At 34.6% G+C, this 63,614-nt stretch overlaps 5 protein-coding genes across 5 annotated transcripts; 1 reads left to right on the top strand and 4 right to left on the bottom strand.

The window, feature by feature from the left end:
• Positions 1 to 604: 604 nt before the first annotated feature.
• LOC128994921 (nucleolar protein 58-like) lies at positions 605 to 18,188 on the bottom strand. The gene is made up of 16 exons (XM_054419755.1): positions 18,035 to 18,188; positions 15,900 to 15,976; positions 13,024 to 13,123; positions 12,091 to 12,305; positions 11,279 to 11,389; positions 10,197 to 10,285; positions 8,343 to 8,488; positions 7,955 to 8,081; positions 7,409 to 7,572; positions 5,930 to 6,126; positions 4,945 to 5,027; positions 4,045 to 4,128; positions 3,181 to 3,249; positions 2,570 to 2,617; positions 1,546 to 1,647; positions 605 to 1,150 (listed from the first exon to the last, which is right to left on the bottom strand). The coding sequence occupies exons 1-16, from the start codon at positions 18,077 to 18,079 to the stop codon at positions 1,092 to 1,094; spliced, it is 1,716 nt and encodes a 571-aa protein (XP_054275730.1). The 5' UTR covers positions 18,080 to 18,188; the 3' UTR covers positions 605 to 1,091.
• Positions 18,189 to 22,056: 3,868 nt separating this feature from the next.
• On the top strand, positions 22,057 to 32,825 carry LOC128995374 (uncharacterized). Its single transcript, XM_054420382.1, has 4 exons — positions 22,057 to 22,232; positions 22,497 to 22,789; positions 27,218 to 27,384; positions 29,922 to 32,825. Exons 2-4 carry the CDS (start codon positions 22,549 to 22,551, stop codon positions 30,510 to 30,512), a joined length of 999 nt encoding a protein of 332 aa, XP_054276357.1. The 5' UTR covers positions 22,057 to 22,232; positions 22,497 to 22,548; the 3' UTR covers positions 30,513 to 32,825.
• Positions 32,826 to 34,358: 1,533 nt separating this feature from the next.
• Positions 34,359 to 34,955, bottom strand: LOC128995594 (peptide deformylase 2-like). The gene has a single exon (XM_054420610.1). It carries the CDS (start codon positions 34,953 to 34,955, stop codon positions 34,359 to 34,361), a length of 597 nt encoding a protein of 198 aa, XP_054276585.1.
• A 1,240-nt stretch (positions 34,956 to 36,195) lies between these two features.
• On the bottom strand, positions 36,196 to 36,972 carry LOC128995595 (peptide deformylase 2-like). Its single transcript, XM_054420611.1, has one exon. The coding sequence runs from the start codon at positions 36,970 to 36,972 to the stop codon at positions 36,196 to 36,198; it is 777 nt and encodes a 258-aa protein (XP_054276586.1).
• Positions 36,973 to 43,349: 6,377 nt separating this feature from the next.
• On the bottom strand, positions 43,350 to 44,009 carry LOC128995596 (peptide deformylase 2-like). The gene has a single exon (XM_054420613.1). The coding sequence runs from the start codon at positions 44,007 to 44,009 to the stop codon at positions 43,350 to 43,352; it is 660 nt and encodes a 219-aa protein (XP_054276588.1).
• Positions 44,010 to 63,614: the final 19,605 nt, after the last annotated feature.

Below are 63,614 nucleotides of genomic sequence, written 5' to 3' on the forward strand. Positions count from 1 at the left end.
AGATTGATGAAATAATGATTTATGTCAATAATCACCAGTGTCAGTGGTGTAAACTGGGCTTAAAATACTGAATATTAAAATAATTAGTGGTTTAATTACAAAAATCTTTTGATTTATGAAAACAATGTACAGTAAAGTCCCACGAACTCCGCAGCACTCCATGAGCAAATATATTTGTTTAGACTGAAACATTTTTTTAATTTTCAAAAAACCTTTGTCTTTGTATTGAAAACTTAACAAAGTTAATTGTATTAAGCACATCCATTCACTTAATATTTGATACATTAGTTTTAAACAACACCATTATACCAGGTTTCAGATTAGTGATAAGACACGCTGCTTTAGAGGATGATGAGCCCACTGGGACTGTCTTGGAACTTTGTACTCTTTAACTGTTAATGATGTAACATAGTGCTCAAAGGCCTAAGATAATTTTAAAGATAGGCGAAGGCAGATTTACTTGAATGGGAAGTCCAACCTAGCATTTGATGTACCAAGCCAGAAAGGACTCTTTCCCATCCAGGTAAAACTGACATCCTCGCAAAAATCCATGATGTCAACATGTTATACAAAAGGATACATGAGCAATAAAAACATGAATCTGTAGTCTGTACAATGTTATATGTTTTATTATTGTTTACAACAACATCTATTTCAGCTTTTACTCCCTTCTTTCATATTCCAAACTATGCAGAGTTTGTGGAACTGTGCTGTTCTAATGTTATTATATATTTAGCATAAGTTATGTATTGAGGCGAATAGTATAATATTACCTTTTGGGAATAGGCTGAAAATCATTGGTGTGCTAAATAGGCTATTTACTAAGTTTCCATAGACAGTGTGCACTGAATAAAATATAATATGTTTTCGTAAAAATTAAACTATCTTCTTTTAACCTAGTGCTTTTGCTAATCCAACATACTCTTAGTCAAGTAGTTCAAATATGATAAAAAGTCAACTGAATTACGGGTTTTACCAACCTATTGCAAAACATTTATGTTTGGTATTAAAACATACCAAAATGCTTAAAAAAGAGCTGATCCCAAAGTATAACTAAAAATTAAAATGGAAAATATTACTTCATATAAACTTTACTCGTCCTCAGCCACCGCCTTTGACTTCTTCTTCTTCTTCTTTTTCTGGGAAGAACCTAAACAAGAGTTGCAAATAAATATCATGCTATCAGCTCCACTTGTGCCTACTGTTTGCTCACTAAACAAATTTTTTTGATAAGCATTTGCCAGTAACTAACCTACAAGTAAAACTTTTTCTCACATATTTTAATAAAATGAAATTAGTTCAGACAACGTTAGTGAAAGTTGGCTCTTCTTACACTTGACCTGAGTTCTGAGACAGAGGGAAGTTGCATGTGAGGGGGGACGATACTGTAAGCCTAGATATTTAAATGTAATAAAAAACAAAATTCGCTCCATCCATCTCATTTTGAGCATTTAAGATATTCCACCAAACCAAAAACTTCATTAATAAAAATAACAAAGACAATAATGGCTTAACAGTCGTGCCTACTGAATCCAAAATATTTACCTTGAGCATCTAAGACTGATTCTTCAGGAGCTGGTTCACTCGGCTCTACTTCCATCTCTACGGCTTCCTGTTTAACCTTCTTCTTCTTTTTCTTGGTTGATCCTGCAAAGAAAACGCTTAAGTGAAACTAAGGTATATAGTAGCACTCTTTTCAGTAAGAGTGGGCAACAAATTATGATAAATAGATGATTTATACAGTGACCTAACTCGGCATTATTTTTTGTCTTTGAAATTAATGACGTATTTGCGATGTACATAAGTATTTTATCGCACAAAAACGTTCGTCATACAATGGTGAACAGATGCATGGTTAATTGATAAGTGAGAAAAACTAAAACGTTACAACAAAATAATAACAAGAACAGTACAGTGATTAATTAATTAATTGAAAGAAAATTACAAGTAATCTTATTTAATATAGAGGACTTTTAACAAAGCAAAAAAAAAAAAAATTAAATTAAGATCTTGAAGCAACGTTAGAGACAAAACAATAAAAAACTATCTGAGTCATTCGTATTTTACGTAAACTAATGGTCAATTAATGTCATAGTCCTGTAGGAAATAGTTATTCAGAAACAGAACTTTGACGCAACAGGTGAACTAAAAACACCCATTTTTATAACTGCAGCATTTCACTTAGAGATGAAAAGAACTGTACTTAAACACCCTAAACAAGGGAATTAAATAACAAGTTTGCTGTACGTTTTCCTGGTGGCACGGTAAGTCCTGGACACGGGATCGATATACTTTTTCATTTTGATGTCCCTAGAGGCCAAAAACACCATTCCTTCAATTATATATATATGCTGTATATAGATTTATATATATACGTCCGTAAACGTGATAACTTAAGTAATTTTTGTCCGATTTTGATCACTGGTGAAGGATGATGTGCATGCCTAACAGTGTTCCCGTTGAAAAGCATCCGTTTTTGACGGACGGATGCGGTGAAACAGATAGTGTGAATCCGGCCTTACTACACTAAAAGACATTTGAAAACAAATCAGCAGAATTCAAATATTACCTTCACCTGTTGCGCCCTGATCCTGCGGTTCCTCCTTGATAGATACATCTGTGAGCAAAACACACAAAATATATAAGTAAAGTAATAAGAAAAATAAAATATCAATTTGGCTGCCCTACAATAATGGTTACACACATTTTCGATGCTGGAAGATTTAGCAAATTTTTTAAAGGATCAAGTACAAAGTGAACTACAAATTTGTTTGGTAAAAAAAGTGAATATACAAAAAAACTTATAATTTCAGTTCAAACAGTACATTTGTAGTGTACAAAGCTTCATAGCATAATATAATCATTTGGCTTTTAACACACATTAAAAAAACCATCAAAATACACTAGTTGCCTTTTGTATGAAAGAATTACTAATGCAAATGCTTTAAATTTGTGGATATGACAGGGATTGAACAAGTTACTTTCACACCTAAGTTCTAGACGTTAGCTACTAGGTTACACCCTTACTCAAGAAATCAAAAAGCAAACCCCAAAAATTTGTACGGAAAACAAAGTTAAAAATATTGAGCTATTATCATTGTAAATTCTTAAATGGTTTTATTGCAAAAGTATTATCAACGCAAGGATTTTCGGTTGTTAAAAGTTGGTAAATGATCTTACCTCCCATACTTTCGTCCACAGGTTCTTGTTTGATCTTCTTCTTCTTCTTTTTCTTTGATGTGGTTTCTCCTGTATTAAAGAAAATGTAATAAGTGTTAATAAATATTAAAAAGAAGGTAGTTGTCTCAATAAAGGAATACTAACAAGTTAACTCATAGTTTAAAATATTCCTCTCCTGGAGATATATAGCTGAGTTGAATCACTCTATTAATACAGTTCAGGGTGTCCATTGTCTCTTTAAATTAAAATTCAAGGACAATTCCAGGTTTTCCAGATTCAAAATTTCCAGGACAAATCTTGCCACTTACTTATTAATACCTGCTAGTAAATTAAAACCCCTTATGTAAATTCTGTGATAATTTCTTGAGATCGCAGCCACATTGGTGATCATAATATGAGATATGAGATATCAAGCGTCAATGTGACGGTGTGCAGACGGTTACGTGTTGTCTTTTAACACAGTCGATTTCAGTCCGATTTGGACTGGATATATTCACTGTAAACAGCATAAAACTGGCTTTCTCCTGGGATCTGTCGCTTTACCTTTACTTGTTTATGTCTCCAGGTGTTTTTAGAAAAAAAAGTCAATGTTTAGGTTGCTGTGTTGCGTGTTGTTGTTTACAAGTTGATTGCTACTATATTTTCTTCATTGAAAATAGATTTTTATTTGTTTAGATTACACATTTTCAAACCATCTAAATTTACTGTCTTCAATTAGGATCGAACTGTTGGCCTGATCAAAAGGCGAGGTCTACAAAATTTTTAAGAATTTTTGAAGTAGTGATTACTTTATACGATGTCTAAAATTTTTAAGAATAAAATTAAATAGTTTTCCTTATTTTAAAGTATCTTCTTTATACAAACCTCCAACAGCTCCTTCTCCATCAGACATGGCCTCTTGTTTAATTTCAAACTCTGATTCCTTCTTGATTTTCTTTAATGGTAGATCTAGAAAAAAGTTTTATTTTAAAAATCAAACTAAACTTTTTAAATGGTTCTTACTTCTTATGGTAATAGGAATAAATACAAAAAATATTTTTGTTTGGCTACGTTAGACAGGAAAGGAAACACACAGAAAACAAAAGGAAAGGAAATTATACAAACCAATTCTCACATTAGGGCTACACTTCACAAAACATAGAAAGCAATCTACCAGGACCAATTAATTTAGGACAATTTAAGAATATGCACGTGCAGGCAGTCGAATGATTCCCAACTGAGCGTGCATTGTATCCAACCAGAACGTCGGTGTTCTTTCATTTCTGTCTAGTGTGTTCCAAACACCTTAGACAGAAGAGGACACATCACAGGGCAAAACAAAACACCATGGCGTTTGAATGATCTTCTGAGGATTCATCAGATTCTGCAAAGGTGGTGGATTGTGTCCTATCTAGTTTCCATTTCATAACACAGATAGCATTCACCAAAAACTTGTCCTTTATGGGTCAGGCTATTGCCTGTATAGTGTAGATAGCTTGCTCCTGTATATAGTCCCTCAAAACTTAAAAAAGGATTTTTTTCAAATGATGACCATAACATATTTATATCAGTGACAAAAATATTCTTAATACAGTAACATATTAAAAAGTCTTAGTTGAGAAAGTATGTTTTAAAACTATATTTTTGATTATTTTGATGGATTAAAATGATTTTCCCTCAAGCTAAATTGGAAATTTGTTTGTCAATTAGGACTAGAAGTTAACAACACATTTATAATTTTCTCTTAAAAAACATAAAATATAAAATATATATAAAACCACTCACCTCCTTTACTCGGACTTTCAGACAGTTTTCTTTTCTTTGCAGGCAGAGTTGAGTCAGCGGCATCAGAATACCGGACAACCTCACTAAAAAATGCCAGAATTTATGTGAATCTCTAAAATGTCAGAATTTATGTGAATCTCTAACAAAAGTATAAAGTGCTTATAAGTTATGTTCCGTGCCTACGCACATAAGAAAATTTATCTACCCTTGGACCGAGCCACACATATTGATCTCATTACACTGATCTCTTCTAACATTTTCATAAAACAAAATAAAAAAAAATAATTATTTTATTAGTTACTTAATTTTAATTGATAGGTATTGACAAATAATAAAATAAAATAGATTCTCAATTAATATAGGCGTACCTATTAAACCTTTTTAAATTTTTATGATTACAAAATTGAAATTCATCTATGGTACTTGGTGACTCGCTTGCTGGTGTGTGCAATGGTGTCAAGTCCGATGACACTAATTAAACAACGACCGGACGTTTTGCAAACGACTAGTAGTACACAAAAGCCAGAAGCTTTTAAGCCGAAACATCATTTAGAATTTAGATGTTTCTCCTATTATAAAGCAAAACTCTGGTTTTTACATTTATTGAAAGAGATACTGCAACTACCTGTAGCCTTAATATATTTCCAACAACTTCTACTTTGTGTAATTATTTCTTTCCTTTGAAAAATTGTCAATTTTTTCATTTTCAACATCAACAATAATATTTTGAATAAAAAAAAAAATACATTTGAGGTTATAGAAAGATATAAACATACAAATTCATTAATTCAAAGATATGTTTTACTTTTTATTGAGGGTTGATGAATTCCCTTAAGCCAAAACTGTAATTTGATTTTTATTCCCCCAAAATAACCATTGATAAACTAAAATACTCATTTATTTGTTATATCGATTAGTTTAACCTTCCTATTACAAACATTTACTTAAACCAGTCCTGCAACTCAAGATTTCAAAACTCACTAACCTCTTCGTGTGGTATTTTTCAAACTTGGCCTTGACTTTGGCAGATCCACTGATCTTCTTCAGATTGCCCTCCTCGAGGAATCGCAGCCGAGCCTCCACCTTTGCCTTGTGCTCTGCCCCAAAGTCTACTATGGTGTCATCACCCAGGGCATCTACACGGCACGCCAGCGACGCCTTGGCCGCCAGAGTACGTGAGATCTACAACACAACACTCATAACTGTGACAAATGTTGAGTTAAGTAGTACTTGGTAATAATACATACACGTTTCAAATCTGAATCTTGTTGGATTGCAAAAAAATTACCTTAATAAGAAGGGGGGAAACCATTCATTAGAGTATAACTCCAACTCTGAATCAATTGGGACTGTACCACATAAGATGATCAGAAATTCGGATAGCGTCTAAGATTTTGCAAATAAAAAATAAACCAAGTTGGGATTGCGGATGGCAAAGATTTCTTTATATTGACTGCATGAGACAATAGTGAGGTCTATACAACGGTGGGGGAGATATTCAAGATTTGTTCGCTATCATGGAAGAGGATGATGATGTTTCCATGATTGCAGAAGACGATTATGTCTACAGGACAGCTGGAGATGTTCAGGATTTTTCCGCAGGAATAATGAAGACGATAATGTTTCTGTGACTGCAGGAGACAATGATTATGTCTACAGGACTGCAGGAGATATTTAAGATTTTGCAGCGATCATAGATGATGATGAAAAAAGTAATGAAATTGAAACTTGTTAAATACAGGTCCTATTATAGTTCATTATCAATAAGAACTTAATAAGCTGGCTAAGTTGATCAACATCTGAGATCAGGGTGTTTATATCTTGGTTGGGTTGACATGGATGACCCTCTCTAGTAACAAAATCAAAGAGTCTCTTAGTGGACAAATTTGAGCCTGAAATTTGAAATGACAACCGTCAACTTGTATAGGAAATACTGCATACCACATTGGATCAAATACTCAGAATATAGCAAACTTATTGAATTGGTTGAATCTATAATTAATAGATAATTAATTAATATACTTGGTTTCACGATTCAAGATTCAAATTCACTTTATTCAATATAGGCCTACATTTTTTTTTGTACATGTAGCTTTCAAGACTAAAACTAACTTAATGACTAAAACTAAACATGAATTTATACTACTCAGTGCATGATTGCTTAAAATACAATCCAAAAGTAAAAAAATCACAAAATATTACCTATAAAAAAAAAAAAGTTATCTGACTATCTAAGTTAGTAACCAAATAACATATACAAAATTTGGGTTCCCCCCCTTTAGCCCCCCTCAGTTTAGAAAATCAAGTCAGTGACATGTCTGAGAATGATTTCCAATTTGACTATGTTATGTATCTTGAAAAAGTCTTCAATAGAGTATACTGGATGGTCTAGAAGGAAGTTGTTTAGTGTTCTTTTAAAAAGTTTAGGACCACACAATTAGATTCAACATATTAGGTACAGTACCTTTCCCTTATTCATGGTGCTAGCTTGTCCCACAATAGCCGAGTGGAAGATCAGACCATACTTGGGCGTGTCTTTCTTAGCTTTCAACGCTCTGAACAATGCTTTCTCTGCCCCGAGGATTTGAACTGTGGATGCCGGGTGTTTAGCCAGGTTTACAAGAGAACCTAAAACAAGAATTGCATTGGAGAAAGGTTAAAGATTGCTTTAATAAACATTGGGTTAACATAGAGCTGTTATAAACTGTACGGATACCATGTGCGTAACATAATGTAGAATATAGTTGCACAGGCGGTTGAATGGTTAGTCAACGTCACAGTCCACCAGATTAACAAAACTGGGCGACCAAAAGCCAAAGTATGGTAGTTCTAAACTTGACTCGGACCAGATTGCAGCATATGTTAGGCAGTTCAGTAGTGTTTGGTAGAATATATGGTAAAACTGCATATATATGTAAAGGTTTAATATATATACCTGTTGCTATTGGTGAGCAACAGTTTGGAGTTCAAAGGCTTAAGAATCTTAATTTTTATAAGTGTTGTGATTTACCTGCATGGGAGATAAGTCTGGCCCCCACCAGTTCCCCTATCAGAGTAGTAAAGTTGGGAGCAATTGCCGTCATTCTGGCACACAAGTACTCGTACAACTGGGTCCTATAAGCTGACACTTCTATCACCTACACAAACAGGCCACATTAACACTACTTCATCCAGACAAGACGAAACTCATTAAAGTATCTAAGTGAGAACAAATTAAACAAGTTCTGTAGCAAGAGTACTCGTACAACTGGGTCCTATATGCTGAGCTGACACTTGTTTTACCTACACAAATAACAATCTCCACAATCTGGAAGAGGACAAAATTGATGACAGGATCAATGAGAGAACCATTTACATTATGAGACAGTACGATTAACAAGTATTTTAGATGAGCTTACTTGATCACAGAGATGATGTATGTTCATAATATCCTCTTCTGTAATTTCAGTCCCCATTGAAATCTCAGCAGCCTCCTTCACCTTCTCTTCTACCTCCTCGGGTAAAATGTCAGACAGATCAGTTGTAGCTGTGTTCTCTCTTGTTCCTAGAAAAACCAATGTCATGATCACTAATGTATCTCTCATCGACATAAAGAAGTAGAATATTTCTACATTATACATTTCAGAAATTTAACTTGTATAGGAAATACTGCATACCACATTGGATCAAAACACTAGGCAGGATTTTATTTAGGGGGGAGCAACTGCTTAATATGTTGAGGATGGGTTTTTATTAGAGATGTACGGGTCCCGAAATTTCGGGAATTTTTCAGGGGAAAAATATTCCCGATTATCGGGACGGGATTACATTTGAATTTTTCGGGACGGGATTTGGTCCGATCGCCGGCGATTTTGCCGCTTCGCGAGTGCCGATGACGCCGCTATTGCGAGCGATAGGTCCGTGAACGCAGGAGACGAAGTCGTTTCGACAATCACGCCGTGACCGCGGAGTCATACCGACGATCACCCCGTGACCGCGGAGTCATACCGACGATCGCGACGTGACCGTGAGTTATACCGACAATCACACCGTGACCGCGGAGTCATACCGACGATCATGCCGTGACCGCGAGTCATACCGACGATCACCCCGTTACCACCGTCATTTTGACGATCGCACCGTGACCGCGAGTCCTTTCGACTGCAAGTCACAAGTTTCTATAGGTACCTGAAAAATTGTTACCCATTTTTTGGTTTTTATAGATCAGTGCCACAAACGGTAAAGATTGATTTCGTATGCCTTTTTTGGTAACTGCAATACTCAAGATTTTTTATGCACAGAAAAAAATCCCGTCCCATCCCGAAAATCGGGAAGGAAATAAAAATCCCGTACCGTCCCGTCCCGAACTAAAAATTCAATCCCGTCCATCCCTAGTTTTTATTTTAATTTGGAAAAGTGTATCCAATGTTATACAGACCTGAAATTTAGGGAATTTTCAAGATATCTTGTTTTTAATTGTATGCAAACCGTACTAGATTGAAAATAATTAAGCCTAAGTGAGTTATGCATACCCATCACCTTGGAAGTTGATAAATATAACAGTAACTTAGACCCTTTTAATCCAAACCTCATTAATACAGACTTGCTTAAACAGGAGAGCCATTTAGACAGCAGTGTACAACAATATCATACAGCTAAGTCATAAATGCACCAGTGTAAAGCACACAACAATACCATGTGTTAATAGATCAAGTGTAACACAATACATTCAAACTCATGTATTGCCTCAACAAGGTGATGGTAACATTGTCATTGTTATGACTATTGGCCTAATCAAATTACCAATAAATCACGCCAAGGATTTTTTGTATCTATAATTCTTTGGATGTATTCAAACAGTGGTTTGAAAATGGCAATTCTATGACACCGGCTCAACATTAGATTGGTTAAGTAGTGTTGGCACTATAACTGTTGACTGGGTGTTGTAGGCTGTATTGCATCTGTCTAGCCGCACTTAAAATGATGCACCAATTGTAGAATGATAGTTGTTAAACATAAAAGTTTCAACTTTTAATAATTCAATTTTTTTTATAGATTAACTGACTTACCTATCATTTTTTAGGATTTTTTGAGAGGATAGCAGGCTTACCTGAATGGGAAAGAGTCCAAACTGGCACAGGAAACACAAAAAACAACACTTTTGTGTTTCCTGTGCCAGTTTGGACTCTTTCCCATTCAGGTAAGCCTGCTATCCTCTCAAAAAATCCTAAAAAATCTAGGCCCTTGTGCTCTATGCTACACCCTTGACTTACCTATCAGTTTAATGGTTTTTGTGAAGGCTACGTTGTCAGTGATGATCTTGCCCAACTCTGGGAAATGCCATCCGTACCATTCACGACACCTGTACATTTAAACACATTAGTGAAGTGATATTAAGATTGGCAGTCATAAGTTAAAAACTAGTTTCATTTAAGTCAAAAATGTTTTTTACTTAAGTAACTAATAATAGAAAAATTCTGTATTTAGCAGCATGAACAGAAAATCAAGGAAAAATGTACAATTGGAAAAAAATGCAAATAGATACATTGTGATATTTACCTACTGTAACCAACGCTAAAAGTGTATTAGCAGTGAAATAAACCTGAATTCTAAAAGTAGACCACATGTCAACACAAAATAATTTCTTGTTGTACAGACTCTTAAAAAATAAGCAAGAATAATTATAGAACAACAAAGAGATAAAAAAGTAAAGGTTAGCTTCAAATTGGTGAAACAAACAAGGCCTCAATAACAACAGCCACATCAAGACCAGTTAGTAAACACATCTTTAACAGTTTTTTGATGTGTCTGATGATCCCAGCGTAGCCTGGCAAAAGGCCTCATGACATTAAAAATTCTAAAAATATTGGTGAAGTTTTTATTTCAAATTTATACATCTTTAACGCAATACACTTTTTTATAGCACAAACCAGTACAATTCTATCACACTCCTGAGTCTTGCTAAATTAAACTCATCATAATACTTGTGTAAGAGGGAGTTCTCTAGAGTAAGTTATTTTGTTGTGAGAGGCCTGTCCTTTACTAATTGTTTTCTAAATTACTGGACCAACAGTGATGGGCGTGTGCAGTGTGCACCAGTCAGAACATAGTGAAAACTTGTATTATATAGCTAAAGCCCATTGGTGATTTTTGGAATTCAAACCATCGCCCCCCATACATATAACACATATAACAGATGTCCCATGTTTTAACTATTAAGTGTGCTCTAACTTTTAAGAGTATTAATACCAATAGGCTACCTAATAAAAAAATAAAAACTAAGTGAGGGTCTGAGGATCATGGATTGAAATTTAACTGCATACAATTTTTAAACAATACACCATAAAAACCATACCTCATGACATAGTTGTTGAGTTCTTTGTCCAATTCATCCAGCAGACAGATGGCTTGTACAATCATTGTGTCTACCTTGTCAGGGCTAAACTTGAGTTTGTATCTCGACAAACTGTAAAAAACAATTATTGATTAGTTGTGATTCAGCCAATTAGTGCACCAAGTAGTCTAACAAGTCAACTTTGGAGTCAAATATATTTCTCCAACATTATATTATCTCAAATCTATGACCGAATTTTGTACAACACGAGAGAAAGGACTGAATGATAGGTTGAGTTTTTGTTAGATTGTTGGTTTGATGCACTAGATCAGGATTTTAATACCCGGGTATTGCATTGACAAAAATAATTTTAAAAAGACTGAGCAGAAAAATTAATTAGTTGATGTTCTGTTAGCATGGCTATCGACATAAATATTCTAGAAAGAAAATGTATAAGGTTACGACAGTATTAAAAATAGGGATGTTGAAGACCACAAACATTTGAGAACATCTCCGATTTTTTTAGGACAGAAATATCAAAATATTAAAAGGACCTTGAAAGCTTTCTGCTAGATATGTGCATTAGATAATTCACGAAGCTTTCCCCTGGAATCAGTATACAATCGATAGCTTCTTAATATCGAGAATCAACTATTCCTTACTAACATTGAAGGTTCTCTAGTTGACACTAGGAGTCAGCTTGTTCCTGTTTTTAACATTTAGCCGAAAAACAAAAAAATCATAGGATGAGCACCTCGGTCTTTCACAGTTAACAAATTTCACAAATCATCCATAGTATTAAGGTACTATGGCGAGTACCTCTCACTTTATACCTGTGCGCCAGTCCCAGGGCCATCGCAGACAGTTCCTTCTTGGTCAGTCCGGCCAGTAGACTCTCACTCTGTGATCTGATACATCTGATGAGCTCCAGCACAGAACTGTTAGATACACACTGCAGACTGAGCTTGTCCTTGATAGCATTGCCCAGCTTAGCATCAGCAACGGCCAACTTGTCCTGAACTTCATCCGACACCAGCTTCTTCAGGATCTGCATTGGACATAGCAGTCATTTATAAAGAAAAATCTAAACTACACTAAACTATTCACTTGTTAATACAGTCATTTTAATTTATGATTTTGAAGTGTAAGAAAGAACGACATATTTTATTGTTAGATGATGAAACATTTGTATTACCTATTCTATGCAATTATTTAAAATGATTTCAACATTCATGACATGATGTTTTTCTTGATTTTTGGAAATATTTACAGCCGATGCGCAACTGGAAGATCTAAACATGCAATACTATTATTTAAATATAAATTTCTTATTGTATTGTAGATGACATTTTCAACTAGGCCTACTATTACATATTAAAAATCAAAAATTTAAAAATTGTAAAAATGTCTGATAAAATATGAGTGTTTCATTTGTTGTTCAAACTTTAGAGCACACGCGCGCCCGGACGATAACAACCAAAATTTGTAATATTTTACCCTTTGGTCTTTCTATTTAGCAACTTTTCCAAGGTATTAAAACTCAAAAAGAATTATTGGTTTTTTTTTTCGACCAACCCTAATGTTTAGCCATAACTAACAATAAGCCTATCTGGTATGCTAATGATGGATGTGTCCCGATTCAGTACTTATTTGAGTTGAAAATGTAATTTAAAAGATTTTTATCAACAAACACATATTATTGTATACATAGTTCCACTAACTCAATGTATGTTCCTAAACTGTGTATGCAATTAAGCCAGGCTAACCTTTTTAAGAGACTTGCTGATTTTGCCTTCAACCGCAGCTGTGGTAGCGGCCAAAGCTTCTGTTGTGTCCACAAACTTTTCAAAATGTTTCAGTTTCAATCTGTAAATAATTTATAACATTTATTCAATAAGGTTGAGGGTTATAGGCTGGGATGAAAATGATTCTAGCAAAAATGCTACAAACTCTCAGACAACTGTAGCACAAATATTATTCTTTAAGTATTAAAAAAATGCCAGTAATATTACTTGTTTGAACATTACGGTACATCTTCAATTTTATTTGTAGCAAATATGCTATAGCCTGCAAAAACAATGAAGCATTAAGTTGTGTATAGCAAAATGCTAAAAATACTACCACAGCTTAAACCCTCAAAAGGTCTTTTGTTATGTTGGCACATTTTACAACAACTGAAAATAACAGAAAACTATATACTTAATATTCTTACTAGATGTCTCTTGTTGCTCCGCAAGCGCAGCTTTGAAATAAATATATCATATCCGAGAAATAATCAAATTTATGATTTTTGGTTGAAAGTATCTTGAACTTAACTGATTCAACGTCCGAATCAGGTAGGTTGTAATTAACTGTTTCAAATTAAAGTCTATAATTTTCTTATTACTGTATTTTGAGTATAAAACATATAAAAAAAATAAGCAATACTGGAGCTATTAATTTTTACTCATAGAAAACCCTTATAAAAAGTAATTTTTATGTTGGTCATTCACCTTGCGTTGCACCTTAAGTTTGCTTGAAACTCATTCTATTTCAATAATAGCTTAAATGAAAGCCGGTATTTCACTGAATATTCTTGGACCAAAACATATAGGATTATATAATTACTAGTAAAATACATCTTAAATTGAAGTTTAAGAATTCAAAAATAAATCAAATTTATGTTTTTTTGGTCTAGTAATACAGTAGATAAATATGATTCTTGATGTGAAATCTGGGCTTTGCATACCTTTAATTTTAGATCTCAATCATGAAAATCAGTCGGGTAGAAGACCCAAACCAACTCGGAAAAGAAAAACTAAATTTAACTCCCACCATAAATACAAAGCATGTTTTAGCGAATTTCCCTATAGGGAAGTAGCTATTACCGTAGGTGGCATGGTAAGACCTAGGCCCGGGACCGATTTACTTTTTCATTTTGATGTCCCCAGAGGCCAAAAACATCATTCGTTCAAATTTTTATTTATATATATATATGTCCGTGAACTATAATAACTTGAGTAATTTTTGTCCGATTTTGATGAAATTTGGTTTAAAGGTGTAAAGTGGGATAAACTTGAATGAGTTCGCGAACCAGCATGATCGGACTATGGGAACGGGGGGTTTATGGGGGGTTTTATGGGGTAAAAATTGGTTTTTCTCACTTTTGACCCTCAAAACACAAAATTTCCCAATTTCTCTTTAACCTGTTTAAAGAGCTTAAAAAAACAAATAATTTAGTATATCAAAGTATTTTTGTTCGGTTATTGGTAACGGAGAAAATTAAAAAAATTTTAAATTTAAAATTCCCATGTTATTCTTATGGAGAATATTGTAAAATGTTGTAGTTTGCTTGTTTATGGATATATTTTGATCAAACTTGGCAAATTAATTTATTTTACACTAAGCTATTAATATTTGACTAAAAAACTCACTTTATTAGTTTCCTTGTAGCAGCAAACCTAGGTACTCGTTAACCCTTATGTTATTTAAATATATTTAATGAAAATCAATTCAGACAAATGGAAATTCGCATAGTCGGCAGGTTTGCTGCGGCGGGGGTATTTTAAGTAAGTACCGTTTTTAAATTTCTCCGTTCCAGCACTGCGATTGGCATTTTCGACATTTGCGCTGTGTATGGGCATCTATTGGTAAGACCTAGTCCGGAAATTCGAGAACAATCGGCCGTGTTTACATCCGGTTTCGAGCATTCAAAATGGTGCCGCCAATTGAGACTGCCGCCGACTGTGAAGTGCGCGCTGTATTTAGATTTTTAAGTTCTAAAGGTTTGAAAGCAATTGAATATCATTGTCAGATTAGTGAAATGTATGGCAAGAAAATTATGAGTGACGGAATGGTACGCAAGTAGGTAAGGGCATATTAAGACGGCCCCATCAACGTTCATGATGAGCAATGCACTGGGTACGGGGACAGTAATGACGCTAATCATGTGCTAATCATGAACGTTGGTGGGGCCGTATTTAAATGCCCTTATCCACTTGCGTACCATTATGACACTCACAATGTTCTCGCCATACACTTCACTAATCTGTCGATAATTTTCAATGGCTTTCACATCTTTAGAACTTAAAAATCTAAATACAGTATGCACTCCACATTTGGCGGCAGCCTCAATTGGCAGCACCATTTTGAATGCTCGAAACCGGATGTAAACACGGCCGATTGTTCTCGAATTTCCGGCTAAGTCTTACCAATAGATGCCCATACACAGCGCAAATGTCAAAAATGCCAATCGCAGTGCTGGAACGGAGAAATTTAAAAACAGTACTTACTAAAAAACATGCCTCGTACATGGGGAGCAAATTTTGTTTACGTATTAAGCCGAGTGGGACTGTAGATAAATGCCGTTGCTTTATGTGAAATCGGTGTGTGCATTCCTTCATTTGAGACCTCAATCATGAAAATCGGTTGGGTAGAAGAGCCAAACGAAATCAGAAAAGAATTTAACAAAATTTGTATTGATATTTAAGATTAGTTAGGTAATAGTTTCAGTTGTATTTTTGCATAAGGTCTTCAAATCCAATCGAGCTGTAAAAACAGAAAATTTTCTTTCTGTCAGAGATTGCAACTTGTTGAAAAGGAAGTCCTAAATTTTATGCATTCTGTACACTACACTATACATAGGCCTACAATGTTTACTTACATTTTATTTGCTTTTTCCGGAGTCTTAAAATCTCTGTACAAATTATCAGTTTCTTGAAGTTTCTTCTCATCAAGTAGCTATAAAAAAATATAATAAGTTATTATAGTGTAGCTTATGCCTCTTATGCCAAGAGAAGTTAGTTGTTACAGAAACAGAACCATCAGAAATGTGGTAGGCCTACAATAAAACAGACATATTAAGTTAATCTATTTGGTAAGCGTTAAAGAACTATGAACATTTAAACTTATAAAACATATTAAACTAAATAGTCCAGTCAATAAAAAGGGATTGTAGAGGACATGGAAAGGGGGAAATTTTTTTTCTGCAGGAATGTGTTCGGGGTAGTTAGAAGATAAAAATACCAAAAGTCCCCGCCCCTGCTGCTTCAGCGAACCTGTTTTCTATCCTGATTAATGTGAAAAAACAACAGGCTAATGGACTATATCAACTTATTTGACAAAAACGTGTGAAAAATCAATTGATAAAAGAATTTTTATATTATTTGTAGAATATCTTTTAAACCAATGCATACACGGAAGAAATGAGTATGACCATTCTTGTAGAGAATTTCATCATCTTTCTTTTTATAATTTACATTTTTTCCGTACGATGCACGGTTTTCAGTGTAGAAATAAAAAACTAAAAAATGGGGTCTTTCCCCCTCCCCCCGCTGAAGCAGCAGGGCCAGGGGCGGGGACTTTTGGTCTTTTTATCTTCTAACTACCCCGAACACATTCCCGAAGAAAGAAAATTTCCCCCTCTCCATGTCCTCTACACCCCCCTTTTGAGCATTCATTGACTGGACTAAAATTATACAGGGTTAATGTTACTAATAAATATTAGCCTACCTACATTAATTATTAATATTACTAACCTATAACGTAATTAATAAATAAAAATATTTAATTTTCAGTTAAGGTTGAAAATAACTTCTAGCTAGGTACCTACCTAATGAAAATGATATTTTAAAATGGTTACTTTCAATAATTCTCACGCTGAATCCAAAAAGGCAATTGAAATTTGTCAGAAAAATGCCTAAGTAGGCCTTTAAGTGAAAAACTGAGGGAGTCCCACCAATTAACACGTTTGAGACGGGACGGGAGCGATCGCTCCCACACGGAACTCTAACGCTATCCTGGTAGGTGCACTAGCACACAATGATTTATTTTAAAGCTTGGATTAGATCTAGAAATCTGAAACTCCCCACAGCACTGTTCAGTAGTACAAGTTACTGTATTTTCTGACAATGTGGGTGTGTACTCGACAGTGCTGCTTCGACGGTAGCCGTGGTCCTCTCAGTACTGAAACTAAGTCACTAGTCAATGTCAAGATTGAGCACTTGCACAACTGTTTTGATCGTTTTGAAAAATGACCCAGATGTCTGGACTTCGAACTTTTAAGTTAGGGGGAATATTGGACAAGTGACGATGAAACTGAGGTTAATAGCTAAGTTAGAATGTAAGTGACGATGAAGATGTGATATACACATGGCAGCGGCTGCCGACGTGGCTACCACGCAGTTGCGTTGCACGAGCTGACCGCCAGTCGACAGCTAGTACAGTATTTACCTAATTTTTTACTTTGTTCCCCTTGAGAATTCTTTTCAGCAAAAATATCAACAAACTCTTGACCCGCAAAACCCGATTTTTAGGCTCGTTGCATTGCATGTCCAAATGCATCTTCTTTTTTGGACTTCTTCAATGAACAGTTCAGTGTTTAAAGTTTTCTGGTTCCACAGCAGCTTGCATGGCCATTGTAAACTTATACTACAAGCACTACATCCAGCTACAGGTACACACTACAGAGGACGATGTCCACAGGGCGAGTGCGCCGATGTCTGTGATCCTAGTAGAAACTGCAGTCAATCGCGGCGGCTACCGCCCTCATGTGTAGTTGTGTACGCTCTCATGCCAACTTTAGTAACTCCAAAACTAAGCATGGAAGCGGTTGCATGTAAACGGCCCCATTTGCTCCTTTAGGTCTACCACTTAATTGACCGCTAGACTTTGTCGGATATTTTTCGGCAAGTTTATATTAGACCCTGTAGGCCTAGGCCTAAGCAGAAGAATGTGAAGAAGGCCTAGACGTGAAGACTGTTAAATCGATTTAATCCTCAACTACAATAGTCTACTCACCTTGAAGATAGCATATCCTCCTGGTGATTCGAATAAGACCAACATTTTTATAACGAAAACTCAAAACTAAAATCAGGGTAGGCCTACTGTAAAGGAACTACAATCACAACCGACCGCTACTACTAACTCAACATAACCTTAAAACACCAAATGAGCACGTTTTCATAGTTTTTCCGGCCGTAGAAACAGAAATGAAACAAGGAACATTGTTGCCACTCTTATCGGATCAAATATACCTCTTGCGGTCCAAAGAAAGTAGTGAGCACTGTATGAAATATCCTCTAAAATGTTCCCTTGTTAATTTGAATGACTCATCAAATATACTTAAAAAAAATAAAATGGATTGTTTTTTAAGTATATTTGATGAGTCAATCAAATTGACAATGGAACATTTTAGAGGATATTTCATACATTCGATGTACACTATAAAACAGCCCCAACGCAGCAAACCTGCAAATTAAGCGGATTTCCATTTGCCAGATTTGGCTATCACCATAGATAAAACATACTCCATCACATAAATATTTCTAAGAATACTTCAGGAATAAGAATCCTGTATTCAATATTCAGATTCGGTATTCAGATCTCCAGTAATTCTAGAAGTGGGTGAACGTAAATGTAAATTATACCGATGCACTTGTGGTGTGGTGGTGGCCATAACAAAGAAAGATAGATATAAGGAGGGAATCGATTTGGAAGGGAAGGGGAATGTTTAATTTTAATACGATATTTTCATATTCATAGCTTGGTGTAAGCTCTAAAATACTGTGTACAGTTTCAATTCCCTCGCACCCATGGAGTGGAGTAGGTCCAGCGAACTCACCAAAAAGTGAGTGAGCGTAGCGAACGAACTTCAACCAGACGTGATTGAGCCATGCAAACGAGCTCATCTTGAAAATAAATGAACATTTGACATAAAACCACATTAGGAGGACGACGTCTGTCGGGCCAGCTAGTGTTAAATGACAATGTTTAGATTCGGGCGGAGTCCATACCCTTTATTTAATACTAGCTGTACCCGCGGGCTTTGCCCCGTTTAACTTTATATGTGAGCTCGTTCGCATGGCTCAATCACGTCCTGGTTGAAGTTCGTCCACTACGCTCACTCACCTTTAGGTTGGAGCTCGTTCGCTGCGCTCACACGTCCTGGTTGAAGTTCGTTCGCTACGCTCACTCACCTTTACGGTTGCTCGTTTGCTACGCTAACTCGCCTCCGGGTTGAAGTTCGTTCGCTACGCTCACTCACTTTTGGTTTAAGATTAGCTGTTGTAAAATATTTAAAAAAATAATAAAGCTGCACTCTGTTGGTAATTCTTGTAACTTTCATCACAGAACAGAACCAACTTGTTTAATTGAAACAGTTAAGGCCCAATTCACACCGAACGGACGTCGGGCGGAGACGTGGCACGGACGAGGCACAGACGTGGCAGTGACGTGGCGTGTTCAATGCACACTGAAGGGACGGTGAAGAGACGGTACAGTGGCGAGACAACCTGTATGTAGACTAGACGCTTTGGTTTTTGCTAATTTCTATTAATGTTAATGGTGTTAGTTAATTTCTTTCAACTTAATTAGTACAAACAAGGGAATTGTTCTACTTCCTCACAAAATTTGATATTAAATTCAATGTCATCTCACATATTGAAGAAACAACTCACAATCTACACACAAAAACAACTCTACACAACAAGGTTGGTAAGTACAAGCACACTATACACAAGAAGTTTGGTAAGTATAGTACAATATTTGCAGTCCGAACAACGGGCGCGCTACGGACATGCCACTTCCGATACGCCACGAGGGACGCCGAAGCGACGTGGCGGTGGCGAGAGGGCGGCCGCCCGCGCCACGTCACTTGTGTGTGCATTGACCAATTTGTTTACATGGGGAGGCGAGGAACGGACATATGTCCTCGCCACGTCCGTGCCACGTCTCCGCCCGACGTCCGTTCGGTGTGAATTGGGCCTTGATTCAATAATTCCATTTAAATATGAGTACTCATTAGGTTAACACGGGAAACTCCAGAGCCACTGGGGCGGAGCCCGAGAGTCCGATCAGAATAAAAACCACTTAGTTTTCCTATTTAATGCCTAAAGAATCAGTGTACCAAATTTCAGCCTCCTAGGTAAGTGGGAAGTGGGAGAATTAGTGATGAGTGAGTGAGTGAGTCAGTCAGTCAGTCAGTCAGTGAGGGTTTTGCCTTTTATATATATAGACTAGCTGACCCGGCGAACTTCGTATCGCCTAAGTTATAGGTTTCCCCTAAGACAGACCGATGGAAAGAAAGTACCGTTACGTTTAATTTTCAAGATGATCTCGTTCGCATCGCTCAATCACGTCCTGGTTGAAGTTCGTTCGCTACGCTCACTCACCTTTGGGTTGGAGCTCGTTCGCTACGCTCACTCGCCTCTCTCGTTCGCATCGCTCAATCACGTCCTGGTTGAAGTTCGTTCGCTACGCTCACTCACCTTTGGGTTGGAGCTCGTTCGCTACGCTCACTCACCTTTAGGTTGGAGCTCGTTCGCTGCGCTCACTTGCCTTCAGGTTAGCTCGTTCGCTACGCTCACTTGCCTCCAGGTTGAAGTTCGTTCGCTACGCTCACTCACCTTTTGGTTGCAAATTAGCTGTTGTCATAAATGTAAAAGAAATAATAGTGATGCACCCTGTTGGTAATCCTTGTAACTTTAATGCTATTGAACATCATAGAGCAGAACCAACTTGTTTAATTGAAACAGCTGTTAAGATTCATTAATTCCATTTCTCATAAGGTTAACATGGGAAACTCCAGAGCCACTGGGGCGGAGCCCTTTTAAGAATTTCGAAACGGGAAATAGTTTACTTTCTATTCGCATACCTACAGAATTTACACACCAAATTTCATAACGATCGGTGAAGTCGTTCCGGAGGAGTTTGCAGACAAACACTGTGACACGAGAATTTTATATATTTGATGTTTAAAACAGCTGTGTTGGAAATGTGAAATCAAAATTCTTTTGACAGTTCTACTTTCTTTAATTGATTTAAACTTTGTGGGTTTTTTGTTTGATCTTTGTTGCCTTGGAGACCAATCAATATTTACTTTTAACTCTCACCTCAGAACTTTGAAATCCCGTGGAGCAAAGTCCTAGGTCTTAGGTCAATATCGAAGCGGGAATAGTTCTATATGTATCCTCGGAGCTGTTGTAGCTTTATTTTTGTCCAATTTAAGACCAGTCGGTTTAGTAGTTTTTGAATCTCATACAAACACACACAGACAGACAGATGACACCACCACTTCTTTTTAATAGTGTAGATAGATAGATAGGTTGAGTCAGTTCAGTATTGTTTTAAGTTGAATTTTAGTCGTTGGTTAAATTTTTATTCAAGCTGGTACCATAGCTCTGGTACCATTGATACCCACTGCCATAGATAAAACATACTCCACTGCTATACTACGCAGTCACGGACGCCTTTAACTACAGGCCGCGGCCTGGTAGAATTGGCAACGTTGCAAGTGGTGTTTTTTAGTGATAGACATCCCATAAGATAACATGGCAGACAGGTGACATCAGCTCATTAATTCGCACTTTATTGTTTTCAATTTATGAACATAAATTATTAAAATATTGAAAGTAAAACATACAGAATTGAAAACCGAAACAATATATGAATTAATATATATCTGTACCATTTAAGCTGAGTCAATAATTGTCATAGTCTAGTAACCAAGCTTATAAACACAAATACCATTTAGCTGCTTCCAAACAACCACTTGTGACGTTACCACTTCGAAGGCTGGGGCTTGGTGTGACGCAGTCCTCCTCTTCCTTCAGTCTCACTTCATACTACCATAGATAAAACCATATAAAACATAGTCCATACTACACACTACCATAGATAAAACATACTCTAGGTGTCAGTCAGCTAGCAGCTAGAGCTAGCCAGTAGCCTAGCCACTAGTGAGGTTGTATACACAGAAAACGTACTAGCCAGTCCAGTGCCATTCCCAGTGTCAAACTCAAAAGTCCAGTTCAATACCGTCTGCTGGTGCTGGACGGACGCTGGCTGGTGGGCAGGTGGCTGGTGTACGTCTGTTTTATTTTCACGGCTCTGGATCTGAATAATATGAATTTGTATTGAACTTTAACTTTGATATCCTCAGGTATTTAAGTTAACTCAACCTTAAAAAATTCAGAAATTGCACAACCAAACCAACAAGGTAAGGTAACTAAACTAAGCGAAATCTGTTTTGAAGTAGATGGTAGTAGGCTTGTGTTAAGGGTAAAGATGTGATAAAAATAACACAATTAAGTGGGGGCATTGGCACAGTTTAGGGGGTTGGAATTTGGAATGTGAAAGTTGTAGATTAGGGAAGTGAGTTGAGTTAATTTTAGCCCTAAAGCTATAGGTTGGTGATTCTATATTGTTTCAATTACCTCGTGAAGCTATTTAATAAAATTATACCGTACTCTCGGTGTTCTAGGTGAACTTTTTCAATCACGTAAAACTCAAGTACTGCAAGGAGAATCAAAGCAATGGAATCAGTCAAAACATTTGTATTTTTTGACTTGGAAACTACCGGACTACCTCCGTCTAGCCCAAAAATTACAGAAATTGCTTTTATTGCCACCAGTAAAGAAGAAATCTTGGCAAAACATGATGGAATTGCTAAAGAAAACAATTTTGGTCATTGTTACTTACCGAGAGTGATAAACAAGATAAATTTAGCTGTCTATCCCTGCAAGATGATACATCCTGCAGCCTCTGCAGTTTCAGGTATGTACCTATAGGCCTACTAATTTTTGTATGCATTTAATACTCGTCTAAGTACTCGATTCGAGAAATCATGTAAATATAAAAACATATAAAAAACTCATTAACACATTTTTTTTAATACTTCATAATATTTTGTTTGATTGTCACTTAAAGTTTAGAAAATTATTTGTGTTATATTTTACTTATACCTAACACTATTGAAGTGTTATAAATTTTACTTTTTGTTAACTCAACAAAGTTTTATAATAGGTAACCAATAAAATCCATAATAATCAACTCAATGTGAGATGAATAACCGATTTCGCTATTTTGCTCTCATCTTAAATCAACTCAGAGTATAAAACAAGTCCGAGGCGAGTCTGTCTGACTCGAGTCAAGACAAGATTCATTTCCAGCATTTGCAGCTGCGAGTCAACACTCACTCAACAGAACTTCTGTGCTATTCGAGTAAGAATTGAGTCCAGAACTCGAGTAGTTGCGGTACCAAGTCAAAATTAAAACTCGAGTTGGGATTGTACTCGACTCGTCACATCACTACTCCTTAGTGTCCAAAAATAAAATCTCAAGGTTACAAATTGATAGCTTATTGAGCCATTCATTGGTGGTTTGGGCAAGTCTGAGATCTAACGGCAACTAACTAATAGGCCTACTTGAAGGAAGGGAGATAATTGGGAGTGCAAACAGCTGTTTACTTGTGTTGTAAGATAAAACATGAAAAAACAAAACCATAAAATGACAACATTAACAAAAAACCTGGTGGTAATGATTTATAATCATAATAGCTTGAAATAATCCTTGCTAAACCAGAATAAGGGATAAAATGAAACTCTTCTAACCAAACTTATCTTAACCTAACCTTTTATTGATGACAGAAAAGGTACTGGTAGGGTGAGTGCACCAGTGAATGACCGGTTAAGGTTGACTTTCTACTTGTAAACGACATGGGAAAATATACTACTAAGCTACATTGTACGAAATCGTTAAAATGTATTGCCCATATTTCCCTGTACTTCCCGATGATACAACTTAATGCATTATGTTAAAAGAAATTATCGAAAAATACAATTTTTTGCACATAAGTCATCGCACCAGTGAATGACCGCATATTATATAACAATTTTAAAATTGTATTAAACCTCTTCCTTTTCACCGAATGACCCCCGTTCAAGATTTTCGCATCAAAGCTGTAAACACTGTAGTGAAAAATAACGATATCAGGGTCGTTAAAATATTGGTTCTAGTGAAGGATCACTTTTTATCTAAGAAATGGCCGTAAGATTGAACTCGCATTCAAACTTTGGTTATAGTGTATCCACATAATTTCTGATGAGATTTTTTGTTTCCTAGCAATCACTTACTCCATCAGAAAACATTGTCATCAATATTAATAAAGAAAATTGACTCAAATCCAGTTAATGAACGAAACGGTCATTCACTGGTTATACTCTAATTTGTGAACCAGTAATTGACCGGCTGTTAAAATACACGATTGGTTAGGATTTTGATCATTAAATGAGTACAGAATTATACCTTAACATGTTAACTGTGAATTACATGTAATATATTACAGTTCCAATCAATAATTAAGGAACCATGACAAGTTACAACCAACCATGTTTGTGTGAGACGCCATAGTGGGAAGCTTAATAATGAACTGCTTTGAAACATCTAATTTTGTATTTGTTACAAAAGGATGATTGACACTTTCTTTTTTAATAAGTCAAAGAGTGTATATTAATAAGACCTCAAAGTAACTTTTAAAACTGTTTGTGATAGACTAGGAAAAACAGAAAGCCTGATATGATGTTTTTTATACAAATCGGTCATTCACTGGAGGGTGGTCATTCACTGGTGCACTCACCCTACCTACGCTGTAAGGAAGATGGGACAGGCTTTATGTGGGTTTGTGATTAGGCCTCTTAAGACCTTTGACGGTAGGTTAGATGAGGTTCGTTTGGTTGAAGTTTAGGTTGTAATGAACCGAGTTATTAAGTTAATGTATGTAATCTCCAGACTTTTTTACACCGTTTAAATAGTGGGGTTAACACAACAAATGAACTATTTTAAAAATGCAAGCAACTTATTTTTGAAGTGATTAACTTAGGCTATTCTATTATTTCAATGATACAAAAAAGTCTGAAGGGAATATAAATCAATAACTTCATGTACCAGTGGCTGCGGGGGCAACTGTGATGGGTTACGGGAAGAGATCAAATAATATTTAAAATATTTTTGTATCCATATCCAAACTTTTTATTACCCAAACGGCCGAGTGAGCACCAGAAAGAATAGTACAGAATTAGGATCGTAGAAAATGTATGAAAATTGTTTGTGATCCAATATTTATAATATTGCCGTAATTGGCAAAGAGCCGACCTAGCCCACCCACGTTTGGACAAATCTTTACGATGTGTAGATGATCATTGTGTTACCGTGATGCAGGATCGTGCCTTGATTACGGAGTAGGCTAGTCAGGATGGGATTGTAATGAATGCAAAATACACAAAATTTACTTAACAACTTGTAAGCATATAAACCCTGAGGTTCAACCCATAGTTTTTTAAAAACTTGATTTGTTGTAGTAAAAGTTTAATGTTAAACTACAGTGTGTTCAAACAGCCGTGTGACCTGACGGATAGGAGACCCTTACTCACACACACACACACAAACACAGTTAGCCCGGCTGCCAGGTAGATGTTTCACAGAGTGGGACGTCCAGTAAGCAACTGCTGTTTTGTAACACAAATTTCAATAGTTATAACATGCATACTTGCAACATTCGTAAATTTTAAAACATAATGACACCAAACACAATTTGATTATGAAACTAATGAGACAAAACAACGTTTATCCATAGAAACTCCCATCTATGAGTTTATAAACATCTTTACAATTATTTTGCACTTAGATCAAAATATACTTAACAATATTCCTGACAAAATATGTCTACAGGTACATGTAGTATATAAAAGAAATAGCCTACAGTAGGCTATAGATATTTCAGCAGCTACTGTGGTAAACACACTAATTTCTTTACGTCCAGGATTCGGGTGAACAATTTCGCCATTTGAGTATGAAAACAACTAGTTTCGATATAGGTAAACACAAATCACATGCCTAAGTGAATAAGATCTGATTAGTCTGTGATGATTATCCATTCAGCTGAATTTCTATATTACTTTGACAATTGGTAATCTTAGCATTCTAAAAGCCTTTGCCTTTACTGATTGAGCGAATCTTCTTCTCTTCATCATCCCCTAGCCTCTAGTTCTTGTCCAAACCGCTACAGTATTGGCGTTTAGTGGTTTTGTTTGTTTTGCATCACATATATGCATCACACAGCTGTTCGCTCTCCACATACGTTCCTTGCCACTAGAAATTGGACTCACGCAAACCTCCATTTCAACTGCTGTTCCGCTTAATTCAATGAACTTCAAATTTGTTGACACTTATCACTCTTTCAATTAGAAACTGATTGCATTTTCTGATTCAGTGTTAAAAAACTGTAAGAAGAATCATAAAAATTACATTTTGATCGGTGGATTCAACTTCCCAATTGAATAACATAATAAAAACAATAAATTGTTGATGAGCCAGACCTGTAACATCTTTGGCAATCCAGTTTGCGGAAGTAACGTTGGAGGAGAATATACTTAGCAAAACTTTGATATCCGTATTTTCAAACATAAAGGTAACCTACCTATTAAGGTAACTTGACCTAAAAACCAAACTTTAGACCTCCGATGTAGTTGGATATCAAAGTTTTACCCTTCTTTCACATAACCTTTTTGTATCATAATAATGAGCTACATAATAGGGGTTGGTTAGACCAAGGAATTTTCAACAAGGCATTTTTTACTAGGCCTACTGTAGTGATAAAAAACCAGCTTCTTCGTGACGTTCAAGTGGGGCTAACCTACTGTGGCGGTTATAGGACTATGTCCTCTTCAGCCTAGGGTGGGATTTCAGCTGTGATTGGTACGTTTTAAGTAGGCCTACAAATTTGGTGTGATTATATGAATTTACAGCCTGCCACAGCTGCTGGGTACGGCAAAGTTGTTTGGTTTTATTTTTACAAAGAGTGTGGATCATTATGGGTGAGACCTATCACAGGTCACAATGAGAAACCCTGTCAGTAATTAAGAAGCCTATAAAGTCTATTGTAAAAAAAACTTTTGATTTTTGTTTTCACTAACGGTAGCGGTTTTCTCAATAGGGATTTCATAAGAAATTTCATTTAGAACATTTATGAGGGGCAACCTATACTACACAATTTGGAGCTTGCAAGACGAAGAGGCGTATGTACATACAAAATGTTAAGTACGGTACTTACGCCCCTTCGTCTTGTAAGCGACAAATTATACTCTTCCTACTAGGTCTATTACCTACAATATCTGTAAGTCGCTACAGTTCATACCTTGGTTGCAGGTTTGACGAATGAAAATTTGGAACACGTAAAACCTTTTGATGATGGCTTATTCAATATCCTCAAACTGTTCCTGGACAGATTGGAGAAACCATTATGTTTTGTTGCTCACAACGGCAACAAGTTCGACTATCCCATTTTGAAGTCTGAGCTTCTGAAAATTGGAAAGGTAGGCCTAGCTAATACTCTCAATGTTTAAATATTGTATTTGGGTTTTTTCTTTTTTTATCAAGCTAGCCTAGGCCTATCTATTTTTCTGGATTTTAAAATGTATTTCTATAATTTTTTAATTACATTTAAACCAAACTCTACATTATAGTGACTGCCAGCAATACATTTAGCTATAATTACTAACTAGAGCAGTGTTTCCCAACCTTTTTCCGTTCAGGGCACACTAACTAGAACACGTTTGTAGTCACGGCACACTTTTCTACAAAAATATTGTGACAAAAATATCATGACCACAGTCGTGTCCGCCGTGCTACCTGCGTCAGTGTGTTCCTTATAAATGTGGCCGGCTACCTTCATTAAATGTATTTTGTGTTAAAAATGTGTGAACTTTATGTTTAATGTTGAATGTAATTTTTAATGTTGAACTTTATGCTTAATTAACAAGATGACGTGTATTTGTATCTTATAACGAAGGCTGCTATCAGATTTATGGACCAATCAATTTGATGACATGGGTTTGAAAATGGGTTATTTATGACCCGAAACTAGTCACCCTTGACTATTTTAAGGACTGGACACGGAATAAAAAGGTACGGAACCTATCATATCATTCGTACATCAGTCCCGGTGGCAATAATGTTCGAAATATCAAGGGATGAGAAGTACTTTTTTATATTTCCTTCAAACAGACGCAGACTTTTCAAAATTGGAAACATGGATTCAACACTGACAAGTAATTCTACACAAAAGATTGTGTTCTCATGAACGCGCAACCGCACTTAAAGCACCTCTATTACGACATCAAAAGTTTTTTAACTACTTCAAATTTCGCGGCACACCTACAGAGGCCTACCGGCACACCAGTGTGCCACGGCACACTGGTTGGGAAACACTGAACTAGAGGACCCATTCTGCCCTGCTGCGTTGAAATAAAAATCATACCCGAGAAAGTATAAAATTTATGATTTTTGATTGAGTAATACAGTATCTTGAATTTAACTGATTTAAACGATCAATAGTTCAAATTAAAGCCTATAATTTACTGATTATTTTGAGTCTAAAAAAAAAACATCAACAATACTAGAGCTATTGATTTTTTTAATCATAGAAAAACCTTATAAAAATAATTTTTATGTTGGTTGTTCATCTTGCATTTGCTTGAAACTCGTCCGATTTGAATAACTAATAGCTTAAATGAAAGCCGGTATTTCAATGAAGTTTCTAAGACCAAAATATATAGGATTATATAATAAAATTGGTGAAATACACCTTAAATTGTAGGAAGAATTCAAAAAAATCCAATTCTTTTTTTTTTAAATTCATGAGTAATACTGGAGATAAATATATGCCCATGCTTGATGTAAAATCTGTGATTTCAATCATGAAAATCGGTCGGGTAGTAGAGCCATTAGAACTCAGAAAAGAAAAACCAAATATAACCCCCATAAGAAATACATGGGGGGCAAATTTAGTTTGTGTATAAGCTGAGTGGTAGTGTAGATAAATATTTGCCAATGCTTGATGTAAAATCTGTGCATGCATACCTTCAATTTGAGACCTCAATCATGAAAATTTGTCGGGTAGAAGAGCCATACAAACTCGGAAAAGAAAAACCAAATTTAACTCCCATAAGAAATACATGGGAAGCAAATTTAGCTTACGTATAAGACGAGTGGTAATGTAGATAAATATATGCTTGATGTGAAATCTGTGCGCGCATACCCTTCAATTTGAGACCTCAATCATGAAAATCGGTCGGGTAGTAGAGCCAAACGAACTCGGAAAAGAAAAACCAAATTTAACATCCATAAGAAATACATGGGAAGCAAAAGTTTACGTATAAGTCAAGTGGGAGTGTAGATAAATATATGTCGATGTTTGATGTGAAATCTGTGCGTCCATACCTTCAATTTGAGACCTCAATCATGAAAATCAGTCGGGTAGAAGAGCCATACGAACTCGGAAAAGAAACCCAAATTTAACTCCCATAAGAAATACATGGGGAGCAAATCAGTTTACGTTTAAGGCGAGGTAGACTGTAGATAAAATATAGGCCGATGCTTGATGTGAAATCTGTGTGTGCATACCTTCAAAGTGAGACCTTAATCATAAATATCGGTTGGGTAGAAGAGCCAAACGAACTCGGAAAAGAAAAACCAAATTCAACTCCCATAAGAAATACATGGGGAACCACTTTGGTTTATGTATAAGCCGAGTGGGACTGTAGGTAAAGTGTATTTATGTATATGTGTATTTATGTGTATTTGTGTAAAGTGTAAAAATGTATTTGTCATACTGTACTGTGCAGTATTACATTACTAGTCTCAGTCTGGAAAATAGGAGTCAATGAAATCCCTTTTGATTAAGTAGGCGGCAAACAGCTGTTTTCCTGGCTAAATCCTTGTGTGGAAAGTCCATTAAAACAGAGTAATGTGGCAAAAAACCATATATTGTAAGTGTAATCATTTGTAAAAATATACAAACTAATTATCACTCTGTTAATTTCCGAACACCGCTTTCTCATGCTTTGTTTAGGAGTTCCCAGGAGAGATATTCTGTGTAGATACACTGCCTGGATTTCGAGAACTCCTCTCTCCAAAGTGTGAAGAAAATGGTGATGTGTTCAACGATATTCGACCACTAGAGTCTACCAGCAACGTTCCTGTCAGCCCTGTAGCCTACAGAGCCATTGATCTCGTACCAAAATGTGGCTTCTCACAAGAAGATTACGACCTAGAGATGATTAAAACTTTGGAAGTCGCAGAAAGAATCACCCAAGAATATGATCATTTCAATGCAAAGGAAATAGAACAGAGAATCCAACTAGAAATGGAGAAGATGAGGAAAGCTAACGAGACCACCCCAGAGAGAAAACCAAGAACTACTCCGTATCCAGTGGGTGACCATGCCAAGAGGAAGATTTTAAGTGATGCTAAAAAACAGAAACCCAAATTTACCTTGAGCGCGATATATGAAAGAGTTACAAAAAAGGAGTTTGTGAATGCTCATAGAGCTGAAAACGATGCCTTGGCAATTTTGGAATGTGTCACTGCGATCGGTCTGCCAGTCATCGAATGGATGGATTGTAACAAAATACCATTTAGAAGCGTCAAGAAAATGTGGTAGATTACCACAAAAAAGGATTTTATATCCATGTATTGTAGAGTAATAGTCTGGTACATGTATTCCATGCAGTTGGCAAATCATACTTTTGTGGGATGCATTGTGTACCATGTCTCAAATGGGGGAATAAGTTTATGACCATTTGACTGACCAAACAATTGTGATTTAACTAATTAGAGTTTTATAAAGACTGATAGTGTTATGAAATTTAAAATTTTTATGTAAAACCTTAACGTGCAATTGCTGAAACCATAAAACCACATTGAATGATGCTCGTTGCTAGATAAATTTTTGTAACATAACCAAACAATAGTTTTGAAAACGATATGATATTTAATTTTAAAATTATTTTTATCTTAAACAAACTTTATTTACAAAGCAAATATACTGAAATACTGTAACAATTACAGTGTACAGTAAAACCCCTCATATCTGGCCTATGTGGAACCGAGCCCCTGGCCGGATAAACCAACCTATTATTAATACCCCCGCTGCAGCAAACCTGCAGACTAAGCGAATTTCCATTTGCCTGATTGGATTTACACTAAAATGACTCCTTAAAAATATCACATTTATTCCCTATTTAAATAACATTAGTTTAACGAGTACTTAGGTTTGCTGCAACAGGGAGGGTAAAAAGGTGTTTTTTTGTAAAATGGTAATAGTTTAGTATGAAATGAATGCATTTTCCAAATTTGATCAAAATATGATAATAAACAAGCAAACTACAACAGTTATTCTCCATAATAATAACATGGGAATTTTAAATTTACAGTTTTTTAGAAATTTCTCCGTAACCATTAGGCGCATGATAACACATCAATATACTAAATTATTTGTTTTTTTAAGCTCTACAAAATGGTTTGGAAAGAAAATGCTAAATTTCATGTTTTAGGGTCCAAAATGTGAAAAACCAATTTTTGCCCCATAAAACCCCCCATAAACCCCTGTTCCTATTGTCTGATCATGCTGGTTCGCGAACTCGTTCGAATAAACATAGGTTTACACATTTGTACCAAATTTCATCGAAATTGGATGATTTTTGCTCGAGTTATCGCGCTAACGGACACATATATAAATACATATATATTTATATAAATAAATATATATACATATATATGAATTTGAACGGATGGTGTTTTTGGTCTCTAGGCAACTCAAAACGAAAAAGTAAATCGGTCCCGGGTCCAGGTCTTACCATGAGTACTGTGGTAATAGCTTATTCCCTATATGGGAAATTGGCTAATATTCCCTTTATGGGAAATTCGCTAAAACGATAATTTGTATCTAATAACAACTTGCCATTGGTTAAAAGTAGTGTTAAGTCTCTTTTTGGAATCTACAAGCTCAGCTGAGAAGTGAATCCGCTAAAAATGTATATGAACAGGAAACAGATAAACCATGAGAACGCTTAAATCATGGAGACTACGGGTACAGCCGTGGAATATATTTTTGGCTTTGATTCTGGGAAGTGACCAGATACGTAGACCGCAAATTCCGAGGCCGGATGTTAGGGGTTCTACTGTACTTCTAATGTGCGTTTTTTTACTGGCCACTTTATATTAATACTTTAGGGTTATAGTTTTATTTTAGTCAAATAATATTTGATCTATTCAGTATTTTATTGTTATAAACTTTCTTAAGGCCTGCATGCAAATTTTAATTCTCTTAATTGTTTGCAGCATTTGATTTATTTTAATGATAACAAATTACTACTGACGTGCATTAAACCAGTAGAATAGGTTATTTATATGATATTAGCACTAATATTTTTAAAATCATATTGATGATATTGTTACCAATAAAAATATTTTTGTAGCATTGGGGAATTTATAGTACCTATACTTGAAGTTTAGTTACGGTAATTATTATAACTGTTGCTCTTCTTTTATCAATTTTTATTATTATTTATATTTACATTTGGTTTTCACCTATAAAACCACTTGGTTTTCTACCAATTATGTATTAAAATATTATGTTTTTTATTGAACTATAAATTATTTAAATATAGGCCTACTATTTACAAGACCTAATATTTTATTAATTTTTGTTTTAGTGCTCATTGTGAGGATAAATATTATAACACTGAAATGTAAAAATATATTTTTTATTCATTTGCTTATGCGACAGTAGTGCTTATATTTTATGTGTCCATATATCAATTTTATGTAGTAAGTTAGGCCTATTGATTTTGTTTTTTTATTGCCTTGAACTGAAGTCACTTCACATTTGTGTTTTTTTTTCATAGCACCTCTTGATTTGTAATGAAAATTGTACCAAAAACAATTTTTAAAGATAAAAATAAATATTTTTGTATTCTAATTTATATGAGTTTTTTTTTCATTTTACCCATTACGTGACATGACAGACAAATAAACTATATATCTAACAAAATAAATAACGTCATCTGAGGCGAAATTGATATTTTCCATCTTTTAATTAATGGATATTAAAGTGTGGAAATATATGTTGCACTTACATAGTACTATGATTCATTAACCCTTCTTTTAATGTTTATAAAATTACAAACTCAACATTAGGCCTACATTACTTACATATAATATACAACTATTGTATGACCTTTTGTGAAGGAGTCTCTATGCAGAGTTTCCTTTGTCTGTATGGACTAAACAAATCAAAAGAAATTACCCGTATTAAAATGTGCGTATGCTAACATAGTCTTCAAGGATTACAGCTCTTATCTTTTTTCTTGATTCGTGGAAGTAAGTCTTAAGGTGGGTTTCCATCCATTGGGTCTCAGTATTATTTCATAGCAAACTGCTATTGTTTGGCAGAATTGAAAGCCAGGCCTCCTTTCATTCTAGCACAATTTTAGATTACTATAACTTAGCCACAGGAAAACTTAAGGTCAGCTTGAAACTTTATATGTATAATATATTGAAGTTACTTTATATTTATGTGTCAACAAATCATAGCTGAACGGTTAGGGTCCTTTCACACGAGGCCACTGGTGGCTACCACTAGTAGTCACTGGCTACCAGCCAGGCAACTACGGTTGATGGTACACGCAACTGACAAGCCACTCCACCAATAGCCACCGTATAACTAGTTGAGAAAACGCTTGTTATAACGCTTTGCCACAAATTGCATTTTTCTATTTTATTAGCATATTCTTCCTTTGTACTATTTCAATTTAACGGATACTTTTCAATCTCGCAAATTAGATCCTCAGTAGGCCTACTAGGTATTAATTTTGTCTTCTTAGTTTGTTCAGTCTTGTATTCCGTTCTTCTCGTTTATGTTCTTCTTCGTTTGCCGCAACGTCATATTTATTTTTCTTCTGCTCACTCATTTCTTAACACAAACAAAACAGTTAAACTCGAAACCAATCCAAAATAATTGGTGCAAGCGTTTCTGCTGTTACAACCGCTATTGGCTTCATCTGAAGGCTCCCATTTAATTTAATGCCCCACGACGAGCCGCTAGCAGTTGTGCGAGGAGACACTGCTCGGCCACTGTGTCCTGACGGGCAATTGTATTGGCCTCGTCTGAAAGCCCCCATTTAAAACAATGTGTAAGCTGTGGTGGGCAACCAGTGGAGTGGCCTTGTTTGAAAGGGCCCTTACTCACTAATTAAAAGGTTTGACACTGAGTAACGTCTCTAGCTTTTTGATAATTCAAAACTATAGACCAAGCTGTCCTTGATCATTGGGCTTTTAATAAATAGTACAGACTAATGAAACAGCTAGTTTCAGTCAGTATTTAGAATAGAATAGAATTTTTATTTAGTCTCACCCTGCATTTATCCATCCTAAAATAAAGTATGTCACTGTCTTAGTGAATTAATAGTGAACAAGTAAAGTGCAAGATCTGATATTGAAACGTCAGTTAATTTGAACTCTCGGTTTGAAAGTTTTTATTTTCTAAAAATCTAATGTAGCCCTTGACACTCATCAACTTGTCTGGGGAAACAAGATCGATGAACAACTTGCCATCAAGGTGGTCGACCTCGTGTTGTATGAGTTGAGCTGTTGTGCCCGTCACCTCTCCTTCTATTGAACCTCCCTTGATATCAAAGGCTTGGTAGCGGATCCTCGCATACCTTGGAACAGACGCAACCACATTCCTTACAGATGCACAACACTCAATGTCATCAATCATATCATCACCTACTTTCTCATAGGTTGGGTTAAGAAACACCTTAGTTCTGCACAAATCATTGGTTTCGCTCCTAGGAATGGTGAAGACGATCAGACGTTTCAAAATTCCTAGCTGTGGCGCTGCCAATCCCGAATAGAACTTCTGTTTCCTAAACTTCTCCATGACAAGAACCACATCGAATTTGTCCTGAATATTCAAAGGGAATTGAAAATGTTCAGATTTTTTCCTTATGGGCAATTCACTTGCATTACTCTTTTTGAGGTCTTCAACAGTTGCAACACTGTAAGGAGGTAGAGAGCGTTTGAGCTCACTAACGTCAACCATGTTCGGATTTCTTAGCAAACATCAAAATGGGTTCCTATTGTTTGACATAATGTTCATTAGAATTTGTTCTTTTGAAATTCATGAAACCAGCTGTGGGTGGGATAACATACAAATAACTACAATCTGACCCTGAGATAAGATAATGAATCAAGGCTGTCAAGCTGCTTGAGTATTTTTAAATATTTTACTTTAAAATACCTACTTTGTATTGTCGCCATTTCACTGAACAGTATAACAGTACTTGATAAATTAATCTGACTGTCCATGGACAGGTATAAAATCATAGTCAATTCAAAAGCTATAAATAATGTTATTCTTTTTACTAGCCTAATAATAATTGTAATTTTCTCCATAGAATAAAAGGTTTTTATTCATTTTATTAACTAGCTATAAGAAAGTACTACTTGAGGCTCAACAATTTGGGTTTATTCTGGAAAATTGTGTTGACGAGATTAAGTTATGCTTGCCTGAACCGAATCACAGATTACGTTTTGTATGCACATTACACCGAATTGATGATCACATACAGAAAATTGTAAGTTTTTATAGAATATATATATCTATATATATTTTCCTTATGCATTCTAACCTTTTCAGACACCAATAAATCAAAGCTGGGACAGCTAGTACCTATACAAATAAGTAAACCACAAACCTAGAAGAATAATTTAAGTAGGTAAAATGTTTGTCTTTCAAACCCAACCATTGTGAACTAATTGCTGTATTTTAGTAAATTATTCTAAGATAGACATACAATCTAGGGGTACTTTGTAAAGTCTTTACTTTCCCTGTCTTCTCTTATTTTGTAATGTTGGTGTTTTGTTACATATTAGTATTAATAATTGATAGCCCAACACAATGACAAACGGCATCTAGGTCCAGAATCGCTCCTGCTGGTAAAAGAATCAGTGATGTTCAGATTTAAAGGTAAGCACTATAACCACTCAGCTACTGAGACAATCAAACAGCCTGTTGAATCCGTCTTCTTTAAAATAACATTTGTTTGACAGTATCCTAGATTATTTCATTGTATTTCATCATACTGTATTAACAAGAGAATTAATATTAAATTCAAATTTAGAATGTTATCAAATAGTTTCAAAACTACATTATTGCTACCTATTTTAACTGCTTATTTTAATGTTTAATGGTATGTACAAAATTAAATACTTAGTTCCAATTTTGAGTCTTTAAAACTTCCATAATTGGTCAAATATAGTGAGTGATACACCACACAACATTAATGCTTTTTCTTCTTCTTCTTCTGTTTGACTTTCTTTGGTTTGAAAAGTGTTGGATATGATGCTTTAAGCGCCTCGTGCTCTGCTTTCAGTTCTTCCTGCATATTCATCCAGCTTTTGCCTCCCCACGCTTCCTTGCGTCTTTTCTTGTATTCCTCAGCGGTAATCAACTCCTCTCGAGGGACGTGGTCGACCAATAGCTTCCCGTCTAAGTGATCAATCTCGTGCTGAATTATTCTTGCGGTTAATCCATGGGCCTCTCCTGTAACCTTCTTCCCATTCACTAAAGTTGCCGTATACTTTATACTCCTATGTCTTCTTACTTTGCCGGCCATATTTGTGGACAGGCACATCTCGTAAGCTTCCTCTGTGTCGTCTTTTACATCAACAATTGGCTCATCGTCAAAAGTGACTACTTCTTCCACTTCTTCTTTAATCGGTTCCCAAGACGGATTTAGCCAGTACGACCTTGGGAAGGGTTGGACCACCCCTCTTCCAAACGGAACCATGAAGTATATCATCCGTTTTGATATACCTAATTGTGGGCCGGATATTGAATAATACACTCTGTCTATTTTTCCCAAATATTCCCTCTCGTCAAAGCTGTACTTGAACAGCATTATGTCATTCCTGTCATCTTTGCTCAGCGGAAATTCAAAAGGTGCGGCCACTTTACGAAGCACACTGTCCTGTGTTGCCGTAGGATTATTAAAATCCTCACTCAAAAAATGTAAATGCATGTAGTTGTACAGTTCTAATTTATCTTTTAACTTCATATTTGAGTTTGTCACAAAAACGTTATAAAAATACTATAAAGGAAAGGAGGAAAGATATTAACCAGTTTTTACGATGAACCACTTAACGAACAAGCACATTTTTAACATAGTTATAACTATTTTTCTACAATACCATATTGGGTTATCAGTCAGTGCTATGAATTATGACTATCAATATCAAAAAGTTATCTTCTAGTTGAGCATTACAATTAGTATCAGTATTTGATCCACAAAATCATTTGTTACCGGTACTACATTGTGCATAGTTAAACACCTCAAAACTGTTTCTTAAATTCTACTTTACATGGAGCCATTTTTTATCAACTTATGTATACTGTATTGGTCTAAAACATTTTACCGAGGGTTTTGCACTCCATACATATTGTTAAATCTGCCTGTGTTTTTTTAAACAAAAATTGTAAATAATTTTTTTTATACAAATACAGTACGAATGTACGATATCTAATTTTTTAATTGCAAATGGTAACCATTTTTATTCACAACCCAAATCAAACCAATCTTCATTCATAGCCTTATTAATCCATTATGCACAACAAATGGAGTTAATGTCATCTCCAATATATAAGTTATAAAAAGCATTTAACCTTTACTATCACTATTTCAGCACTGGATATTGGAAATCAGCCTGTGGGACAGAGCCCTCAGGATATTCGTCCATATCAATACTTTTCAGCAAATCTACACTCTTAAGCTTCATTTTGATGTGCCATATGACTATACTTTTATTTGGTAAATAGCCTTAACCGTTTACATACAATTTGATTGTATGACTTTAATAATATAATAGATTGATCAAATGATAAGGAATGAATGTGAATGCAGAACCTAACTAATTCCAATTCTTACTCAGGATTTTCCGATTAGTATACCTATATTCTCACAATTTTATGGATTTATATTCCTTTGTTGGGACTTAGCCCTCAGTCTTTTCCAAATCATCCTGGCTAGAGAATCAGCTAGTCTAGTCAATAACATAGCTGCAAAAGGCATATATCCATCTAACACTCAATTTTCATTCATACTCTGCTTTTTAAAATTCTTTAGCTAAGTAATGAATCCAAATTTGTACTTTCTTGTAATAATGTTATAAGTGAATGAAGTAGGTAGGGATATTAAGTATCTATATATTTAATACGCTATTGTCAGGACCACGTAAGTTTGCAGTTGAGGGAGGAGCCTATTTACCATATGGTTTTGAATGAACCAATGAGAACCGTGCGGTGTTGCCAAATCTGTTAATACCAGCTGATTTTAATATATTGCTTAGTATATTTTAATTAGTGTTGTCAACGGGCGATGTGGCAACGTCGCACTAGCCTTGTCTTGTGATTGGCTGCCACCAACTGCAAACTTACGTGGTCCCGACAATAGGCATATTTTTGTCATAATTGTTTTGGAGTAGTGGAACAACCGATCACCATGTCCAAGGTGTCTTTAGAAAGGTCTTAGCATGTAGTTTTGCCATCAAACAAAATAACTTTGGAATTCCATCAGGGCTCTGCCCCAGTGGCCTTCAAAGTTCCCATGTTATTCTTAGGGAGAAAATGTACGGCATATATCCATCTAGCTGTTTCATTTGAACAGATGAATACTTTGAAATTTACACTAATATTTTAAACAGCTGGCTATACTAAAATTTTGTACAAAATCAAAACATAACAAAAAAAAATTTTCAACATAATGGAGACTATGAGACGTTGACTAGGACGGCCAATAGGAGGAGGCCGACGAACTTTAACTGGTAGACGAGAACGAAATACAAATCATCGAATACAGCAAGCACCCTTCCGTGTTGGGTTTAAGTGTGCTCTCCAACAGCCGCCTGAAGATTTTACATTCAGTTAGGACTGTTGGATAATTGCTGCATAAGCTGTTGATTTTGGAAGACAAGGAGGCGGGTAGGACTACATCGAAAATAGAAGAGAGGATGAGATATTAGATGTGTGACAAATGCGTTGGGAGCAGAGTGTTTTATGTTAACGTTTTAAAGGTAAATGTTTGGATGTATAACTAACATCAGAAAGAGCCTGGACAAGATTGGGAGATGGGTCATTATGAAAGCAGTTTGTAACAGGACATGGAAAACTTCAAGGCGAATTTGTGAAGATTTCACATGGTGGAAGAGGTAGTATGTAGATGTGGAGAAATAAAAATCACGAGTCACGTATTTATAAATTGTTCACTTCAGGAGACAAATAGGAGAGAACATGAATAAATCTTGGATAAGATAGGTCTAGAGATGAGAAAATAAAACATGATGAGTGACAGGGAAACAATTGAGACGTTTAGAACAGTAGCTAGGGAAATACGAAAAACCAGGAACTCATACAGGCATGAAATTTAAAAAAAAAATTAAAAAAATAATAAGAAAGAAAAGAAATGATAACTTGCCCATGAGTGGGAGAGGAAAGGTTATAGCGAATCTCAAGGATCCCTAACGCTCAAGGCGGTATGGGGAAGTGCTGTTAGGTTTTTGGACACATAATGTGTCTGGAAACCTAATGCGGCTATGAGTAAGGCTATTTGTAGAAAACAATATACACAATAAATGTTGATTATATCGATCTGTTATGTAAATCTTGAGTATTTCCATAATCTTTGAGTCGAATATTTTAAAGTCATCAGGAATTATGACTGTTATTCGTTTTAAAATAATGTAATACTGTAATACCTAGCAATTGGTCGAATTCGAGCAACAGATACACTAGTTTTTATTAATGAGATTGTGAATCACAAAACTTGGTTCTTATTAAAGATTTTGAAAAAGTACTGTACATTAAATCTAGCTTGAATATTAGTCCAGTAAAATAAGACATTTTGGTATGCAAAAGGTCGGGTAGTTCTGATTTTTGGATATGTTGTTAGTATTGGGCCCATAACATAAAATCCAAGTTATCCACCTCGAGATACTGCCGCTCGCCGCGGGGCGCGCCACTTGTTATCGAAATATCAAAAATATGGCAATTCCTATTGTTTTTCACTCAATCTCGCGAACCGTTGATTTTACCGAAAATTTTAGATTATTACATTAAAGAAGAATAAATTTGTGACAGTTTAAGCCCAACAGCATGTATGTAGCGTAAATAATGGTCAAAATACAGACCATCAAAATAAATAAATTTTCCAAAGACGTATAAAAATTGTGGTTTTTTTCAATATTTCCACAATATAGTTGTTTGAAGCAAACACCGTATTGATTTAGAGAGTATACCAGTTTATTTGCTATTAATAGAAAATAAATTAAAGTATGAATAAAAATACCCCCACCTCAGCAAACCTGCAGACTAAGCGAATTTCCATTTGCTTGATTTGATTTTCACAAACCTTAAATAACATTAGGTTTAACTGGTACCTAGGTTTGCTGCTACAGGGAGTTTAATATATTATATAAAATAATAATAGTATGACAATAAATATATAAATTTACCCAATTTTATAAAAATGTGTCTATAAATCAGGAAAAACAATAATTAAAAATCTTCGCTATTGGAATAACTTCAGGTTTTTAATTTACATTTTTTAACCTTCTCCGTAACCAATAACTGTAAAAAACATTTTAATGTAATAATTTATTTGTTTTTAAGCTCTACAAAATTCTTTAATAATACAACTGTAAAATTGTATGTTTTGAGGGTTAAAAATTAAAAAAAATATTCTTACCGGCGAAACACCTACCTATAAGGCAACCGTTCCTATGGCCTTATCATGCCGATCATACTTCGCGAAACAAAGTAAATGTTAAATAGTCTATCTCTTGATTCACAAATAAAAGTAATGTTTGTAACAAATTCCACTAAATCGGATGATTTTTGGGAATCATCGTGCTAACGGACGATAATAACTTTTTTGGATACAGTTTAGTAAAATCTTTAGCTTTTTTTGGATACAGGGTCTTCAAAAAACTCACCTAGTTTGAAAATTTATTTTTTTATTGTACTAGATACAAACTACTGTTCAACGACTGATACCATAGAGAAGGCTATGCTGATACATTAAATGAAAGGTAATAAAATAAAAGTTATTTTAACACTATCACACCTCAATATGCGAACCATTTGTAGCCCTGCAGACATGCAAGCTATTTTTACTCATTTTTATCATTAATATGTTATTATTTGTATTATAATTTATTACCAAAACTATCTTCAAGGTCAAATAGGTGTACGCAAGTTATTGCCAACGTACGAAACTAAAACTTTGAAGTGCACTCTACACAGCACGAAATGATTATTACTCATCCATTTGAACAATAGTATCGTGAGGTATGTTTAAAACTATATTTGTTTGTACTAAAAACTAAAACTAAACTTAAAACTATGTATTTTTGGCCTCTAGGAATATCAAAATGAAAAAGTAAATCGGTCCCAGGTCTAGGTCTTACCATAAGACCTACTGTAATAGCGTATTCCCTATAAGGGAAATTTGCTAATAATCAGTATATCATTTGTTTTGAATGGTGTTTGTTGAGGAAACCACTATTTAATCTTTTCATCAATTTCGTTGTCTCGAGCAATGCGAGAATGGCGCACGTCAACATGTTGCTCACTGTTAATGTTCAACTGACGTCATTTTTTATATTATTTCTCAACTTCCTACAGATTTGATGAGGACGGATCATCCCAAGTGCCCATCAAGTTACAACATTTTGTCTGTTTTCCTCGTCCTCGATTCAATCAATATTTGCCTGATAATTCAGCCTCAATAAACTGTTGACTATGTTAAACTGTTTTATTTTGTTTTCATGTGCAAGTATTGTACCCAAAGCTTAGCTTTAATGTTTATGTGTAAACATTTGACAGCCTTGGGAAGAGTAGTTTTGCCGTTGAAGGTATATTTTGGAGGTCTGTTTTTCGGCATGTAAACCTACATTTATTAAAACGAGTTCGCGAAGCATGATCAGGCCATGGGAATGGTTGCTTTATAGGGTTTTTTTGTTAAGAACGGGTTTTTCATATTTTTGACCCTCAAAGCATACAATTTTGCAATTGTATCATTAAAGAATTTTGTAGAGCTTAAAAACAAATAATTTATTACATTAAAATGTTTTTTACAGTTATTGGTTACGGAGAAAGTTAAAAAATGTAAATTAAAAACCTAAAGTATTCCAATAGCGAAGATTTTTAAATTTTGTTTTTTTTCTTATTTATAGACACATTTTTATAAAATTGGGTAAATTTATTTATTTATTGTCATACTATTATTATTTTATATAATATATTAACCTCCCTGTAGCAAAATCCAACAAACCTGTAGCAAACCTAGGTACCAGTTAAACCTAATGTTATTTAAGGTTTGTGAAAATCAAATCAAGCAAATGGAAATTCTCTTAGTCTGCAGGTTTGCTGAGGTGGGGGTATTTTTATTCATACTTTCATTTATTTTCTATTAATAGCAAATAAACTGGTATACTCTCTAAATCAATACGGTGTTTGCTTCAAACAACTATATTGTGGAAATATTGAAAAAAAACCACAATTTTTATACGTCTTTGGAAAATTTATTTATTTTGATGGTCTGTATTTTGACCATTATTTACGCTACATACATGCTGTTGGGCTAAAACTGTCACAAATTTATTCTTCTTTAATGTAATAATCTAAAATTTTCGGTAAAATCAACGGTTCGCGAGATTGAGTGCAAAACAATAGGAATTGCCATATTTTTGATATTTCGATAACAAGTGGCGCGCCCCGCGGCGAGCGGCAGTATCTCGAGGTGGATAACTTGGATTTTATGTTATGGGCCCAATACTAACAACATATCCAAAAATCAGAACTACCCGACCTTTTGCACAGCAACCCCATTTTTTCTGACAGATTTACTGGACTATATGGTATGATAATAAACTTGTACCTCAGTTGGAAGTTGACAGAAAACATCGTTATGGTTTGTGCAATAAACCTCTAATCAGACAAATTTGTCATGTATCATTGTTTTTTATGTATCTCCTAAAGTAGCAGGTTACAGAAATTGGTTTTGAGCATATTAAATGTAAAAAAAAACGTATTGGTAGGTTCAATTATATATCCATACAAACTACAATACAATTTTGTTTAAAAGGTTACTAACCTTTTGTATAACGTACATTAAAAATTTTGTGAAACCTTAGTATGTTTTTTAACAATTCGTTAAGAAAATTTAAGTCAAGCACAAGAAGGAATAAGTGGTAAATAATGTAATAATAAATCACACATTAAGTGTATTTTTATCACAAAACGTAGGATCAAACCCAACTTGTTTTTTTAACTTTTGATTTTAAATTAATGATACAATAGAATCACAGTGAAGGTTGTGCGACACATAGCATACAAGTAACTTCTGTCTGGTATTCAGGGATAATCTAAAACCATTTCTATCTAAATATCCATCAAAAATTGAAGTTTTCCTATACTTCTTCTCCACCGATGTTCCTTGATAGTGATGATATGTTGAGCTTTGTCAATAAACAGCAATCCGTTCAAATGATCAATCTCATGCTGAATGCATCTCGCCGTGTGGCCATGTATTGTACCCTCCTCAAGTTCTCCGAAAGGATTATATGCTTTGTACCTAATCTCATTGTATCGCGGGACTAATCCACATAGGCTTTTGACCGATGCACACTTTTCATAGTCAACAAGGACCTCTGTACCTTCGACTGGTTCGTATGTTGGATTTAGAAGCATGTAAGTAGGATGTTTGTCTTTCGGTTCAATTTTCTTGATATACTTAGGCATAAAGTATATTATACCTCTTTTTGGGTATCCCAGCTGTGGCATGGACATAGAGAAGTATTGGTCGTCCTTTTGAAACTTCATCTTCAATCTGCAGAGATCTCTGACTTCATCGTATGACAAGGGAAACGTGTATTTCTGGGCGATTTGTCGTAGAGTTGTGTTTTCCGTTTCTTTTAGTTTTTTTATGTTAGCAACTATGAAGTCAGGAATGCTTTCACAAAGAGCTGGCTCATCTGCAACATCGCCGAGTTGTTCCTCCCAACTTTGACACTCAAATTCTTCGTTGACTACTTGCTCCATCTTCACTTTCTTATAAGGTATTCCAAACTACAATAGTCAGCTTGTATAATTAACTAATATAAAATCACTTCAACAAGCTAACACAATGTGAAACCTCTCACATGGTGGACTAACTATTTTGTTTAAAAAAAAAAATTGAAAGCCTTTAAACATTTTCAAGGTTTGTAATGTGAAATTATAAAACAAAAAAATTGGATCTCTAAACAGTTACCGGATGTCCATTTTAGTGATAACAAGTGGTTCAGTAAGTAGTGTAGATAACAAGCTATTTTACAGTTAGTTATTCAATGTTGTTCGTGGGAGAAATGTTATTACAAATACAGATTACAAGCTCTGTTCTGAAGTTTTTGGAGTTCTGAAATATTGCATATATTTACCAGTTTTAAAACAATGTGGTTAATTAACTATCCTAGTGAGAGTATTTATGTGTAAAAAAGTAGTACCCTATATTGAATATTTTATTAACTTTTGAGTGTTTTCAAACTAAGTCCTGATCACAATATTCAATATTTTAATATTTTAAAAACACTTAATATTTCAACAATAAATTCAAATATTTTATTTAATAAACTAAGTTAGAAAACAAAATTACTGTTCACGTGAAGATAACCTCTCAAAACAACTTCCCCACCAGCTTGTTACTTTCTCCCCCTATACCAGTATATGGAGAAAGTATTGTTTTCGTCAAAATTTTCGAGTTTGAGTTTTGAGTGGATATATCCGTTTTGGGTCCCCCTGGACCCAAAAAAGTGGTTTTCGAAGTGATATCTGTGTGTCTGGATGTGTACGGAGCTACAGACCACACCTGTAGTCCGATTTTGATGAAATTTGGTATGTAGGTAGCCTTACTAATCCATGGTATCTCCAGGTGTTTTTTTTCATTTTTTTCATTTTGATTTTTAATGTTGATTTTCCCATAAAAACCCATAAAATAACGGAAAAATCGGATTTTCTCAAAAATGCCCGAACGATTTTGATACAAACTTAGTATGTTGTAGCCCTTCTGAACAAAATGGCATGACTCCTATTTCTTTAAAAATTACGGTTCAAAGGTTATTGTAAATTATGTTATTTTCCCATAACAACCCCATAAAATAACAAAAAATAGGATTTTAGAAAAAAAACCGGTTTTGATTCAACTTAGTATGTTGTGGTCCTTACAATTTTGAACGTTTTTTTTCACTTTTTTGAAATTTGGATTTTTAATGGGTTTTGTCCGTTAATGGACATTGTATTTTTATGTCCCATTAAACACCATAAAATAACGGAAAAATTGGATTTTCTCGAAAATGGCCCGAACGATTTTAATAAAAATTGAGTATGTTATAGTCCTTTGAATTCTGAACAGAAAGGTACAAATCCCATTTCCGTAAAAATTACGGTTCAAAAGTGATTGTAAATGATGTTATTTTCCCATAAAAAGCCATGAAATAACAAAGAAATGACATTTTTGGAGAAAAGCTGGCTTTGATCAAAATCAAAACACAGCAATTTATTTTGCAGACAAATGTAGTGTAAATAATTAAGTGAAAGAAGAACCATAGAATTTGGCCGAGCCTTATGCGTTCCAACTGGGGAAAAACTAATCTGTAGAGTATTTTTTCTTGTGACAAGGACATTGATGAAAACAATTTACATAAAAACAAGCGCTTAATCAACCAGCAGTATGCATTAGACGGCGTTAAAGGATCACTATATCTTCTCTGTGTTCTCTCCCCGTGGCGAGGCACGGGCAGAACAACAATAGTTTAAGTAATGTTAAATGTTTAATAATGTTTACTTTATTTGGGCCAGTTACATAATTTGTTTATGTTTATGATCCATACCGTTTCTGTTCTAATATTCGTGAAAGTACCTAAAAGTCGTTAACAAAGCTACCATCTAATTTTTTCAAGACTCGTCACTCACTTTCATCATCACCTTTAAATTCACACTGTTTCGGTGTCGTAAGAACGTGTACTAAATTATAGTTTTCTAAAAATGAAATGACTAGTGTGGACATGTACATTTCCCTATTCGAGTGAAAATTTAAAAACGTACGTTTTCAGGAAAAGCACTTTGCAATTTTTTTCCCCTTTTTTCAAAACTTTTATTATTTTTTTTTATTTTATTAACATTTTAAGTTTTATAAAATGTCCATGGTAACGCAATATCTTTGTTAGTTTTTTTTTTAAAGGAGCATCTTTAGTGGAAAAACGCAAAAGCCTGTCACGACCATAACAGACGTTTAAATGAATATTACAAATAGTTAATATTATTTTTATAACTGTGTTTTGCTATAAACTAACTTACTTTTATGACCATTATACAACAAAAAGGTCACTGAGCTTTTGGTATATTTGGTCTTTCTAGAAAAAAATAAAAAAAACTCAAAAAATTGAAAAAAGCCAATAAAATCTTTTTATGTTTGTATAACTCCGAAAAAACTTACCTGAGACCCGAAAAATCGTTATGTTTGTATAGAGGTGTGCTTCTTTTGTGTATAAAACATTGAAATATGACAATATTTTAATTTTTGAAATTTTTATGATAGAAATCATAAACGTGATGGTACGTGATGATACAAGCGGTATGGTCGTGAATTGTCTGAAATAATCTAAATCTTTCTAAACAATCCTTCAATTATACTGTTAGTTATAATAAAAATATGTGTTTCAATTGAACTAAACTGTTCAAATTACAATTATATTAAAGTTATTGTCACGACCAAACACACCATAATCCATAAGGCTGGATTGGTCGTGAAAAAACCCGCGATGGTTGTGAAACTTTGGTCGTGAAATTACGTGTTATTTGGCTCTGTTCTGATGGTAGCCCTGCACCTCATGTTCGAGAATACAAAGTGGACTTCTAGGTTAAACTAGCAATTGAAATATCTTATAAACAAAAATTAACACCATGTCTACTTCATCGAATGACTACGTATGGTCATGGACACGCCAAAATTACAAAAAACACAATCTTTCCTTTATTAATCTTGTAATTCCTCCTTTCAACTCGAAACGACTGGCACTACAATCCTGATGTACACCCCGAACTAGTCTCTAAAACCAACTGACTCCATCGACGCCAGGCTTGCCACTGTCGTGCTCCAAAGTTGAAAATCTTTCCCAAATGGTCGTGACGCCAAATGGAGGGACAGACTTCTTTTGCCATGGTAGTCAGTTTGCAATGACAATAAAATTATAATATGCTCCTTTTTTGTAAGTTTAATAACCATTGATGACATAAAAATATGGCTTTATTTATTTCGGCATGAATAATTAGTCTAAAAACAGTGTGAAAGTTGGAAAATGTACCCTAGGGACACGTCATGGTCGTGAATTTCGAGACTTTAAAAATACGAAAAAATACCTAGAACCTATTTAAAACCAAATAAATGTGTGTAACATGTTGCCTCCGTCTCAAAAAATATTAAAACACATAATAATAAACTACAAATCCAGTATCTACGAAGTAAAAGCATAGACAAAAAGAATGAAATATAGACTGTCAGCCGTGCTGCGGTTGCCATGGTTACCATAGGTTCCGGCGCACACCGCTGTAGTTTACGTAGCGCGTACGCCGTAACTACCGTGGTGCTCCAAGCGGTGTGCGCCAGAACCTACGGTAACCGCAGCACAGCTGACGGTCTATATTTAATTCTTTTTGTCTATGGTAAAAGGCCAGGGACATGAAAACGTACGTTTTTAAATTTTCACTCATTCACCTTCCTACTATATATTTGTATATATACTTTAATAATTGCAATAATTATAATCTGAAACTTGATCAACATAGGTTTTGGTTGAATGACAAAACAAATCATATTTATTATTTTAAAAGTTTCATAAATTAGTTCTACACCACTAGAAAAAGATTTTAAAATTAAATTTCAATAATATAGAATGTTAGCGCAAAGGCCTCATACATACAGTAAATTTACGCTAACACTTGTTTAAACATGAAGTTTACAATATCTTTTGTAGTCTAACGAAAGCATCAGTCAAAATCTCAAAAGTTATATGGCTCAAATCATGTATTACATTATATTATTCAATAAATGAATCTCTTATTGTTCCGTCTGATAAGAAAGCTTGATTATAATCAGATTCTAACCATCAGATAAGACACAGTTACTCAGCCAGGATGGAATTGAATTGGTTGACACACAATAATGCAAATAATGGACATCAGTTTGTTTATACTTCTTTTAAAAATACTAGAATATTGTTGTTTTTCGACAAGATCATTCCCTCTTCTTGAGAGCCTAGATGGATTCCTTTGCAAAGTTTTTACCAGCCCGGAAAGGTGGAATGGGAATGAGACGATGGAAGCTATGACTCTGTACAACTGGTCATTAACCTCACTCAGAGAATGCGTGCAACGTAAAGAAACTGTAGTCGCAAAAGCTGCCAGAGATCTAAGGGTGCAGGGTGGACCTATGTTCTTAAAACAGAAAATGAGTCGTAGTACTTTAGATCTACTCAAAATTGATTTTAAGTGGACAGAGCATGAAATACAACATCTGTTGTTGCTTAGAAGTGATATTGCAAAAAATTGGAGGATGTTTTACAAGGTGTATCGAAAAAATCAGAATTATTATAACAGTGTTCTTAATGACACACATTTTTGGCATAGTGAAAATGTTAATCTTGTTTAACATCTATGTAAATCAGCAGGGTGTTGATGTTGTAAAAGTGTTATCGTATTAGTGGTGTAAAAACTATAGTTTGGCCGCTTAGAAAACGACCTGCGCACTAATGCTAAACCAATGCTGGAGGAGGTCGCTTTCTAAGCGGCCGAACTATAATTTAGTTATATGAAGAGTAGGTAAGATTTGTGTAGTAATTGCACTATTTATTTGTACTTTAACATTTTGTACCTATGTTGTTTATAGCAGTAGATTGTAGATATTTACAGTGGTGTGTAGCATTGTTTAAAATCCCATTTTACTATGGAAAGTTTTTTTTAAAAAAGGAATCTTTTTCTAATTTTAACAAAAATGGAAATCTTTGAATCATTGAAATTTTGTTGAACGATTCTTATAATCAAATCTATCTCTTCCCTACCATTACCAGAGGCAATACGCCCCTATAACTTTTGGTATAACTTTTTTTTTTAAGAGGTTGGCGGCCTCTTTTAACCTTGCATTTGCCCGTCCACATAGACTTCAACACCTATCTGTCACTACCATTCTCACATACACTACTGCATAGAGCAGTAGAAGAAACAGAGGATACATTCAATGGTACACTTGTGTAATATATTTCAATTATACCTGGCTTATAATTTATAATCTAAAACATGTGTTAAATGTTTATGTTTACATTTTTTCTATGATAATAAAAATACAGTTTTGTTCTAACATTTAAAGAATCACTTTTATTACTGAAATATGTTTTAGTGGCGACGAGGACGGGATTTTTAATGACTCATACACTTTTCTACAGGATAAACATTGAAATTAACATACTATCATGACTGAAGACCTTTCAACAATTTTATCAACGTTTGTTTAACAACAGGCGGCTATACTTCTGAACAAGTTTAATGAAATCACACAAGCCCATTCACATAATCCAAAACCTTCAACAACCCAGAACGTAATCACATTATTCAATTTCGATTCATTTGATGAAAATCTTGAAGATTTCAATTCATATATAGACAACGACTTGAAAATTACTTTCATTTGAAAAACATTACAGGAAACGAAGATGAAGTACAACAAATCAAAGCAAGAATATTGATAAATTGTATTGGACCAAAACATTATCAACTACTATGTAGTCTTGTATCTCCAGACCTACCATCAAACAAAAGCTACGACGAATTGATTAAAATAGCTGAAAAACATTTATGTCCAAAACCCAATGTTTTTGTGCAACAACATACTTTTCTATCACGTGTTCAAAGTCCCACAGAGTCCAAAGGGAGAATCGCAAACCCGATGAGGGGAAGCGAGATGATCCCCATGATCCAGGAAATCTCCAGCCTGGAAAGGTATCTGTCACGATGGTCGTGGTCTAGAAACTCCCCCATGTAGCAAAATACGATACTGGTAGATGATTCCGAACCCGTTAAGCCTGACGCAATGCAAATGAAGACTTTTCGTATTAAGTGTAACAAGACAGTTTAGTGTAGCACTAAGCACCAGATGATGAAGTTATCTCTGAAACGGTTGTAGTGCAGTAAAGCCCCTTATTGCAGAGACGGTAAGAACCAAATATATTACTATACATAATAAGCGTTGCCGCAAGTCCAATGGTTAGACCTATACCCAAGACTACTTTACTTTTTCATTATTTTCCATGTCCTCAGAGGCCAAAAAACACCATCTCTTCAAATATACTTTCAAATATATCTGATTCTGAATCTCGTACATAAAATATGTGGCCCTTTTTAGCACGATAACTCGAGTAAAAACCATTTGATTTTGATTAAGTTTGGTTAATGCCAATTATCATAAACATACGTATTCAATCAAATATTTCATTTTTTCATCCTTACTTTTAGGTTTACCACTAAACGCCCTTCAGGAAAATTGTTTTGTTTGTGTACACATGTTTCTTACAATACGATGTATAATTTTAATAATAAGTTTCGGTGGTTTTTTTCTCCATTCGACGCAATATAGAAAGAAGCCCTATCATTAAATTTTTAGCTATTGGAAAAGAGATATAATATCACGAACACCATTTTTTACTGGCTGTAATTTCACAACAGTTTCAGAAGTTATAATATTAAACGTTAATTCCTCATTGGACAATTCCACAACAACGACTGACTCACTTCTTTGCTATCCGAGTCAGTACCGGCGGCGTATTTCCTGCTTCCACTGTGACAACCAACAAAATATCTGACTCAGATTAACCACGGGCCGAAAATCTAAATTCTGATTCTGAATCTGACATAAAATAGTAAACATAGTAGTGTGCACAAGTAGTAAACATAGTAAACAAGTAAAGTATTCTGATTCTGAATCTGACGTACACTCTAGACGTACCGTTATGTCCGATCTCAGCTTTTTTACAGGAAATAGTTTATGACCTATACGGTAGTGTAGTTTTTACGGTAATCTGTTTTAAGTAAACGACTGTAACTTTTGCCCATCAAATTGCCAAACTCTAGATGTAGGCTCCTATGCCTATGTCATATATAGTATTCAAAAAAATACTTTATGACATTCCTTAATTTGTAGCACCAAACTTAAGTACTCACTAAACCTAATGTGGTCCAAACGGGGGATATCATGTTTAAGGGAATATTTCAGTGGAAACATGATCAGGAAAATGGAAAAATATTCTTTTAGTGAGCGGGTTTGCTTCGCCGTGAGTATCATTTTATTTACTGTGATGAATTATTTTTTTATAAGATTACAAATTAGTTACTCTATATGATTAAAAAGAAAACCAGATTTTAGTAGTAGAAACCCATTAAATATCATTAATGAGAACAAAAAAAAAAACACAATCAAAGCAGTGGCAAGGAATAAAAGTATTTTAATAATTATTAATTTATTTTACTCATTGAACAAAAGTATCTGTAACTCAAATTAGACCTAATACGTGAATTGAAAAAGATAGGAAAAAACAAAAATATAAAATTGCACTTGATTTACTTGTTTCTGCACTGTTGCTCTTTACTACACTAGATGTGTTTGTATAGAATTCCTCAAACCAATAATGGTTCAAAATATATTTTCTGTTTAGCTCTTGCCACAATTCAAGATTTTCTCTTTGTAGCTCTTCAATATGTGGATATTCTGTATTGTTCCAACCATAAAGTTTTAATAACTTACTTTTATTAGGTTGGATTCTTATAAAACTTGGTCCTCTATTCTTATAAAGCTCATGGACAGTATTAACAATATCGGTGTCTTTTTTCCTAATACTTCCAATGAATTTCGACATTGTAGCTTTGTACTTCTTCAAACTTTCCAATAGTGTGCCTGAAGAGATACTTTTGTCAATCTGGCCATTCAGGGTACTTGTGATGTTTTTGTCAATTTCTGACAATCTGATAAAATCGTATACTTCTGCAACACAGAGTGTTTGTGGTATTGAAAGTAAGAAAACTATTAAAAACATAATTATACTGGGTTTTGTTGTGGTTTAGTAAAAAGAAGAAACATTTTTTAACTTGTCAGTTTTTAATCTTCCTATAGAAAGCTGTAGAACTTTTGTAATGGAACCTATAAATAACCCAAACTTATCAAGCGATTAAATCAGCAAACTAGAAGCTAGATGTTTCAAAGTGGAAATCCACTTTGACTGTAAATTGTTGTTGTAATTCCCAATAACTATTTGCTTTTTTAACTGCTGTAACATAAGTTCATTGAGCTCTTTGGGATGAATTTCAATGCAACTAATTTTGTTACCACATCTCACAATAATGGCTGAACATAGTTTAGCCAAACTTTTATGGTTATTTTGACAAATAGAGGGAATGTTTAAATAACATGTTAGTGACATAGGTACAGCTCCTTAGCAAATATAATTAGTAATCCTTAATTCACATTTACATACATACATACATACAAGTTATGAGATTGCAACTAAAATAACTAACCTATGCACACTTTTTTTGGTATTTTTTTAAGATTAGTTTTACTTTTTTACATTTATAAAACAACCTTAAAAACTTAATATTTATTTTATGACATTAAGATAAAGAAGGTTTATTTTAAGATTTATAGCCAAGATTAATATTTAATTAACAAATATTTCTTTAATATCTGAAATGGAATTGATTACTAACTTGTTAGAATGCTTGAAGACTTGATCTCATAAAATTTGCAAACTAAAACCACGTATTTAAAAATGCATCAAAAGTTTGATTTGGACATTTTGAGCTTTTAAAATTTATCTCATGGTTTTACCAAGCAGGAATATATGTTGTGTTATTTGTTTGTGAAGGTTTATCAAAGTGATTATTACCAAACCATAAGAGCAATAGCAAGTGTAAGTGACTCAGGAGACTAAAGGCAAATCAGAAGAGTTGGGATTCATGTAAATCTTCTGCAGATTGAAGAATCTCCGCCTCAAATGTCCAATGTTCTCTTCCAGTTCATTTCCTCGACTCACATTCAATCCCAAGCTCTGTTTGATTTTATCCAAATCTAGAGGCTTCAGGATCACTGGACAGTCCAAACCAAAAGTTACGTTCAAAGCTTGCAGAAGAAGATCTCGGTGTGGGATGTTGTGCCTCCTAAAAAATCCAAATACATGGTAAAGATCTCTGATACTCTTGAATAACCTATCGACCAGTAAAAACGAAGGGTTTGAGAGGATATCTTGGATTTCACTGTCTGAGTTTCTTGCAATATCGATGCTACTGTAGTCTATTTTACTCTCAAACTTGGGGTTTTTTGCACACGCACTTGTGAACTGCCAATAGCGTTTTTGTATCCCTCTAATGTTTGAGTCCAAGGTAGTCGCTTCAGTGGTTGTAAGGAAGTAAAGTTTCTGCACCTTGTAGTAATCGTAGTATTGTAAGAACCTACGAGGACCTCCTGACTCAAACAAAGCTTTTGCTCGCTCCATTACCGTTCGCCTTCCTAGTTTGAATTTTTTTGTCAGTTTACCCAGAAGATAATAATACTCTTCTATAGCTTTGAAAACCTGGTGTTTCTTGTATGTGGAGTTTGTGTTCTTAAACATAGATTCGAGCAGTGAGGCCGTCTTCTGCAAGCCGCATTGTGGTGGTTCCACTGGGATTCCGACAAAACCAGGATTGGCTTCACACTCGCTGTAAAACTCAGTGATACTTTTAGTGATTTTTTCAACAAAGTGTATTAAGTCTTTGTATTCTCGATCGGACATTTTAAAATCCTCTTTGACTTTATCACATTGAAAATTCTTAATGAAAGTCGGATGCTGCATGGAATGAAGGGTTTTTGCAGCTTCCATTACATTCTCTCTTCTCAGTTTTAATAATCTCACGAGCCTATTAACGTTGAAGCAGTAAGCCGCAAGTTCTCGGAAAAACTCTGTGCTGTTGTAATTTTGTGGAGTCGCTAGTTTCTGAGTCAATGCTGAGTCGAGTCTTTGCAAAAAAATACCAATCTCGACTGTTAAACACCCGACCACAAAAAAGTATATGATTATCCACAGTTTGAAGTTCATTTAAAGTGGTTTTCAATTTATACAATAAAGACTTAAATAAATGTAACTGAAATATAAAATGTAAACAAATGATATATTTATAATGTATACAAATTTAATTACCAGTGATATAACTTCACTCACAAAGCTCCTTTGACATCTAATGTTGGAAATGTAAATCTAAAATTATATGAATTAAGGTTATCAGGTGAAGTATAATAATTGTTTTAAAATGGCATTACATAAATAAAGTTAGTTAATTTGCTGTTTAAAATCAATTAAATATGCATACATGGGGAATTTTTAATAATGTACTACTTAAAAAAAAAACTACTATGGCTTTTTGAATGAGGAGTTTTCTACTGAAAACCACATTGTTTCAATAATTTTATCTATTTCAATTTATTGTTGGTTAAAATATTGATACAGGGAGTTTATTTTAATCATTGTGCTGATTTTTAAGATTAGTATAATGATATTTTGTTGCGTTAGAGATACAACCATTTTAGTAAATTTAAGTTTTGGTGAATTACTAGATTGAGAGATGGACAAGCTATAAAAAAGTTTTTTTTAAAATTTAACTACTAATTTAGGTATCATGTTCAATTTCTAACCTTATTTTTAACAAAATGAAATTAATTTTTGAATGAAAACTATGTTTGTATATCTTGAGACATTATGTTCTGAGATAAACCAAAGTTTCCATTACAAAAGTACACAAAATATGTTTTTATGGGAATAATTAATTATTTGGAAACTCAAAATATGGTTATTCGCTAAACATATTTAGTGTATAACGTTTTTACTACAACAAAGTAATTTCGTCACAATAAGGTGTGATATCCAAACTGATTATCTCTGATAGCCACAATGTTACTAGTCACAGTCTAAAGTAATAATCATGAAAACACAATTATGTACTAATTTGTAGCTAAATGATGAACACAAAATTAAAATATAAATTTAGCTTTTCTTAATTTATCCAAGATGAAATTACACTTGTGCATTTTATTGACATTTTTTCATCTGTTTGTCCAGTCGATACCAGTGGGAAAGTTTTTAAGTATTCTCGACAAAAGTTTAGTCTATCAGTTGTCTCATCCTACGACAAACCTCAATTCAGTTCGTTTTCTGATAGAAGACTTACGAGCATACAAAGAAAACTTGTACAGGCTTACGAAGAGGCTTTCGTCTGGGCGAGGTTTCGTCATGGAGCATGCAAAAAATTTGTCACTCTCCGAAGCGCCCATGTTTCTGAAAGACGATCTTGACATCGAGCAGTTGCAAAAGTCCTTCAACTTGTCTGAAGCTCAGACAGCTGATGTTCAAATTCTTGTATCTCAAATTAAGGAGAGCTGGACCACATTTCTCAAGGTAGCAAATTCATCAGACATTCAAAAGAGTGCAGACGATCTTCCGTTCTTCCTAATGGAAAAAGCGGGTACTAACATTTTGGACTACATTTCCAATCCAAACAGTAATTTAACATTCAACTTGTTTAGGGAGTTGTCAAATTACTACTACGGACTTGGAAAGCTACTTAAACTGTTTAGTTTGAACGAGGAGGAAATGATTGAAAAAAGTAGACCATTGTATAATAATGAAAAACCTTTGTTTTTAAGACGTTACCTAAATTTACCGCAGCTCAAAAGCTATTTTCAAATGAATGACATTCAAGCAGGAGACTTCAAAAAGTGGATCTCAAAAATCCTTTTCAGGTGGAAATCTTTTACGGCTTACTATGAAAGGAAAAGTAATTTTACTGGGAAGCCCAATCTGAACAATTTTAACAATTTGGTAAATTTTGATAACGAGTTAAGAGACTTAATGTCTAGTCCTGCTCCATACAAGTTCAATCGAACTATGGAACGATTAGACTCTTTTCTCGAGACTCTGGGTTTGATATTAAGACGGAACTATCCTTTCCGAGAGAATATTATCGACCATGTCAGAGCGACGTACACCAGTGGGCCTCCATTATTTTTACGTAAATACATCAACTTTAGCAGTTTACAAGACAATTATAAAATCGATGATTTTCGGTTATCCAAGTTAAGGAAACAGATTTACAACATTAAAAACCGATGGGAAAGACTTTATACAGCTGAAACTCACACTTCAAGATCAGTAAAAGAAGATTGCACAACTTCAAAAAATAATTTAACTGAAATTTGAACCAACATTAAACAGTAGTTGTTTCTGTGATATTTTTTATAGGTGAGTAGAAATCATTTCCTTAACCCACTAAAGTTAAAAAAGGATTTTTTTAATGAACATAGTAGGTAGTAGGGTATAATAAACTTAAGATTCAGTAAACATTAGCTCTGTTGTTAAGTCCTAATACTTTCCTAAATTCTTCACCTCCCGGGGGAGCCTCCTGTATCTTTAATTGAAAAACCCCCTTTGGGATTTGTGCTAGGATGGGTATGTAACGTGCCTGAAGAAGATCATACATAAGAGAAAAAAATCTAGGCTCTTTAAAAAAAATCAGTACTGTAGGTGGAGGAAACACTGGAAGTGGTTGAAATCTCTGGGATCAGTATAATAACACCAAGAGACCTAATAAGGCTAATAGGGTGATTTAACCTATATCTAGTTGTCCCCAAAATGCAGTGAACAAATGGTAACTGTATATGTACCAATATTTTTTAAACATTGTTGTTCGAGTCTTCACAGTACTACATGTTTTTCCAAACATGTTATAACAAATGTAAAAGAGCTATCTAAACAAATTTACTATTACAAGCCCCTAAAAGCTTACAAAACGTAAGATAAATGAAGAGCACAAATACAAATATTTTCACTATAACTTTAAAATTTTTACTTGATTAAAACTAAAATGTTAGCGATTCTTTATTTACAATATGGACACATACACTCTTAAAATTCAATTTAAAATAAAAAAAAAAACTGATACTATTATGAAGTTTAAAATACTGATATGACAATAGCAATTTACAGCCTACAAAACATCATACAGTGGGAAAAGTGTGGCAGTCTACAGGTTTGGCGAATAGACAGCTGGCGAGACCCGCACACTACATTCCACTATGACCACGGTCTTAAGCACAAGCAAAAGGTGTAATCGCACAGGGCCCAGTACCTCAGAGGGACGCTTGCTGCTTGGTGAAAAATACTAAAATAGTCCGTGAATTTTACTTTGATAATGAAATAATTTATAAATAAAAAACTTTTTTAAATCAAAACGTTTTTGAACGCTCTAAAAAGTAGAAAATAATTTATAAATATGTGGAGAGTATAAATACTTGTAAGATTTAAAACGAAAAACGTGGGGTGCATGCAATAGATAATTTACAATTACCTTTACCTATTGAACTAATGTATTATCAATTGCATGCACCCCACGTTTTTCGTTTTAAATCTTACAAGTATTTATACTCTCCACATATTTATAAATTATTTTCTACTTTTTAGTGCGTTCAAAAACGTTTTGATTTAAAAAGTTTTTTATTTATAAATCACTTTCTACTTTTTAGTTTTTAATGTGTGTGGATGTTAAATCTATTTCAAGCAGCTATCTATATCTATACTATTATAAAGAAGAGGTGGTGTCTGTGTGTGTGTTTGTATGAGCTAATCTCAAAAACTACTGGTCGGATCGGGCTGAAATTTGGCATGATGATAGCTCACATTCCCGATTAACATATAGGCATATTTTTATCCCAAAAAATCCTTCGGGGCTCCGCCCCAGTGGCTCTGGAGTTTCCCATGTTAACCTTATGAGAAATGGAATTAATGAATCTTAACAGCTGTTTCAATTAAACAAGTTGGTTATGTTCTATGATGTTCAATAGCATTAAAAGTTACAAGGATTACCAACAGGGTGCAGCACTAGCACTATTATTTCTTTTACATTTATGACAACAGCAAAAGGTGAGTGAGCGTAGCGAACGAACTTCAACCTGGAGGCGAGTGAGCGTAGCGAACGAGCTAACCTGAAGGCAAGTGAGCGTAGCGAACGAGCTAACCTGAAGGAAAGTGAGCGCAGCGAACGAGCTCCAACCTAAAGGTGAGTGAGCGTATCGAACGAACTTCAAAAAGAACCGAAATTTCTTAAACCATGTCCTCACTCATAACTGCTATAAGCATTTGATACTTATATGCCAACCCCGTACGAAGGACGGGTACTCTGCTAGTCTATATATTAATTTGAAACTGTTTTTCTTTGTGACAGCTAATTTGAGAGAACGGCTGGGCGTAGAAACTCGGTAGAGGTGTCTAAAGAAAGGTCTTGGTCTGTAGATGAGCCATCAAAAGAGAAACATGGTGAATTCCCTTGGGGCTCTGCCCCAGTGGCCTTTAACTTCCCATCCCATGTTATTCTTATGGAGGAAAACGGGGTTTTTGTCACAGCTAATTTGAGATAACGGCTGGGAGTAGAAACTTGGTAGGGGTCTCTAAAGAAAGGTCTTGGTCTGTAGATGAGCCATCAAAAGAGGAATGAAGTAAATTCCCTTGGGGCTCTGCCCCAGAAGCCTTTAAAGTTGCCTCTTCAGATTTGTTTACATTACGACCATATGCATAATTCTACACTACTTTTAATGAACCAGCTGTTAATATTAAAATTGTATTCAAAGGTCTACTGAAACTGTCAAAATTAAATGTTTACATTATTATTTATTATTTTAAATGGATTCTCCACTGCATGGCAAGTTTTTTATAGTTTCACCAAAATGATGAATTTATGATACGTTTTAAATGTTTTGTTCAAAAATCAATGCTTTATTGCTTTTAGAAAATTTTTGGTTGAAAATTGTGTCATAGATGAGTACGTTGAGGATGAGAGCTGTGTTCAAGTTTTGGAATAGACTAACTATGGAGTCTATGGTTTTGGTAAAGTAGGTGAACTAATGTCAATTCAAGGTATTTAAAAAAAATGTGTACACAGTTTTTACTTTGATGTACACATGTAGCTAGGTCGAACAACGCATCTAAACCTCACTACATACAAACCATTCGGATACACAACAGTATCATCACATCTCATCGCATTTGCATAATTTGTTACGAAGGCTGGACTAGGTTATGGATTTGGTTCAGCAAATGTTCCTACAATTATGGTTCATTGCAATCCAAGAAATACATGCACAGCTTTATGTGATCTATATGGCCAAGGCAAAACTACCCCATAAGTTAATGAATTATCAAGTAAGAATAGGATGATTAAATAAATACATGGGTCGATGTGGCAAGAGAAAGAATTAAAATTGCTGAGATCGAAGTAAGAATGTTACCGCTTTCTGGAGAATCAGATATTTTTATCAAACAAAAAAACCTGATTTAATATGCTGATAGAATTCTGTATTTTTATTACCAAAGATGAAGATAACTTATAAATCCGGATACAATCTGAATGATTTTCCTAAAGCAGATGGAATTAGTGGTTAGTAATAAATATTGACTCTTTCCGTAACATGATAGACTAATTATATGAACTCATTGTCCCATATAGTGAAAGTGTCTTTGGTATGAAACAAACTCATGAACAAACAATTATAAGACTCCTAAAAACCTTTAGGGCAACCTAAAGCCAATAAAAAGGTAGGAAATATTGTGTTAAACGAATTCATCAATCACGTTTTTTAGGGAACGCAATCGTCATACTTATCTCCTACTTCAAACGTCATACTTCATCTCATTGCTTATCCTCCCTCCATTTAACTAAGATTCTAATGACTTCACTCTATCCATCGCAGTTAGCTGAATTTACATAAAACCTCAAGATTAACCGTCGATTTCGACGGGGTTCCACTAGTCTATATATTAATTTGAAACTGTTTTTCTTTGTGACAGCTAATTTGAGAGAACGGCTCGGCGTAGAAACTCGGTAGGGGTCTCTAAAGAAAGGTCTTGGTCTGTAGATGAGCCATCAAAAGAGAAACGTAGTAAATTCCCTTGGGGCTCTGCCCCAGTGGCCTTTAAATTCCCATCCCATGTTATTCTTATGGAGGAAAAACGGGCTTTTGTCACAGCTAATTTCAGAGAACGGCTGGGTGTAGAAACTTGGTAGGGGTCTCTAAAGAAAGGTTTTGGTCTGTAGATGAGCCATCAAAAGAGAAAGCCCCAGAGGCCTTTAAAGTTCCCTCTTCAGATTTGTTTACATTACGACCATATGCATAAATTTTCACTACTCTTTAATGAAACAGCTGTTAATATTTAAATTGTGATTTACTGATTCTGTCAAAATGAAGTATTTGCAATGTTTTATTCAGATTTTAAAATCGATTTTATTTTGCATTGTGTCATGTTTTGCAATACTGTATAATGTTCTATTACCAAATCAGTGGAAAATATCACAGTAACTCTTAAGATTATTTCTTATGAAGTTAACTTATATCTATTGTATGGGTTGGTTTCTGCCTTTTTTACCATTTCTTGGAGACTGCACTTAGGCGTGTTGTACGTAGACGATATTCTTTGGCGTATTGCATCTGTAGACGATAATTGGGTTGGTGTAATTATTACAATGGAAAAAAGCGAGAAATTCTGCACAATTTGATATACTAAAAATAAAACTGAATTAACACTGTGCTACATTTCTTGAGCAATCATTGAAAGAGCCGATTTGCAAACAATGGAAACATAGAAAAGTCATAGAACACAACCAAGTACAAGAAATACAAATAATGTTTTTTTTTATTTATAATCGTTATTACAGACAACCTAATGCGGGCTATGCCGCTATAAGTGGGAAACATTTGTAGAAAACACTAAAAAACAAGATCAACTTTTGAAAAAAGATAAGATATTTACAAAAAAATTTGATTATGTCTAACTGTACACATCGTGAGTATTTCCATAATCTTTGAGTCCACTCTTATAAAGTCATCGGAAATTATGACTGTTATTCGTTTTAAAATAACTGCAATCAGATTGTTTATCTTTATTTTGAAATGTTTGTTTGTAAAAAGAGTTTGTTGTGTTCTCTTATTGGAATCATACCTGTACCTCTTAACCTCTGCTCTTCGAACTGTCAAATTTAAGTATTTACAGCTGACTTAAATTAATTGATATATATTTACATTCTTTAAAAATGTAAACATGGAAAATTTTGAAGCCCATGGGGCGTAGCCCAAGGGAAATGTGAAAATTAAATTATATAATATTGCATTGTCATCCATTTGTGAGCTATGTTTCAAATTTCAAGTCTCTAGCTCATCAGGAACTTCGTTTAAAATTGATATCAAAATTTGTAGGAATGCGAGCTAATAAAAACAAGCCCATGGGGCGTAGCCCAAGGGAAATATGAAAATTAAATTATATAATATTGCATTGTCATCCATTTGTGACCTATGTTTCAAGTTTCAAGTCTCTAGCTCATCAGGAAGTATAAAAATTTGCAAGAAAGCGAGTTATAAAAACAAGCCCATGGGGCGTAGCCCAAAGGAAATATGAAAATTAAATTATATAATATTGCATTGTCTTCCATTTGTGAGCTATGTTTCAAGTTTCAAGTCTCTAGCTCATCGGGAAGTTAGTATAAAATTGATTGAAAAATTTGTCCTGGACAATTAAGAAAGCGAGCTAATAAAAACATTTTAAAAAGGAGGGGGAGCATAGATACTAATATTATACATATAGAGATTTTTGTTAGTTGGTATTGTTGGGATAATAGTGTCCGATAATATTGTCTGGGTAGCCGAGTGCTTATAGTGTTCACCTTCAAATTTGAAGTTCACTGGCTCGATACCAAGCGAGATCATTTCCAGACCATTTGCCATTGGAAATTAATGATGCTGTCCAACCAAAAGGTCGACATTAGATAGTAACAATACCCCCGCCGCAGCAAACCTGCAGACTAAGCAAATTTCCATTTACCTGGCTGGATATTTACTAGAAATATTCCTTGAAAATGTTCAGATTTATTTCCTATTTAAATAAGATTAATTTGAGTGAGTACCTAGGTTTGCTGCTGCAGGGAAGGTATTGAGGTGTGTTTTTATTGAAATGTTGATAGCTTAGTATGAAATAAACAAAATTGCCAAATTTGATTAAAATATATCCATAATCAAGCTAACTCAATAGTTTATTTATTCTCCATGAAAATAACAAGGGAATTTTAAATTAAAGTTTTTTTTTAATTAACTTTGTACTAGTTAGGCATACAACAACGCTTCAATATACAAAATAATTTCTGTTTTTAAGCTCTACAAAATGGTCAGGAAAGAAATTGTGGAATTTTATGTTTTTAGAGTTGAAAATGGGAAAACCAATTTTTACACCATAAAACCCCCATTCCTATAGTCCGATCATGCTGGTTTGCAAACTCATTTGAATAAACATAGGTTTACACGTTTGCACCAAATTTCATCAAAATTGGATAATTTGTGCTCGAGTTATCAAGCTAACGGGCACGTATGCTTTTGAGCGGAGGGTGTTTTTGGCCTCTGGGGACCCCAAAGCAAAAAAAGTAAAACTGTCCCTGATGGTCTAGGTCTTACCATGGGACCTACGGTAAAACCAGCCGTTTAGACCATTCCCTTTAAAAAAAAACCTGTAAATTCCATTGGTATAAAACACACAAAATAAAATGCTCTTTTGGTAGTAAGGTTCATCTCTCTGAATGTTTGCACTTCTGGGCCCCACAGAACCCAAAGCTCTGACTATGACCGTGGAGAGGACAGTCTCGATTTGCAGCGGAACGGTCATGTAAAAAAATAAGCAAAACCAAGTCTCTTTTCTTCATGTCTACTACCACACAAATGGTTATATATTTAATTGGGCCTTCCTAAAATATGTGAGAGGTAAAGTAATATCACAAACCAAGACTCCGTACATCACACATTTTGTGTGAAAACAGTCGTTTTGTTAGTTTTGGTTGTGTTAAAACGCGAGACTGACTCTTTTCTAAAAGGGAAAATATAATTTTCTAAATTTAATTTATTTAAATTACTTTAAATAAACTAAAAAAAACAGAACAAAATTCTTCAAATTCTAATCAGAAGTATTCAAGTAGTCCAGTCAAGGAATGAGGTGTAGAGTGCGTGAGCAGGTAACTAAGCGATTCCTTCAGAAACTTGTTCAGGGGGCTTAGGGTGTTAACATACCAAAAGTCCTGACTCCTAGGTGGTGAGCCAGGGGGTGGAGGGGGGAAAAGGGGGGGGGGAGATAGGTACGCATTTTGGGTTTTTTGATTATATCTTGAAAACTATCAACTTTTTGTATACTATAGTAAATTATAAAATTGAAGAAGATTAAATTTTCTACAAGAAAAGTATATAATGTGTTTATTTTGGTTCAACAGATTACGAGTTATAACTTATTTAATTGATATCTTATTAAAATACTCCTTCCATAAGAAATACATGTAAATTAGTATGCGAAATGGGGCGAATCCTATCCGCCCAAAGGAAATATAAATGATATTCTGGAAATCTTGACAAAATTTCTAGTAATTTGACACTTTAATCATTAAAATTGATCCAAAATTAAGGCGAGGGCGAGGTAACAAAATGTCGAGTTTTGGTGTTTTTTTATTGGAAATATAAAAAAAACC

Source organism: Macrosteles quadrilineatus, unplaced genomic scaffold, assembly GCF_028750875.1.
Source record: "Macrosteles quadrilineatus isolate MER2022 unplaced genomic scaffold, UCM_ALF_1.0 Scaffold_5__1_contigs__length_97177068, whole genome shotgun sequence".
Classification (NCBI taxonomy): domain Eukaryota; kingdom Metazoa; phylum Arthropoda; class Insecta; order Hemiptera; family Cicadellidae; genus Macrosteles; species Macrosteles quadrilineatus.

Bases quoted from the DNA above. Each gene is read 5' to 3' on its own strand.
- LOC128995594 (XM_054420610.1), bottom strand. From the start codon at position 34,955: ATGGTTGACGTTAGTGAGCTCAAACGCTCTCTACCTCCTTACAGTGTT.
- LOC128995596 (XM_054420613.1), bottom strand. From the start codon at position 44,009: ATGGAGCAAGTAGTCAACGAAGAATTTGAGTGTCAAAGTTGGGAGGAA.
- LOC128995595 (XM_054420611.1), bottom strand. From the start codon at position 36,972: ATGAAGTTAAAAGATAAATTAGAACTGTACAACTACATGCATTTACAT.
- LOC128994921 (XM_054419755.1), bottom strand. From the start codon at position 18,079: ATGTTGGTCTTATTCGAATCACCAGGAGGATATGCTATCTTCAAG. The intron at 4,129-4,944 runs GTGAGTGGTTTT...ACTTTTTTCTAG, and splicing joins TGAAAGTCCGAGTAAAGGAG to ATCTACCATTAAAGAAAATC. The intron at 1,648-2,569 runs GTAATATTTGAA...TTTTCTTTGCAG, and splicing joins TCAGGGCGCAACAGGTGAAG to GATCAACCAAGAAAAAGAAG.
- LOC128995374 (XM_054420382.1), top strand. From the start codon at position 22,549: ATGGAATCAGTCAAAACATTTGTATTTTTTGACTTGGAAACTACCGGA. The intron at 22,790-27,217 runs GTATGTACCTAT...CCTTGGTTGCAG, and splicing joins TGCAGCCTCTGCAGTTTCAG to GTTTGACGAATGAAAATTTG. The intron at 27,385-29,921 runs GTAGGCCTAGCT...TGCTTTGTTTAG, and splicing joins AGCTTCTGAAAATTGGAAAG to GAGTTCCCAGGAGAGATATT.